At 38.3% G+C, this 71,217-nt stretch overlaps 8 protein-coding genes across 9 annotated transcripts in view; 3 read left to right on the top strand and 5 right to left on the bottom strand.

The window, feature by feature from the left end:
• LOC145496783 (melatonin receptor type 1A-like) overlaps window positions 1-241 on the bottom strand; it is a 988-nt gene extending 747 nt beyond the window's left edge. Inside the window, exon 1 of the mRNA XM_081476527.1 lies at window positions 1-241. This exon is cut by the window's left edge and continues 747 nt beyond it. Within this exon, the coding sequence (XP_081332653.1) occupies window positions 1-179 (179 nt within the window). The 5' untranslated portion in view covers window positions 180-241.
• Window positions 242-4,296: 4,055 nt separating this feature from the next.
• Window positions 4,297-5,356, top strand: LOC145496382 (rhodopsin, GQ-coupled-like). Its single transcript, XM_081476004.1, has one exon. The coding sequence runs from the start codon at window positions 4,433-4,435 to the stop codon at window positions 5,354-5,356; it is 924 nt and encodes a 307-aa protein (XP_081332130.1). The 5' UTR covers window positions 4,297-4,432.
• A 5,607-nt stretch (window positions 5,357-10,963) lies between these two features.
• Window positions 10,964-12,390, top strand: LOC145498311 (neuropeptide Y receptor type 1-like). The gene has a single exon (XM_081478218.1). The coding sequence runs from the start codon at window positions 11,386-11,388 to the stop codon at window positions 12,364-12,366; it is 981 nt and encodes a 326-aa protein (XP_081334344.1). The 5' UTR covers window positions 10,964-11,385; the 3' UTR covers window positions 12,367-12,390.
• Window positions 12,391-16,369: 3,979 nt separating this feature from the next.
• LOC145497606 (RYamide receptor-like) lies at window positions 16,370-18,836 on the bottom strand. The gene has a single exon (XM_081477426.1). It carries the CDS (start codon window positions 17,708-17,710, stop codon window positions 16,556-16,558), a length of 1,155 nt encoding a protein of 384 aa, XP_081333552.1. The 5' UTR covers window positions 17,711-18,836; the 3' UTR covers window positions 16,370-16,555.
• A 1,749-nt stretch (window positions 18,837-20,585) lies between these two features.
• On the bottom strand, window positions 20,586-37,985 carry LOC145496580 (neuropeptide FF receptor 1-like). The gene is made up of 2 exons (XM_081476287.1): window positions 30,381-37,985; window positions 20,586-23,657 (listed from the first exon to the last, which is right to left on the bottom strand). The coding sequence occupies exon 2, from the start codon at window positions 23,537-23,539 to the stop codon at window positions 22,382-22,384; it is 1,158 nt and encodes a 385-aa protein (XP_081332413.1). The 5' UTR covers window positions 23,540-23,657; window positions 30,381-37,985; the 3' UTR covers window positions 20,586-22,381.
• Window positions 37,982-48,296, bottom strand: LOC145496577 (RNA-binding protein 41-like). Of its 2 annotated transcripts, none has more exons than XR_014050570.1 (8): window positions 48,175-48,296; window positions 47,809-47,866; window positions 45,424-45,597; window positions 44,385-44,580; window positions 43,842-44,064; window positions 43,249-43,601; window positions 38,933-42,533; window positions 37,982-38,776 (listed from the first exon to the last, which is right to left on the bottom strand). XR_014050570.1 is itself a non-coding variant. In XM_081476284.1 (8 exons), exons 1-8 carry the CDS (start codon window positions 48,188-48,190, stop codon window positions 37,988-37,990), a joined length of 1,317 nt encoding a protein of 438 aa, XP_081332410.1. In that variant the 5' UTR covers window positions 48,191-48,296; the 3' UTR covers window positions 37,982-37,987. The 2 variants fall into 2 exon arrangements, 1 of the variants encoding a protein (XP_081332410.1); XM_081476284.1 differs by having other exon boundaries at window positions 37,982-38,136; window positions 42,386-42,533.
• Window positions 48,297-48,316: 20 nt separating this feature from the next.
• On the top strand, window positions 48,317-51,355 carry LOC145496578 (uncharacterized). Its single transcript, XM_081476285.1, has one exon. The coding sequence runs from the start codon at window positions 48,390-48,392 to the stop codon at window positions 49,695-49,697; it is 1,308 nt and encodes a 435-aa protein (XP_081332411.1). The 5' UTR covers window positions 48,317-48,389; the 3' UTR covers window positions 49,698-51,355.
• A 409-nt stretch (window positions 51,356-51,764) lies between these two features.
• On the bottom strand, window positions 51,765-68,995 carry LOC145496571 (serine/threonine-protein kinase PLK4-like). Its single transcript, XM_081476270.1, has 19 exons — window positions 68,379-68,995; window positions 66,985-67,080; window positions 66,344-66,439; window positions 65,807-65,921; window positions 65,500-65,612; window positions 64,450-64,538; window positions 63,825-63,921; window positions 63,351-63,409; window positions 63,045-63,093; window positions 62,459-62,486; window positions 62,152-62,228; window positions 61,314-61,546; window positions 61,000-61,209; window positions 59,816-60,572; window positions 59,425-59,506; window positions 55,558-55,849; window positions 54,349-54,652; window positions 53,711-53,817; window positions 51,765-53,246 (listed from the first exon to the last, which is right to left on the bottom strand). The coding sequence occupies exons 1-19, from the start codon at window positions 68,409-68,411 to the stop codon at window positions 53,147-53,149; spliced, it is 2,937 nt and encodes a 978-aa protein (XP_081332396.1). The 5' UTR covers window positions 68,412-68,995; the 3' UTR covers window positions 51,765-53,146.
• Window positions 68,996-71,217: the final 2,222 nt, after the last annotated feature.

Genomic DNA, 71,217 nt, shown 5'->3' with positions numbered 1-71,217 from the left:
TCGGCTATTGCCAGAGAAAGCACGTAGAAATTGAAGATTGTACGTAGTCTTCTGTTCCGGTAGAATGAGAGACAAACGAGTGAGTTTCCCGCGATTGACAAAACTGTCGTTAGAGAATAAATTACAGTATATGTGGTAGCTTCCAGATGGCTTCTCGTATCTCTGTTCAACTGTTCCATATTGAGAAACAAAAGAGTAACGCTAGCTGCTTTTTATTGGATTAGACTTGGATTGGAGTGTTGCGGCGTTCAAGCAAAATAATGCAGGAACTCTCGCTCTCTTAACCACTGCAATATTAAACTGAAGGAAATTTAATTCGGTATGATATTTCGCCTAGAAAGTCCAATTAGAGTTGTGCTTCTTATTCTTAAGGCTGGCAAATAAGGGAACGAAAACATTGTTTGAAATGAAAAAAAGATACATTATGTTGATAAATATTTAAAATGTGGGGCCTTTTATATTTATTCAGTGAAACTAAAAAATGAAAATATTAAACAATCTTGCTGAGAAAGAGCCATCAACCCTTAGTTGTTCAAAAATCTGTACTGCTTTATTGGTTTTGGGCAACGACAACCATTTAATAAGATTGACTTAGCCTGAAATTGGGATAATGACTTTTCGTGAGTGAATGTGATACATGAATGATGTTATTGTTGATGTTATTGAGAGTAACAACAAGAAGATTCGTCCTCGCAACATCCAATCTACTGCCAAGATGCTAGCAAAGTTCATTTAGAATAGGGAAGGTTCAATATGGTCCGGTTTATCTTCTGAAAGTTGCCATTAGAAATTGTTCTATTATCATTTTAATTTAGTAAGTATGTGAGAAAAGCAAACATCGTTTTGAATAAGCAAAGAAACTTGTTCAAAAAGAACATTTAAAGATGATTTCCAGTCCGTACTGCGCACTCTCGAGAGTTGTTTAGGTTTTTTTGTTTTGTTCCATGCATGACGACACAAAATGTGAACATTTCGCAACTACATACATGAGATAAATTCAAAGTTTCATGTCAACCGCCACTATGGACGCGAAGCGACGGGAACGTTTATGTTTTGTTGTTTCTCATATCACTTGAGGAAACAACTTTGCAGCTGTATAAAGCAATGAAGCAGTTGGAAAAATAATTTGAAAGGCCTCAAAGATAAGGTATGTGGGTTCGTAACGAATAACATCGACTCGCATTCTATCAAGTGAGGTTTTTTTATGTTTTTAAACATTAGGCTTTAATTCCACTAAATACAATGCCGTTAAGCATTTTAAGTAGTAATAGCCTTGCTTCATTGCTTTTTTAATTCCAAAGCTGCAGCTGCCTAAGCTGTGTATATAACTACGATGATGAAACATGTCTTGATGTCTTTCTCCATAGTTTATGTATATGATCTTATATCTATTCACTTTTAATATACATTCCTGAGGTGAATAATAATAATAATAATAATATTATTATTATTATTAAATTTTTTCGACAAATGATAATAGACAAATTTATAAGGGTTGTAAAGAATGAGTGTAATTTGTAATTATTATTACCGAAAACTTAAGGAACAACAGAATTTCTGATTTTTTTACCAGATACATGTAAGATTCAAGTTTGTATGGAAAAGTGCTCAATAAAGTTTATTACTATTAAATATTATTATAATGATTATTATTAACATAATATTATTAATCATTATTATTAATATTTTGTGGGTAAAAACGAATTGCGGAAGGAAGAAAAGCCAAAAGGGCGAGGAAAAGACCCGCCCCCCTTAGCTCAAGGTCTAGATCCGCCACTAATAATAATAGTAATAATAATGGTAATGATAAAGCTAACGATAAGGATCACGATAATAATAATGATAATAATAATGAAAGATTTACATGGCGCCAGTATCTTAATGTTCGAAGGCGCTTTATAATATCAGAGAAATTCCAAAACAGATGTCTCAAAATTAAAAACATCAGTCCAACATCAGGTGGCGACCATCAGAATATTGTTGGTTTCTGGGAAGCACTTATGGCTAGTATAGTGGACGAACATTTACCTGTGAAGAAAACGAGGGTTAGACCCCAAGATGTTCCTTATATGTCTCATGAATAGAAAAATGCCATAAGAGCCAAAAGAAGAGCCGCAAGAAAATATCAAAAGGATACTTTTAATTAATTAGTTTTAATTAATTTAATTAAGATAAATTTTAATTTATCTATAGTGTCCCCATTTATTGGTTATTTACTGCTATTTTAGTTTGACACTTAAATAAAAGTATTCATTCATTCATTCATTCATTCAACAATTGGACATTCTGATTGGTTGAAAAGCTCCGCTTATGACGCCATATTTAGCACGCTAAGCGGTAAATATCACACTTCTGAGCTTGGTTACTAAGCCTTCTTGCAAGTAAACATGGCGAACATTTGCTGAACTGAAATTTTCATTTATTTAAGACATTACTCCAAGTCAGCAATATTTGAAAGCATAGGGATTTTCCAAAAAATGACTGCTGTCGCCTTTGGAGTAAAAATATTTTCAAGAGCTGGTATTATGTTCAAAGCATTAAAGGATCGTAAACACAGTGGTTTCGTTGATCACTAGCAGGTTTTATAGATCGAGTGACTGAATTTTGTTTTCCCAAAATGGAGCTACTCATTTTTAGACGATGACGACTCTGAATGTAGTCAACTATAATAAAAAAAAAAAAGGCACAGGATAAATTTTTTTTTTTCTTGCGTTTCAATAGACCTTATCACGGTTTCGACGCCATCTTGACGAGTAGGCAAAGCGGACAGAAATTACAGTGTTTGTATGGGAATCCGATGGCAAATAACTTTTTCCAAAATTGAATTTACACAATTTGCGAATCGCAACATTAACAGCATACTAGGTAGAGGATTGTATTAAACAAATTTGAAGGTTGTAGCTTAGCTAAAAGACGCTCAGTTAATTTTTCTAATTTTCCATACATTTGTCTGTAAATTTGGCTGGTTAGACGGACGTCTAGAAGCTTGGTTAGCAAATATGCTAGTTTTAAGAACATCAAATTTCCGAAGGGTCACTATCAGACCTATAGTTCCGAGAGACAAACACTGTATTGTCTTTATTTTCTCCACTGAATTTTCTTCTGCGTTCCAGTTCAAAAATCATATTGAATTATTTTCAACCTTTTTAGCCGAAAGGCGTGAAAGCCAAATGTAAAATGCGTAAGCCATAAATATGTTAGCCATACTTATTACAACAACTTGCTTCTTTCAATGCGGCGAACCGAATAGATCAAGATACTGAAAAAAACACAATGTTGAAAAGGAGCCATCAAGCCTCATTTGTACACAAATCGGTACTGCTTAATTGGTTTCGGGCAACGGTAATCACTAAATGAAATTGACAATTGACAGTTCGTGAGTGAATGTGATGCAGAGAAATTATGTCTTTATTGTTATTGACAGTAACTTGCTACTGTACAGCAAGAAGATTCTTCCACCTTGCAACATGCAATCCACAGCTAGGATGCCAGCAAAGTTCACTGAAATAAGGAACTGGAAGGTTCAATATAGTATGATTTATCTTCTGAAAGTTGCCATTAGAAATTGTGAGATTATCATTTTATTTCAGAATGTTAGTAAGAATTGAATAAGCTAAGAAACTCGTTCAGAAAGAACATTTCAAATTAACAATTACTGGACGAGCATGAGAAAAATATATTGATTTGTCAGTGGCCAGGAGATCAGTTATCCGCCGAGTTATTGAAGTAGTGTTTACCTATGGGTTATTGAGAATCGAGCAATATTCAGAGAATTTTAAATGTTTTTTTTGAACAAGTTTCTTAGCCTATTCAAAACGATGTTTGCTTTTCTTACTAACTTACTGAACTAAAATGATAATCCGACAATTTCCAATATAATGGCAACTCTCAGAAGATATATCGGACCATATTGAACCTCCATTCTTGTGGTACAGTAGCAAATTACTGTCAATAACAATAACGACATAATTTCTATGCACCACATTTACTCACAAAAAGTCATTTTGTCGATGTCAGCTTATGTCAATTTTATTATTGGTTGTCGTTGCCCAAAAATCAATTAAGCAGTACAGATTTCTGTACAAAGGAGGCTTGACAGCTCCTTTACGACATCTTTTCTTTTAATATCTCGATCTGTTAGTTTCGCTGAATAAATATAAAAGACCCCACTTGTTTATATTTGTTAACATAATGCATCTTTTTATTTGAAACAATATTTGCGTTTCCTTAATTACCAGCCTTATTAATAAGAATGACAAATCAAAATGCGATTTCCAATCGTTATTTTAGGCTGACTTCAATTTCCTTCAGTTTAATATCACGGTAGTAAACAGAGCCAGAGCTCCTGCATTATTTTGCTTCAACGCCGCAACGCTCCAATCCAAGTCTAATCCAGTAAAAAGCAGCTAGCGTTTCTGATTTATTTCGCAATATGGAACAGCTGAACAGAGATACGAGAAGCCATCTGGAAGCTACCACATATACTGTAATTTATTCCCTAATGACAGTTTTGTCACTTGCGGGAAACTCACTCGTTTGTCTCTCATTCTACCGGAACAGAAGATTACGTACAATCTCCAATTTCTACGTGCTTTCTCTGGCAATAGCCGATATAATCGCGTCTACCTTTTTCTTCCCTTTTTCCACAGTGGCGACGGGCTTACGACGATGGCCATTCGGTTACATCTTTTGTCAGTTCAATGGTTTTCTTGTGCCGTATTGGAGTCAGGTGTCCACTTGCAGTCTTGCTATGGCATCAGTCAATCGATACTTCTGTGTTTTGAAGCCGAGTAAATACCGCCTGTTCTTCACCAGAAAGAAAGCGGCTCTGTCGATTGTGGTAATGTGGGTTTTGCTACTTGTTCAGGCGCTGGCCTTTTTCGCGCTGCCCGTTATATACCGCTGGTATCCCGTCAGCTCATACTGTCGTGGAACGTTCTTGGATAAGATTACGGAAAACATTTATTATGTCTTCTATGGATGTTTCTACGTCATTGCCATGTCACTAGTAGTATTTTGTTACAGCAAAGTTTATCGTGCTATCAGACAACATAACAATGCCGTCATACCTTCTCTACAAGACGCAAACCGCGTTAGATCAAGAAGTGCTCAAGAGATCAAGGCCTCTCGCGTACTATTTGCTGCTGTCGTTGGGTTTTTCGTTTGCTGGACTCCAGCAATTGTAACATTTTTGTTTGAGTTTGGCTTTCTGATTACTGTTCCTCCCATTGTACACTCGCTTTATCCGACCTTGTGTTCTTTCTCTTCTTTGATTAATCCTGTTATTTATGGCGTCATGAACAGAGCCATGCGGAAGGAGTTTGAAAACATCTTGTTCTGTCGAAAAGATGGCTAGCCCTCCGACCCACTATGCGTTATTTTCAGCAAAATTGCACACTTTCAAACAGCAAGAATTGAGTTTAAAATACACCTATTTTCAAAGAAATTCGAGATGCTTGGACATGTGATGAAACACAGACTCGAATGTAGACAACCAGCCATGCATCGAGTTTCAGGAAGCTACTGAAAACTATGTAAACAACAGAGCGTTTTTGTAACAATTCTGTTTGAGTTTGGCTTTCAGATTGCTGTTCCTTCCATTGCACACTCGCTGTTCTGCCGGAAAGATGGCTAATCCCCCGACCCACGATGCGTTTTTTTTTTTATTTTTATCAAAATTAAGATTGTGTTTACCTCCGGGATATTAAAACTTTCAGGTTATTATATCAAATATGAGAGGCAGTCTTTTATCACTTGCACATTTGCACATTCTCAAACACCAAAAGGCGAGTTTGGAAATGTGACCAAAAAAAGCACTTGGAAGTTCGATAAATCTGTAGCGATCGTCGAAGGAATATACGGGCTTGAGGACCGAATGGGAGACAACACATCAAGCTTCGTACGTGTTTATGATGGTGAACAGCAAGACGACGCTTTATTCCAGAACGAGGCTGTGACGTAACGATTTCACTCAAATATTGTTACAAAATCTTCTCCAGTTTAGACCTGGAGTGTCAGTAGTCTCTCTCACAGGGCAAACGGAAGGAGGCATGGGAAACCATATATCGTTTTCAGTAAAACGAAACTCCCTTTGGATCAGTGCTTGACTAAAGCTTGGTTGACATATTGAACTCTACAATCGTTAGTTGATTTGTCTACATTAGTTGATTTTCCTTCGTTAGTCGGGTTACCAAGACTAGTTGATTTGCCTACATTAGTTAATTTGCCTACATAGTTGATTTGCCTACATTAGTTAATTTGCGTTTCTTAGTTGATTTGCCTACATTAGTTGATTTGCCTGCATAATTTAATTTGCCTTTCTTAGTTGATTTGCCTACATTATTTGATTTGCCTTCCTTAGTTGATTTGCCTACATTGGCTGATTTGCCTACATTAGTTGATTTGCCTACATTAGTTGATTTGCCTACGTTAGTTGATTTGCCTACATAAGTTAATTTGCCTTTCTTAGTTGATTTGCCTACATTATTTGATTTGCCTTCCTTAGTTGATTTGCCCACATTAGCTGATTTGCCTACATTGGTTGATTTGCCTACATTAGATGATTTGCCTACATTAGTTGATTTGCCTACATTATTTGATTTGCCTTTCTTAGCTGATTTGACTACATTATTTAAATTGCATTCATTCATTCATTCATTCATTCATTCTGTTTATTTTGCCTTTTTTACTTAATGTACAGTATTTATAAATACTTTAATGTGGGGCGAGGTGACCTCTAGAAACCATTAGGCTTTTAGTTGAGACCACCTCGTACGTAACAATACGGTTACATAAATAGTGCAACAGTGTGCGGCTTTACCAGTTCAGTAATTATTTTACTAAAAACCCTAGCAGTTTTTTCTTCAAATTGGGAAAACTTGACAATGAAGTGATTGCAACAGGAAGGGAATTCCAGATCTTTAGTTGTATTCCTTAGTTGATTTGCCTACATTAGTTGATTTGCCTACATTGGGTGATTTGCCTACATTGGTTGATTTGCCTGCATTAGCTGATTTGCCTACATTAGTTGATTTCCCAACATTAGTTGATTTGCCTACATTAGTTGATTTGCCTACATTAGTTCATTCGCCTACATTGGTTGATTTGCCTACATTGGTTGATTTACCTACCTTAGCTGATTTGCCTACATTAGTTGATTTGCCTACATTAGCGGATTTGCCTACATTAGTTGGTTTGCCTGCACTTGCTGATTAGCCTACATTAGTTGTTTAACGAACACCAAATATGAGGAGATTGTTACACCTTTCAAATGAAATATTGAAATAGAACCTTTATTTTATATCGCTACCCAGAGAGGGTGGGAAGTTCGAAAGAGTAGAGGATTCAGAGGGTTCCAAAGGCGTTTATCTTGGGTGCCAGATAATTTCCTTTGCCCAATTTGGTCCTATCTAAGGTCACAAAGGTTATGGAAATTGATTTAAATCGGCCGGAGGAGGCAGCAAACTACAAAGAATACGATGTAGCCAGAGATCGATTTTAATCAAAACCATTCCAATTTACACCTTTGAAGTGCTACTATGATCAAATTCTCGATATCCATTTTTTTACATTTTCGTACACAGTAAGTCTTTCCAAGATACCTTGCCAAATTTCAATCTATTACGAACGTTAGAACTCACGTTTTTTGGACCTTTATTTCCGAGAATTTACGGCTGCCATTGATTTTCCTTCTTCCAAGTCTTGGTTGAAAATTTGAGAAAATGACGCCATTTACTCAAAAATACCACATGGACCTGTTTACAATAAGTTAACCTGACACAAGCCCGCGAACCTATCGAAAACCAGTACTTGGTCAGCGGTCAACTTCAAAACACCACTTGACCTCGAAGCTCTAAACTTGAGCCCGCGATATGGTCACGTGATGTTGATTAGCAGATACCTGGTTTTGATAGGTGTCAATTGACCATAACATGGACGTCCAATATCAAAGAAGGACGCTACAAACCAAGGCTGAGTGTCTCTGTCAACCTATTAGCTGGAGTATGGCCGCCATCTTGGGCAACTCCGCGTCGCCGACGTCGTGCGCACGCGCCCTTGAGCAATACCGCTAGCCATGATAACCATAAGAAAATCAACTCATGGGTAAGTAAGTAAGTACTTTATTTAGACACATTTCACCTATGAGCCTGGGGCTCGTTTAAATGTGAACGTGTATGCTAAAGTTAAAATGTAAAATTTAAATATATTATCTATTCAATAAAAGTACAAAAACTAGACTACAAAATTTAAAATTTAAAATTTAAAAACTAGACTATAAAAATTAAAGTATATAAACTAATCGATACAAAGATTACAGCAACAATTGGCCTCGGTAGTCAGGTTAACATTGTTCAGTAAATTTTTAAAAACTTTGAGAGAGGACGCTCCTCTTATATTGTCAGGTAGGTTGTTCGATAAACGTGAAGTTATGTAGCGATAAGATTTATGCAAATACTTTGATTTAAAGGTAGGCTGATTAAGCTTACAATAGCCTCTTAGGTCATAATTGCTAGAACGCAAGGAGAACAATTGTTTGGCCCCGTAATAAATAAAGATTTATACAGAAGGATTAGGGCTTGCATGTATCTGCGATGCGCAGGGACTTGATGTTTACTATCTTAAGTAGATCGCCATATGGAGTTGACTTGGGCAGACTCATTAGTGTTCTGATAGCAAACTGATTAGTAAATTCTAGCTTGTTAGAAAGTCCAGATGAAAGTCCCACTAAAACAGGCGCACAGTATTCCAAGTGTGGTAAGATTAAGGCCTTGTAAATATTGATCATCACATCAGCAGGTATAAACTTTCCTACCCTCCTAAGAGCAGCAACTTTAGCATTGACTTTATCACATACAGATATTAACATGGGCCTTGTAAGTTAATGAGCTGTCTATAGTTAGGCCCAAGAGTTTTAATATCTTAAACTAAATCTAAGGGCGGCTTGGTACGATCTGCAAAAAGCTGGAGATGTGTTGGATTGTCGCCCAATGATGACACTTTAGTTTTTGCCTCATTTACACTTAAGTAGTTACACTTAAACCATGATTGAAGCATATCAAAGCTATTCTGTGAAGTGAACTCTAGAGCATTTGGATTGCGGTTTGATAAGTATTGTGTTGTATCATCAGCATATAGCCTCAAATTAGCATCAACAACAAGGTAAGTGAGATCATTAATAAATAAATTAAATAGAAGTGGTCCCAAGATTGACCCCTGAGGAACTTCATGCTTGATTGTTTCCCAGTCTGAGTACGAATTTCCAATCTTAACACATTGCTTTCTTCCACACAAATATGAGCGAGTGAGACCAAGGCACTGTCAGAAAAACCATAGGCTCTCAACTTTGAGCGTAGAAGGCTGTGGGACACGGAGTCGAATGCTTTTGATAAATCCACTGCAATTGCAGCACAATGTTCTTTGTTATCAAGCGTGGCTCTAAAATCTTCTGTCATTTTAAGAAGAGCGGTTGTACAGGAGTGACCCTTCAGGAAGCCAGATAATCTATCACTTAGCACTGACTTGGAAAAGACCAGCATCTGATCATGTTGAACCCTTTCAAAGAATTTAGATAAGGATGTCAGAACAGACACTGGGCGATGATTGGTTTTGTCCGCAGGGCTGTCCTTCTTAAAGAGTGGAGTCACATTGCTACATTTCCATAGGCTTGGCCACGCATTAGCTGCTATACAGTGGTTAATCAGATTGATAAGAGGAACTGCCAGAGCCTCAGATGACACTGCAAGGACCCGTGGTGATATGTTGTCGGATCCGGTGGCCTTATTAGGATTGATAGAGACTAGAAGATCCTTTATATAGCCCACTTCAACGCTGGAAAAGGAGAACTGCTTGCACTTATGTCTCCGTCTGATTTCATTGACACTAGCATGGTTAACAAAGTTACTCTCACACAAAGTTGGTTTCGTTTTCTTTTCTATATGAGTATGGGGCTCCGCTTGGCGTGAATTCGGGCAGCCGGAGCTGAGCTACTTTCTAAGAGCGTTCGTGATATTCTTGAATTCTAAATTCTTATCAGTCAGTGTATCAGCTAGTAGACCTGGATAGGTAACGAAGTTGTCAGCAATGTGGTGACCATCACTGCAAACAGAAACTAAAGCAAGAATGATGCATAAAGTATAGGGTCCTCTTCGTTTCTAAACTGTTCAGCTCCCTTACATAGTTCTCAGATATGGAAAATTGTTTGACTATGCGAATATGAAAATTAATCTTCTTCCTCAAACACGGAAAGGGGGAAATGAAAATATGTAAAAGAAATTGTTACATCCCACATACTTATACAAAACCCTTCTTTGATTTTAATATACCCAGCCTGCGCGGGAAAAATGGTACAATTAGAATAAAAACAAATCTAACTTAAAAAAATCGAGTTAAAGTTCAAATGCTATCTTACTTTCTCTCACCGTAGAAACAGGTTTGAAGAGTTTCAATTTCAGTAGTCTATCACGTAGATGTACGTTTTATCAGTCTTTGTTCCGGAGCAATACTCTATTTTATTGGGTAATATGCTACCTGGGGTCTTCTGATCTTGGCCTCTCATTTAATTAAATTCGCGGCACGTTAGTAGAGTTTTAAACCCATCTTCCCCAATGATATTCATGATTACTCAGCATCCGACTGTAAATCCGAGTGTCAGACTATACATCGAACGGAAAGTCAATGTTGATGAATATTTTTTACGGTTTCGCTGATTTACCTACTTTAATTATGATTTTCACCATTAAAGACATTTAAATCAACTCTTCAGCGCGGAAGAAATTCGTGGCCTCAATCGCGTGATATCTTCTAATGCTACGGTCGCGCTTTCATTTCGTGCCATGTATTGTAAATATCGAATGTAACTTGTAATTTACATGCAAATTAACATGATGACACTTTGGTCTTGCTAAACAAACAGAGGCTGGGTTTTCACTTAGCAAGCTGACGGAACTGGAAATGGAGAAACAGCTAAAATGAAGAGAAAAACCACTCATCCGTTAACCTAGTTATCATAACCCATTAACCATCAAGGGAGTTAAAGTTGCCTTTTTCCAAAAACGTTCACGATTTTCTTCTGTTCCTTCCACTTTTAAAATAAACTCTCTTTGTTCAAAGACCTGTATTGGAAACAACGTGATTGTGTCATATTTGTTAATCAGTTTTTGAGCTTGACTGTTTCTTGATGTAGCTTCTAATGCTGAAGATTTCATGTCAATACCGGGTTTTATTAAACTTCCGTTGTCATGGTTCTTTCCGTGATCTTGTCTTAACTGTACTTCACAGAGCCTTAGACTATATAAATCTAGCGAAAAGTGAAGCCATATCTTTATTACAGCCGTCACTGGTCAATCGAACTTGCTCATATTCCGCATATTGCCGTTTCTGATTACGATGTTCGCCAACAACAGCTCAACAAATTCTCTCAGTGGCGACAACGAAACGTGTTTTCTTCCCATCGATTATGTGTCCGTCATGATAAGCTATACCACTGTATACGGTATTCTCATGCTTTTTTCGCTCACTGGAAATTCTCTACTTATTTACGCGTCCGTAAAATCCAATATCAGGATGGGCGTTATAATAAACAACATAGCTGCTTCAGATATTGTGTTCTCCATAATTCACTTTCCTCGTGAGATTGTCTATCAAATCAAAGACTCGACAGCTTTTCAAGTCCACGGATGGATTGGACAAGTCCTCTGTAAGATCTGTGCCTTTGTCACCGATACCACCACTGCGGTGTCCACATTTTCCTTGATTTTGGTTGCTGCTGACAGGCTGATCGCAGTTGTATTTCCAGCAACATATATAAAAATCACTATCAAAAAGCGGCGGTTCCTCATCTTTTCCACTTGGGTTTTAGCGATGGCGATTCATTCTCCATATCTCTATACTTTCCGTTTGGATACATTCAATGGCGAAAATTTTTGTATCACAAACTGGGAACCGGCCTTTAATCACGAGTCAACACATACCGGCTACTACACTGCGTTACTTGTTACTGTTCTGATTGTGCCGCTGATAACAGTGTGCATACTTCAGGCCCTCATTTTGGTAAAGCTAAGAAGCGATAAATTAGCGCATTCTCGTACTTGCATCGCCAATCAACTACGAATGAAAAGGAATAGAAAACTGCTAAAGATGTCTGTAATGATGCCTTTGGCGTTTGCATTGTGTTGGCTACCCTTTCTGGCCTATCAGTTTCTTCTTCTTTACTTTCCAAGCTCAATTCCACACTGCAGTTTAAGTTTTCAAATATTTATTCAGTTTGCGCTTCTTTTGTCGTTATGTCATTGCATAGTGAATCCATGTATTTGCTTCAAGTTTATGCGCCGTGTTCGAATTGTCCTAAAACCTGGTAGAAATAGATAACCACAGAGGAAGAGTTCTGCGTTTATGGAAACAATATCATGTTAAACACTATTTCAGAAGAATCTGGAATGCATCAAGACAATCTGGAATGAGAAAATATTAGGTTTTTACGAAACAATTTGAGATTGGCGATACTTTCTGAAATTTCAGATAGCATTATAGGTTGTTAGCCAATCAGAATACACAGAGCGTTCAAACGTAAATTGCATGGAGATATCTAGAAGATACATCAGAATTTTATTTCATCGAGTTCTTCAGGTAATGCATTTTCTGGCATTTGGAGGACTATTTATAAAAGCACATTCATAATAAGAAATGTCAAGACAGACCCACGATATCGCATGATGGACGGAACAAAATAGATCAGTTTGATTATCAGTAACTAATGAACACTTAGTTAACGAACATGATCATGGAACTTCATAAAGGCTTTCTTAAGAATTCAAAGATCAGCGAGAGTAACTAAACGCGCTGGAATTATTTACGCAACAGACACACTTCTACAAAATATGACTAAGATCGTTTGCCTCCGTTGACTTACTATCGATATCTTTAGCTATAAACCTCTGTAGACCATGCTGAATTACGTGCGCCAATTTTTCAAAATCAGGGTAGTATTCCACACGCTTTATCTCGGAAAAGAAGTCGGTGACCACCAATTTTTTTACATTTCTGGCACACGTAACTCATTATCTGAGTGCCGTAAAAATTAAAAAAAAATCTATCGAATGGAAAATTTTCGCGCAACCGTCCTTAAGCAAAATAATTAAGGGTGCATGCACAAATGGGTGCTAAGCACGAAAACAATGCTTTTCAATGTAAATCATACTTAAATCCTGACCTCTTAGTACCCTGTTATCTCTATAGTAATATTTGACACCTTTGATAATGAAACAAGTTTTTTTTTTTTTAAATTTGTTCACATACAGAATAGCATACATACGTATGCTATTCTGTATAATGAAAGAAGTTGCCGTGACCTTAAAAACGTATTTTCTAATTTTCCACTTCTGTAAATAATAATGTAAATTTGGGACATTTTGTAAATTAAATTTCTGCGCAATATAGTCTTATAAAATATTCAGTATACAGATTTATTTCATTTTATATATAGCCGTTAATTGTAAATATTGTACAGAATTGTAGTTTGTATGTTATTGTATATTATGTTGATTTCCTTTGTTATTTTTCTCTCGCAAAGAATTAGCTCGTATAATAGCTACTCTTAAATTCGAGAAAAAATAAAGTTTATGGATGTATGTATAAGTGCAAAACGTCTTGTCACAGTTTATACAAAACACTTCATTTAGTTTTACGATAATCAGCTTGCGAGAAATATACTGTACAAAAAACACAAAAAATCCAGGTGGCAAACGAAAAATGAGTCAAGTTCAAAAGCTATTTTTCATCACTTAAGACTGAAACAGCTTGGAAGAGTTGGTATATTAGCTGTCAATCATGTCAATGTAGATTTTATCAATCCGGTCTGCAATCATACTGCTCGGTCTCATTGGGCAAAGTGCCACCTGAGTCTATACAGCTTTTTATTCGCGTTGACTTACGAAATCCAACGACACTTACATAAAGGTTTTAACCCATCTTGCCCAATTAAAATTGATCAGCATTCAGTATCTGACTGAGTTCGGAAATTTAAGAGTGTCAGACTGCATTTCGAACGCAAAAACAACTCTTTTATCACCATGCATGTGTTTGTTGCTCAATGGAATTTGCCATTCGCAAGTTGTTTCCTACAATTATGATTTTCACCAGCAACAGCTCAAAAACTGACTGCATGCTTTTCTTGCTGAAGAATTTCAAAGCCACAATGGCAAATTATAATTTAAATATTGGTGTGGGTTTTGCGCACTAGTGGTATATTTTAAAAAATGGTTTTATACTCAGTTCTCTCAATCGTTTTAAGTGTAATAAGCAATGATGAAATAGTGTTTTACAATCATCTCTTTGTGGTTTTCTTGAATTTACTGGAGAGAAATCTTCATGGTACATCGAATCTGGTCAGCGGAATAAGAATTTCATAAAAAAAAAAGTAGGGATGGTACTGGCAGTTTCTTCGATCTTCGAAAATTTATATCCTTTCTTCCCTGCGAACAAAGTGGTCAAATTTTCTTCCCTGAAAACGAGGTCCAGCTACTGTAGTTTAATATTGGTCAGCAGACTGCTAAATTTTACAGAATTCCACCGGAGGAACACCAAAAATTCACTCTCATTATTGATTTTTGTGATCTGTTGATGATCATAAAACATCGCCGGAAAAAACACTAAAGTTTTCTTTGAGTGCACACACATTACTAAAGTTCATGTCTTTGGCGTGTGTAAGATAAAGGTAAAGTCTGCATACGAGCTAGGTGGCCTTCAAATTGCTATGAGAAACGCCTGCAGGGAATCATGGTAGTTGTATTCATCAAGTCCAGTCCACGGATGGCGGGCGACTTGAGAGGGGAAAGAAGCTTTCGAAAGGACGAGGTTGTGGCATTACATGTTGCGTCCCCGAATGCTTCAATAATTCAAACAGAAACGTTGAAGTTAATTTTTTTTTCCGAAAGAGCCTGCATTGAGAGAGAAGAAAATAGAATATATCGAGAGAAAAAACTTTACTCCAACGAAGCACCAAGTATGTTCGGCACACTTTGAAGGTGGGAAGAAAAGCTACGTGAACAATGTAGCAACCGGATTTGCTGACTGTGCATTTAAGTTGTCGCTGTAGATATAATTCGAGTGTGAGTCCCGAAAAGAGGAGTTTTCCGAAGACAAGCCTTCGCCCACACTGTCCGCCATTTTAGTCGGGACTTGATGAATACAACTACCATAATTCCCTGTAGGCGCACTTCATAGAGGGAAAGGGCCATTTAATGAATTTGGTGAGCTAATGGTGGAATATGTTGACTTGGAAAAGTACCTAACACTATTCCTCAGTCAGCCAGGAGCTCAGTGCGCATTACAACACCAAACAACAGCATGATTACAGTCAAACCTCTACTAACAGTTACTTCTCTACAACGCCACTTCTCTGCAACGGCCACTTTTTGTTCTCTCAGCGGACAGTCCATACATTCACCCTTAATTAACCCAGCCTCTCTACAACAGCCACCTGTAACTATTCACAACGGCAACGGCCACTTAAACGCGTCCCGACTGACAGAACCTCTTGACAACAACCAGTTAGTCAACGACTGAAGAACGGTGTATACAAAACACCATTTTTTCATTGTGAAAGGTCACAAAACTTGATCTGTATCGCTTGTCGTTGGTCTCTGTTTCTGTTTGGTTTGGTGATATATTTTGGTTTCGCTATTTGTATGCGTCAATAAGCAAAGACCTCAAAGCAATTAAACATCCACTAAGTGAGAAATAAATTAAGATAGTCCTGACGAAGGAGTTGTGGTGATGGTAAGGAAAAAAGACCCTCAACTGGGACGTCATCTGAAAAGTCTTTATATCCAATCCCTGAAGTCCCAGATTACCAAAGTCAACTGGAGACATGAAAGTAGTTTTTCTGTGTCCAGTTTGGTCAGTTGAAGATACAGAACCTCGGGGAAACAAAATTGGAGACAGAACCTGGTGGAAAAATTCCTACTAAATGAAAACACAGGGCATTATATTTCCTTGGTTTCTTGTAAAATATTTCTTTCTTCATTAGTTAATTAGAATTCATTGCATAAAATTTAACAGAGCAAAGTTGCTCCATAAGAAATAACACGCAAAGTGCGGTGATAAACATGAAAATAAAATACGCTGTTGGAAAACAAAAATTATATCTTTTTACTTGACGTTTCGTCTGTTTCGACATTCATCTTCAGAAGTGACCGTTGAGTAACAACGAAATTTAAGATAACTATAGCTAATTAATAATTTACGAACAATAAAACTGACAAAAGCTAAAAAGATTGCGTATTAAAAACATGCAACCTACAAATTCAACGGTGAATTTGATATTTGCATGACGGATGTTGAGGTAGTGTAGAACCCCAATTGCTGTGTTATTACTGCCGAACAAGGTGAAGGTATCGTCAACGTATCGAAACTAAATAGAATAGCGAGCTTTGTTTGCTAAGCCCATAAAGGCCTGCATCAATAAGGCACACATGACAATCCTAAAGTCCTTTTTATCCCTACGAGGATATGATCAACCGTTCTTTTCTCTACGTAGTTCCCACTGGCCACGTGAGGTCTAGCGTATTCTATTTGCGCTGGTGCCAACGAGAGATTGGGAAAAACTCTGACGCGATCTCAGCGACTGAAAGAACTTACGAGGTCTGAAAATCAGCGCCTTGAAGGCCTTCTTGTAGTGGTGGTTTAGACAACCGTAGCATACTGGGTTAAGGGCGTTGGGCAGCCACACAATCAAGTAAAGGAAGTCAGATAACGGTTGCATGAATGTGAAATATCCCAACTCTGGATTGAACTCGTAAATGAGATATAAAGTTTGGAATGGAATATAACAGAGCACGAAAACAATCAACACAACCATCAGCATTGTCAGGAACTTTCTCTCGATCATCTGCCTGCGCAGCGCGCCTGCCGGATTCATGTTCAGCTTGTTTAGATTCACGATGGAGGAGTGCGGGCTCGCGCTGGGCGTGGAGTTCAGAGAGCTTGCACGAGAGGGCCTCACTGCTACTGGTACAAGACGGATATGCTTCAACGTGGCCGTGATTTTCAAATACAGCGCCGAGATGACAAGTACTGGAACAAGGGCTTGTACACTGTACATTGTTATAGTGTAAATGCGGCGATACAAAATGTCTTTGTCTATGTTGTCCGAGAAAATATCTATACAGTAGAAGGTGTAAGGACTGTCTGGGTAGGAAATAACTGCCATAGCTCCATACGAGGGCAGGGAAAATAAGAAAGCGATCAGCCATAACAAAGCTATGATTAATCGTGTTTCCGATTTCGACGGTCGCGAAACGAACGGGAACACCACGGCGCGAAAACGATCACACGCAATGGCTACCAACGTATTGGTTGTCACAAAGTTAAACATGACCACACTTGGTTTAAGAAGTTTGCACATTGCTTCTCCCATGGGCCAGTTTCCAATGTACAGCTCTGGCAACAGAAATGGAAGGCACATCACAGATCCGATGTCAGAAACTGCTAAATTCATTAGTAAACAATAGGTGCTAGTCTGAAGGCGTCGAGTGCGAGTAGAAATGATACACACGGCAATATTGCCCACTAGAGCCAACACGATGATAATGGCGTAGATCACAAAGCGAAATATCTTGAGAGATGGTGGTTCCACATAGAATGGCGGATCATTTGGTGCGATGTACGCTGAATAGTTTGAAAGGATGACAGATTCGTTCAGTTCAGATCCCATTTAGACTGCGGCTTGTTAGAACTATCCTCAACAACCAGACTTCAAGATGTCGTATCTAGTGTTTGTAATCAACTCGTTGTACCTAAAATTAAAGTAAGGAATATTAGAGCAAGGAATTCGTCATTGGAATCGCAATTTGTACTGTAAATAGCAGCCAAGAGGTCAGGCTCGATTACCAGCCGCTGTTCGGGGGAACACAGGCCTGGGCACGTTTCTCGAAGGTCCCGAAACGTTTTCGCGTCCGGAAAGCTGTCTCAAAATCTCAAACCTTATGATTAAAGCCCCATTTTATTCATGCAAGAAGTTTCAGGCGTGTACACCTCTCAGTTTTTACATACAGAGAAATTAAAAATGGCTTTACGGGCCCGAAAAGTTTCTGGGGCTTTCAAGAAACGGGCCCCAGGCACGTTAGAGCGGCGGAAATCGAGCCTCCCAAGAGATGTGAAGTCGGTCTTAGGTCCGTCACCACGCGCAAAACAAGTATTGTCCAACGAGGAAATATTCGTATAATTAGTAATTTCAGCCCGGTTCGATCTGTGAAGATTTGTTTAATGGCGTGGAAAAATTTAGAGAGTTTACATTTTTAAAGCCAAAAAGATTCTAGAAGGAATGACAAAGCTAAAAAAAATAACGACGTGAGCTACAAGATCCTTGTTTAGCCAACCAAACTGCATACATGACATGCCAACCGTCAGTCGCTGGGTTATGCTAAAACAAAACCAGTTGTAAATTGAACAGATAAAGGAGTATAGAACAATGTCACATTTAATCAATTTACTCGACTTTTTTGATGTCTTATAATTTCTCCGATAGGTCCGACAGCGCCAAACAATTCCTGACCAGTAATCGTATCTTGTCTAGGCTACCGTTAACGGCGCCTTGGAACACTTACGCTAATCAGCAAATTAAGATGACACCCTTTCCCCTTAACGACAAAGCCTTTGCTGTGTAGTATGCTTCCGATTTAGTTTTCATATACGACGACGTTGTCTCGTAACTTTGTTTTTATTATTTGGCTCCGCTGTGGCTTATGTCTCTTGTATCCTTGGAATTTGTCTCCGGTTTAGCTTTCCTTTCATGTTTGACCCTACATTTTGTTTCCGATGTGGTTCTTGTAATTAATTATGTACTTATAATTTGGCTCCGCAAAAAAATTAAATGGAGGCAAAGCAAATAAAAGCAAAGTAGAGTGAAGTAAACTGAAGTAACCTGAAGGAATTGAGGTGAGGTAAAGTACTAAAAATATCACATCAAATTACCATCATAAAGTGGTTCTCCGACTTCATTTTGTTCTCATATGTTTCTCCGCTGTGGCATTTGCTCTTATAATTTGTCTCCGCTGTGGTTTTCTTAATTAGTTTTTCACTTCTTTTGTCTCGGCTGGGCATGTGGGCGTTATCAATTTTTACGCCCCGTCCACACTACGCCGAAGAAATTTGAAAACGGAGTTTTCACTTTAAAACACATCCGAAAGCTTTTCCGTTCACACTACGCCGGGGAATTTAAAAACGCAACAACCACCGATCATTTTGGATTTGTGTTTGAGGAAAACTTGGGCGGGGAAATCACATGATTATTGTCACGTCATTGTTTTCGAAAAAATCCGTCTTCAAAATGTTCTCCGTTCACACGAAAACGAAAATCCGACGTTTTTGAAATTCCTCCAGTTTAGAGAGCGTTTTCGAAAAGCTCCGTTTTCGTGACGGATTAGTGCGGACGGTAGTCCTAACCGTAGAAATAAAGCTACGTTTTAAAATTTCTCCAGCCTGCTGTGGACTCTGCGTCGTAATTTGTGTTCGTTGTGGTCGAGCGGTGATATTTTGTTATGATGAATGTATGCCATAAGAAGGACCACGCGCGCGCTTATGAATAAGTACGTATGGTATATGCTAAGTCTGATATATTTAACACTGAACTTTGTATTACAGGAGATTGACTCGTAATGTTGTGAACATCTAGCGATATTAAATCTAAAACACCCCATTGCTAAAGAACAGATAATAGCATCAAAGCGAGCTAACCTCTTTCAGGAATAATACTCTTAACCTAAATGTGAAGAACATGTAATTTCGATGTAATTATTCCGTGGTCTTGACCGCTGTTGCGTATAGTACGCCTTAAAACATACCTACGGACCAAATGAGGCCTGGCTTGAGACCTTAATCAACCTGTTACTTAGCCACATGTTCTTTACAAACACCTGCACATAACAGCAGAAGATAAACGCCGGCCTTGCTCCACACAGCAGCGCGAGCACTAACAAACAATTTCAGAGTGGAAAAGCAGCGAATGGGAAGTTCGTTAACTAAATCTTTGACTTACAGTTTGCTGCGCTGTGACACATCGTGACGCTGGAAGTTGAATTAGATCCCTCCAACAATTTGATGCCTGTTTCAAAATGCGTCAGTTCTGTGTCCGAAATTGTGACATCCTACACAGATAGCTGGCCTGATCATGAGTGTTATAAAGATATATGCTTAGCCATGCACGACTGATGTTTTGGCAGTTCAGAGAGCGCCCCAGGGCTACAGACGTTTTGTCAATTTAAGCAAATTTTACTTTAGTCTGATTGCTATTTAAATGCAGATAAAGAAAGAGAGAACAAAATGGGGGAGGGAAGGCAGGGTTATTGGCCATCTCAAGATTACTCCCCATATATTCAGAAAATTAGCAAATAGTAAAGTTTCATTCATTCTTTCATTCACTTAAGTAATATTTGTTCATAAGGTATAGAAATTACTTTTCGCTTCTTTGTTTGTTAAAAATATGATAAGTATTCTAAACAAATATTTGCTTTATTAGCATTTGGATGTCAAACTAGATTTCTTGCATGTTCTGATTAATTGACCTCAAGCCTGAGGAGAGAGAGGACTGAGCTAGGAAATGTTACTTAATTTAGACGGCAGTTTTCACTTGACGGTCGAAAGTAGTTCGCATTTGCTTTGGTTTTGCATTGCTACGCTTAACTCGAGCACTGCTGTGTTATCCAATCAGAAGTAAAACCATGGATAGTAGAAGACTAAACCAAGCTTGACTTACCCGCACACGTTTTTCCGCGCTTTGTGTCAGCTACATGTATGTCTCGAGTTTTGATTGGTGCACTGTATTGTGTGTGTCCTTTGTGATTGGCCAGAGTGCTCACTTTCGTTTTGGTTTCATTTCGATACTTAACTGAAAGCCGTTCTGGTGTTGAGTGGTGGCGGTCATGGTCAGTTGTTTCCATGCAAACAAAAAACAGAAAACACAAAATTAGAGATTAGATTAGTCAGAGCAAGTATATTTGGACTAGAGACACTGGTAACTCAAGGGATCCGGGAAAAGATAGAGCGTGATTTTATTTCCGGGATTGCAAATACAAACGTTCTGTAAACGACGCTGAGAGCCCCTTCGTGAGCCCGGTAACCGCGCAGACTCGGTTACCAAGTCGAAATTTGTCTCTTCGGGCTACTCGACCAGGATAACTGAGGAAACAAAACTTAAATGCTGCCAAAAAAAGCGTATCTTTTGCGACTATCGTAGCTTTGTTGACTGACGTAACTTTATTAAAAAGAAAGCTAATGGCCAATTCCCTTTAGATGTGCCTGAAGGGAATCATAGTATTTGTCCTCATCAAAACAAATATCCAGCCCCGACAAGATGAATACAACTACCTTGATTCCCTGCAGGCGTGTTTCATAGAGGGGATAGGCCTTTTTTGAAGTGGAAATACGTACAAGGAAAAAATTATGCTATTCTGTTTTGTCAAAAAAGTTTCGTCCCGGTCACCCGTGCTGGAGTGTTTGCATCCCAGTTTCCTAGATCTCGGGCCAGCTCGGCTCCTCATAAGAACACATCACTGGAGTTTTACGAAGAAAAAAGGGGCGAGGCGAGATCTCGGAAACCGAGCCAGCCCGGTTGACAGGGCTCATGAGCAAAGGCCCTGAATCAGCCCTGTTAGTTTTCTTTGTGAGAGAACCAGAAGCGCATAAAAAGTTTTCAATATGTCAACTTCTTTTTCTTTCTGTCTTGCATCCCATGCTCCTAGAGCTGGCTTTTCACGTACCTCTGTCGCTCTCGAACAAAGAAATGACTGCTACGAAAGGAGAGAAGAAACTTTTTAGCGGGAAAGAGACAGCTTATCTGCTCAAGCACATGGACAAAGGTCATTTAGTTTATTCAGGTCGAATTTTTTCGTTCAGCTCCTCGTCTCAATGTGAGTGCAGTTGATTAACAAGGCGAGTAAAATTCATCATATTCTCTTGTCATAACAATAAAGCTCTAATCTATTTACAACTCTTTTAAATATCCGTATACATGCCTGACATAATTTGTTTTCACAAAAATATTTTACATACTGTATTACACAATTATCAGAGCATTGCAACGCAAATAAATATATCTGATGTCATTTTTTCTTGATAAAACTTTCTTCACCTTCTCAGCGTACTTGAGTCTTAAATCATAACTTTGTTCTCGATCTTGTTTTTTCGGTTTTTGGGTTTGTTTTGATGTTTCTCACCATGGTAAAATGCTAAGCTTCATTTTCTTTCTAAAAGCCTATCGAGCCGAAGTCGGGCGATCACAAGGTTGAAACTCAACCAAACAACCTTCACGGCATCAAGGTACCACGGCTAATAGCATACAGAAAGTATATTGTGTTCCTTTCTCTACGTAGTTCCTACTGGCCACAGTCTAGCGTATTCTATATGCAGTGGTGCCAACGAGAGATTGGGAAAAACTATTCCGCGATCTCAGCGAATGAAAGAACTTACGAGGCCTGAAAATCAGCGATTTAAAAGCCTTCTTGTAGTGTTCGTTCATGCAACCGTAACAGATAGGATTTATGGCATTGGGCAGCCACACAATCACGTAGAAGTAATCAATCAACAATTGTATATAAGGTAAGTAGCCCATGTCTGGATTAAACTCGTAAATTAGATACAGTGTTTGAAAGGGAAGATAACAGAGCACGTAGACAAGCAGTACAGCTATCAACATTGTCAAGAACTTTTTTTCAATCATCTGCCTGCGCAGTGCGCCTGCCGGATTCATGTTCAGCTTGTTTATATTCACCATCGAGGAACGCGGGCTCCCGTTAGGCGTGGAGTTCAGAGAGCTTGCGCGAGAGGGCCTGAGTGCCAGTGGTACAAGACGGATATGCTTCAACGTGGCCGTGATTTTCAAATACAGCGCCGAGATGACAAGTACTGGAACAAGGGCTTGTACACTGTACATTGTTATAGTGTAAATGCGGCGATACAAAATGTCTTTGTCCATGTCGTCCGAGAAAATATCCAAACAGTAGAAGGTGTAAGGACTATCTGGGTAGGAAATAACTGTCATAGCTCCATACGAGGGCAGGGAAAATAAGAAAGCGATCAACCATAACAAAGCTATGATTAATCGTGTTTCCGATTTCGACGGTCGCGAAACGAACGGGAACACCACAGCGCGAAAACGATCACACGCAATGGCTACTAAGGTGTTGGTTGTCACAAAGTTAAACATGACCACACTTGGTTTAAGAAGTTTGCACATGGCTTCTCCCATAGGCCAATTTCCAATGTACAGCTCCGGTAACAGAAATGGTAGGCACATCACAGATCCGATGTCAGAAACTGCTAAGTTCATTACTAAGCAATAGGTGCTAGTCTGAAGGCGTCGAGTGCGAGTAGAAATTATACACACGGCAATATTGCCCACTAGCGCCAACAAGATGATAATCGCGTAGATGACAAAGCGGAATATCTTGAGAGATAGTGGTTCCTCATAGTAGGTTACATAATCAGGTGGTAACATGGCTTCTGACGCGTTTGGAGGAACTACAGTTGTATTCAGTTGATTCGCCATTGCCAGTGTATGTTGCCAGTGCAAAGTTTCCTATTCCTCACTTCTTGAACACTGCAGCAATCTCTCACTTTTGTTCCTTGCTTGATACTATTTGACTTTTTCAATAAACTCGTTTCTTCTGTAATAGAACAGAGGAGTATAAGTATAAAGTTATTACAACTATTATTTTGAAGTTATCTTTCTAGAGGGTCTCGGACAGGTAAATGACGATTAATCCGTACACCTAGAAATAGTGTAGAGCAGCTATTCCTTATAAGACACATGCAATTATGTAAATGTAAATCTTATTTATAGTGGTCATGCACTTAGCTACACAAGCACTAAGCTTAGCTAGTTTACAGGCATGCCACTGAAATTATAGTCCTACATACTGCCCAGACTGCAGGGCAAGCCTTAACTAGGGATCAGGTGTTCTTTACTGAGATCGAAAAATAAAAAAGAACGCCTGATCGCAGGTTCAGCATGCCTGTCTGCACGATAGGCGAAAAATTGTCGCTCCTGGGGTTGTTTTGCGGTGCGTCTATCAAGAACAACACAAGCACGCCATTTATAATTAATTACTCGCGGCCTTGTACAGGAACTGACGGTGCAGCTATTAACTGTTCATCAATAGTTCTTGACAGGAAAACCAGAGTAGAAGCAAACAAAATGATTATTACGTTGTGGTTTAAAACATACTCGGCGGTAGGTGAAAATCAGGATCCCTCGTTATTTTCGAGAAAAATCTCGGAGGTTGATCGAACAAGGATTGACCATGTTTGGTGCTGCGTCACCTTCCCCAGCAATCATGATTGAAATATGACGTCTCGTCAACAACATCAATATCAAGAGAACATACTTGACGTCAAGACCCAACGAAAACGGGCGTGTTGCAGCACCCGTAAGCTTGTAATTTCATTTGTCGTCATAGTGTAGCAGCTGTTATTGCTTTGGGGCTAGGGGCACTGTTTCTGCTGTTTTAGCCTGCGAACAGGCTCCCGGCCGGCGAGGAGGGAAAAAATTCGGCGAGCGAAGTAAGCCGACGAGCGCGAAACCGAAGAATTCCGAGAGCGAAGCGATCGGGACGTTCCCTCGCTTCGTTCGCGCTCACCGGGAGCCGGCTACTGTTGTTTGTTCTATTGTCCCCTCAAAGAGTATCGACCCATTCATGTAAGACCTTGCGAGAGTTGCTACCTGACTCAAAGAAAATTGGCCGGTAATCACGGAATACTTTCCACGGTAAACGTTAAGAAATTGCAAAATGTTCAGGCGACAGGAAAACCCGCAGTGAAAAGATTGACACGACTGAGTTGAAATTCATCTTAAGTAAATAGTGGTTCAGCTTTGCTAATTCTTTCCACGGTGTAAAAAGAATCTGGAAAATAGATCATGTAATTTTCACCATCATAGTTCTTGATAATATATTTACACACTTGGTAACACCAACGATATTTTAAATAGATTTACTAGAGAGTTGTTGGTTTTGCACACGTCTTTACTGACGCGGTATAAGTGCTAATGACATCGGCAAATGTGATGAAAATATAATCTAGAAAAAATAACAACCACAACACTCGGGGGGTCTATAAGTGATCGGTAATTTGGTGGTTAGTACAGTTTGATTTACAATTTAATGCAAGAACGTCGGACACAAAACAAACCACAAAATCCAATAGTACGATCACAGCCGGGGGCTTACAGAGCGATTTCATGTTTAAACGCACTTCTAAAGTAAACGCAGAAGGTGTTAGAGTACCAGGCTGTACGTACAGACGTGATTGTGGACATTTTTCTGTAGCCCCTCCATCTACAAACTTCTCTATCACTGGTCCCTCTCTTTGGTATTACTGACACCCTTTGCTTTACATTATCTTTCAACAAACGTGGTTATCTTCCAGAGACAGGGGCACCCAACGACCGTTTTCTCTCGAATGCTGTTAGACGCTGTTTTAGGCTATCTGGAGTACTTTTAAAGCTCTGTAGGTTAATTTTAGGTTGCACTAAAAAAATTTTATCTGTTCGGATATTCTAGGGGAACTTGAGTATTCTCGAATTTATTAGGGCTTTTTTGTCCATTTCCCGAAAACCTTAGGTCTTATCGCCTTTCCGAAAATGATAGCTGACCTTTTTTCGGTACCCAAAACGACATTTTCAACAGTCCGAAAACAACAGACATTAAATTTCTCATATCACGAAAGTTCGAGGTGCCAATTCTCTCAAGAAAATCAGAGGGGATTAAAGGCCTTCCGAACAGATAATTTACCGAAACGATCCGTTGGGTGCCCCTGCAGAGAGCTAGCTGACACCAGTGTTATCGTAATTCCCAAGCCTGGCCAGTTCTTCCCCTGGCGTTTATCCAGGGCAAGGGTTTTGATTGACAAACACCTGCATGTAGTAGTGTTTGTTGTGCTTTTGAATTGCCCAGATCAACCTACAAGCGGTTTGAATCAGACTTTCAATGGAACATAACATTGTTCAGATGACACATTCTACTAGAGAGTCACTAGAGCCCTAAACGCCCCTTAAATGCTTAGTAATGATTCTTGAAAGCACTCGACCTGAATCTTCAGTCCGTGTCTTTATCGCAATATTTTCAATTTGAAATTAACTCGCTATCGGCTATTTTCATCCGCAATCTCTGGAACATTCCACATGATACATAACAATGGCCTTGTTTGACAGACAGACGGCTTCAAACGAGAATACTTGAAATCCCCGATGGCTATTGTCTGTATCAAGAGGTAGATAATATCGATTGAATCACAATGAGTGAAATTCTTCTTCACATACTGATTTTCATTTCAAAGAAGGATTTATGTGCGGGTATATATAAACTCTTCAATAGCTCGATTTAACAGTTATTTTGGATCTTAAATAATGCTCTGGTACGGTTGGTAATCGCTTTCCTACTAAAGTCTACAGTATTCCTAACCCATGTGAGAGCTACAAAAAATACGTGATACCAATACGTTTTTGTGTCTTAAACCTGCTTACCAAAAATAACAAAAGCAGTTGATGAGACTATTTAATAAACGCATATAGTTGACATACCAAGCCTATCAGTTGGGTTAAAAACTGCTCCAGACGGTACAAGCAGTGCAAGCCAGCACTGGTATTCAATAGCGTGATAAAGCCTAAAGCTCTCAGGTGAAGTACCAGCCCTTGAGGAGTGAAAATGGTGTCCTTCACCACCAGAATGCACGCAGTCGTTCAGCTTTACAATTCAAAACGTGGTTCGACCCTGCGAAAATTTAGTGCTTGTGAAGATCTCTTGGGATATCACAGTCTAAAGTCAAACAATGTTATGTGGCAACAGATGGGTCGTTAATGAATTAACAAAGTTCAGTCTGCAGTAGGAAATGAGATGCATAAAACAGACATTTCGGGCACTACATGATAACGTCGGCGTAGCTGGCCCAATGTCGTGCGCGAAAAAAAAAGCACTCGGCCCGAAAACCCTTCAGCTATGCAGGGTATGCACATTTCAGTTTGTTTTTTTGCGTTGTTGTAATTGAGACTCACCCAAATTAACCCTTACATGCATTTTCGAGTGTGTATGTTTTAAAGTTACTTTTTCCCAAAGCTCCGTGTTCCAATACGGGAGCCTCGAGGTTCTTTAGAGTCGCAAAATCGTTTCTTTTCCTATTGTGTAGAGACAGTACATTCGAAAAAAAATCTAACAAGCCAAGGAACACAACGTAACGTTTGGAATTGGTACCAATTATTGCATAGAGAATAGATAGTATAAACACAAAACATGATCGCTTAAAAGTAATTCCACTAATTCTAATAATTTCCAACAATTTTAATTGGAGAGTTTCCATCAACAATACTGATGGATATCATCGGCCGTAGCCGGGTCTTCTCACATGTTTCATGCACCCTCTCGTCTTGTGGTAATTCTTCACAATACTTCACGTACAAGAAGAACCTGTTTTATTGCATACTGTGTTAGCAAAAAAGAGCAGGGTCAGGCAAGTGCTATACGGATAAGGACCACAAGACGCAACTGTACATGTCGATACACGAATAATAAAGGCAAATTTTAAAAGGTAGGTTGTCCTAGATAATCCCGGCCCGGACTCTAAACACGAGAACACTAGTCCTAATATATTCGCGATGTTGATTGAAATGCTGATGATTATTTATTAAATGTTGCGCAATAAAAGATAAGAGACAGTTAAATAACGCAGCTTGAGTTTGTGACCCAATCTGCGGACAGTCACTTTGAAGTTTAAACATCAGGAAGGACACAAGAAAAGATGCTGTGATGCGTCACATTTTTCGAGGAATACGAGACGAAATTGCAGCTCTCATGAGACCTGGTTCAAGTTCAAAATATTTACCCCAGAGCTAGACATAGAAGGCAAATCTTTCGGCGCACTTGCCCTGTATTTTAAGTGCACTGTCATCATGTAAGAAGTACGATGAAAGTTTTTTGCCCGAGGTGTTAAAATTAACAGAGGTCTTGGAGAAAATGTCAAAGCTTTGAATACCGGCGTCTTTCACGAACAAAATAAGACTTTCACTTTGACGGGGAAGCAAGAGGAGTTGTCGATTTTTTCTTTTCTTTGCACCATTGACATTACAACTCGTCATATTCACGGCAATATAACTACTGTACACTTATTAAAAACTGGATCATTGGATAATACAATTCGAGAGTTTTCATTGGCTCAGCCATCGTGGGTTATGCCATGCTCTATAAATACACTGAGCGTACGCATGATTTTGAGGCGTTTTTTTATTTCTATCTTTATCTAGTTTTCTACATTTTGGAGGCGTTTTTAATAAAACCAATATTCCACTAGCGCTTGTTGGATATGAGATGACTATAGCCAACTCGGCGCTACACGCCTCGTTGGTTATCTACCATCTCATATCCAACGCGCGCTCGTGGAATAATTTTTAAATACCTATAACTATCCTAATATAGGAATCATCCACGAGATCATTACACAAAGAACCGTGTTGATACGTCGGAAAAAGGCTCTCCAGGATGAATCAATCATCTTGCGAAAAATAATTCGTTTGTAATTCTTTAACTACTTGAATATAGTTATTTTCGGAAGAGTCTCGATCAATATGCAATATAAACCAAAGTATGACGTTTTGCTTCAAGAAAGGTGATCGACTTTCAGAATTTCTGATTTCTTTATGAATAGAGTGATTACGGTTCTAGCCAGCAATTTGCTCTCTAGTGATCGATTTCAAATACCTCCATGACGCCGTCTTATTTCCTACCGGAGTCTCTCGCAAACCTTTGACGACAGGAAAGGAAATCCTTACTTGACAAGGTGCGATACATTCCACTGAGGAACAAAAATGGCCTTCTGTCACCAGGAGAAACACAGGTCAACACAAAACATTGGAAAATACCAGAAAGATGATCGGTCTTGACCTCCTTTAAATTCCACCATGAGACAAAGAAACGCTCGCTATTAACAACATTGTTGGTTCGCAAACTATTAATTGATACAACAATCATACAATGGACATTTCCTTGCAGTTTTGAATGCATTCTATAAGGTTCCGCAGACGTATTTCTGTAATATGAAAATCAACTTGACAGAATGACCTAGTGTAAACAGGATTTCAACCACATAAAGTATGCCGCTTTTAAAATACTTTACTTTGATCCCTCGCCAAAATGATCTCTCGCTTCGTAAACTGGAAAGCTCCCTGCCGATGCAAAAATCCAAAGAAACGATGAAATCTTCACGAACATAACTCCAGCAACCTTTTCTTTCCACTAAAAATTATCTTCTGTTCAAACCCGCGCGCCAGTTCGCGTTCACAAGTACGGTCAAAGAAAAACAGAACAATACACCTTTTGACTCCTCTAATGCAGGAAATAATTGAGCTTGCGGTAAACACAAGGGGTGCACCAGGGCAAAACTCGAGAAGAAAAAAAAAAAAAAAAACACTCTTAAGCGGTTTTCCGTGATATTCTACAAGGTAAAAAATTTGTTGTCGATGGATCAGAGACAATCAAATTGTTATAGGTCTCCAAAATAGGCTAATAATTCCATAGCTGAGATGTATGAAACAGAATTGCTCACACCGCATAAGGAAAAGTTAACAAGATCATACAACCAAGATGTCTCCCAAAATGATATCTGAAATCGTATACTTCTTCACCACTAATTAATGGTTCACCAACAATTACATCCAAATTTTCAAGCAGACAGATTTTAAAGTTAGACTACGAAAATCTTCTAAGAATTCAAAATTCTCCAAACTAGACGCCCAAAGCGAAGAGCGTAATTGATATCTCGAACAAGGTAGAACCCAGTTTAACTGGAAAAACATGAACGAATTAAAGCGTCCAAAATGTCCGTTTCGTAGAAGATAAAGGCTGCAGATTAGCTTCATAAGTTGACATGTACATAGCTAATCAGAAATAGTATGAGAACCTCTCGTACATAGAGTGAGTAATCTGTGAACGTTGTGCTCAATGACTAGTACAGCCTATCAACCTCACGTTAATGAAAACGTAAAATAGAAACCAGAGGAAGGCTACATAAATAACCCTAATTTTGAATGTCCAAATTGGTAACTTTCTCCGGGAGCTCAGCTAAGCGACAAAATTGTCGGAAACAACTGTACAGTATCAATACCAAATACTACGCTTTCAAGATGGTTATCTCTTATGAGGGAAAATCTATACCTTATTAGAATCTACCTTTAGTATATACAAGGTAACTGAGGTATTACAAAATGGCGATGGTTCCTTTCCCGTTTGCAAACGGGATGGCCTTGCCCCGACGAAGAATTTGTTCTCAAAACAATGCCCTCACCAACCAACTTACAACTAATACAGCAATAAATGAACATTGACTTGGCATTACAAGGATCGTACCTCAATCTCTTGCCACTCTTGTGTTATAAACAGGTCATTCCAAAACACAATTCCTTGAAGTCTTTTTTGAGTAAATCACTATCGTCCTGATGCGTTTGGTTCACGAGTATAACAAAATTAACGACCGGCGACCGTTTGGGTTTGTCTAATATTACACAAGCAAAACCACAAACACCTAGATTTATAAACAAAACCACGACGAAACGCATTTCCTGCGGAACAACCGAGCCATGACGCAAAATCAATCGCCTTCCTACGCAAAGTTAACAAGTTATCAAACTGCAACCTAGAACACTAGAGAGAGCATCGTGTCTGGATAGGGCGCGAAGTTTCTGTCTGATCTGACGCAAAAGGTCAATTCTTGACATTCTTCACCGTCATCAAGAAAATGTCTTAGCTTACACTACTTTAAGCAGTGTGTTTTCAGTACAGACGGAAGCATCTTTGAGTCTTGAAAAGAAATCATATGGGTTTTGGCTTGCATGAGAAATTGATACCTTAAAACACAGCGGCAACCCGCGCAGAATTCATGAAGTTGTTCTGAATAGCATGAACTGCTGTGCCGTCTGACGTAATCTGCTTTTGTCAAGGTACTTATCTTAACGAATGTATACAGACACCGGACTGTTCTGCAAGCAACGGTACAATTTGAGTTAAACTGAAACTGTAGTTTACCTCAACTTATGCGGAGAAGAGTGACAGCGGCTGCGACAACTTCAGCTTTGGAAACGATCTTATATTCTACTATACAACTCTAGTATTTAGAATTTTATTCAAGTATGCTGAGGTCAATCGCAGTGCAGATCAGTTTCAGTAGAAGTGGCCGGATACGCAGATAAGCAGACAAACGTTTAGGCTGAATCCTATTAACCTACGATTGCAACAACAGATAGAAGACAGGTTATAGAACACAACAAAAAGCTTATATATCCCAGGAGTATGAAGTATTTGACGTCCAGAAAGGCATCTGTTACAAAACTTAAAATGTACTAAGTTGAAAATACGTGGAATTTATATCATAAAAGAAACGATTCAACTTTGAGAGCGTAAAAAGTGTCTTCATATATGCATCAGGCAATTTGTGCCAGACCAACCCTCCCCACAACTACACTCCCACATGCATCGCCAGGCACCGGGAAACAAATATTTTGACAAACTTGAACACTTGCCCCATATTTCAAGTATTCTGTCATCGTAAGTGCGCGAGGCGCATAAACATTTCTTTTTCTGCCCGAGGTTAAAAAAAATCGTCTTAGGGTCTTGGGCAAATTATGGATTGCGGTATTTACCCGGGACAGAATGAGACATATTCCACTGTCTGTCGTTTCAATCCGAAGGCGAGAAAGGCTTTCGACTTCACCAATGGCAGCAAATAATCCTCGCTAATTTTAGAACATGCATGCTAGCGTGACTCGACGAAAAACGATACGAAAAGTTTCAAAATTTGAACGGGGGTGGCGTGGTAGGGGGGCGAGGCACAGCCGGAGTCGTGCGCGAAGTCTTTCGTTTAGCTAGACCTGCAAAATCTCAGTTGTAGAATCAGATAAAAGATAATTTCTGGAGCGGAGGTTTAACGGAATTAGAAACAGATAGTTATGCCCTACATTCCTTCATAAGCAGGAGACATCGAGTCAGTCAAAAAAAAAAAAAAGACTCTATTCTCTCTTTTTGGTCTATGAACCTTCAAAGGGTAAGAAATGAAATTCCCATCACTCAGTGTGAAGCCACACCAACCCCTTGTTCCGATAATCATTTCAGTCCTCGCCCACATCCTTCGGGTATTGCGAGACCACTTGAGGCTACATAACTTAAAATCGGCTTTATTTGGAATGTTCTTCTTAGAGCGGTGGGCATATATTTAAACGTTTCTACTGTGCCCGAGAGGGAGAGAATTGGCAGCAAACACTGACAAATGACCAGACGGGTCAGTGCTGAGTGGAAGCGATGTTGATCGATAGGCGCTTTATGACTTTATGAGATGACAAACAGAAAGAAAGCAAAACAAAAACAAGCACTGACTATCTTTCTTTGTAGCAAGTGCTTTTTTAGCTCTATTGTAGACCACTGCACTGCCAGAGGGAGTCGACATCTTGAATATCGCCACAAAACTAGGGCCTCTTTCTCAAGAATCGCACACCCTATTCCCTTACAGGGGGTTGTTGTTGCTGTTGTAGGGTTTTTGTTTTGCATTTTTTTTTACATGTCATTAACATTTTATTTCTCGCGACATCAATATATCGTTGTGTTCAGGTTGCAAATAAATTTTCTTATTACAAAGAAATGATTAAAGACTACTAAAGAAATTTGTTGAGATATTTTGACTTGCAGAGCCCACAAGTCGTCGACGCCCAGCAAGTCATCTCGTTGTGCACCTTTTTTTTTTTTTTAATTAGTCGATAATGAACCAGCCAGAGGCACAGATTATAACAATAATCGGGTTAAGATAAAAAGAAAATACGAGAACACACAAACTAAGAATATTTAATGACGACGAGATTTGGTCAATTTAATTCAAAGGTTAATCAATGATAACACTGCACGGGAAAACGAGGGAAAGATATTTTAAATATCCTACACAGAAAACGAGAGAAGGCGAATTATTCCACGCAAATCACATATGTTGCAATAATAATAATAATAATAATAATAATAAACATAGTCATGACCTTCCCACACTGAACAGATCAAAGACAACAGATGCTTGAAGAAACCTTACAGAGAAAATGGCCACACTAGTAATCTAGTAAATGATGTTACTTAGCAGTGATTAAGATTATGATCACTGAGAGAATCAACTAAAGAGAATCAACTAAACCCGCACTAAAATATTCTGTCTTTAAGTTCTACCGAATTAAAACGCCAGATGTATTTTAAGTCCCAAATCTTTGATAAAAACTGAGCAGAAAACAATTTCAAGTGTCCACTGGAAATAACTTTGCCGAACAAAAAGACCTTCAGTGTAAAAATTCTCTATCGAATCCCCTTCTTTTTCCGTCATTCCTTCGTTTTCGTGCCACGTTTACTCAAGAGTCGGGTAGTCGCCAGAAGTCTCGATCTGATAACTAAGGTTTTCTATTTTAGTAGTCAGAGACTTTGGGAATAGTTCAAAAATGTGCCAACAATTTTCTGCGGGGAATTTTGCAAATTGATCATAGCAGGCCATAAGATGTCATAGCGTAAAAGGCGTAAACGAGATTGCGGTCGTACTTTTTTCTTTCTTTTAGATTTCGAGAGACTTCGAGCGTCAACCGCTTCTACCATTGGTGATATCCCTAACTTCCATCTAAAATGACTCAAAGGCACTGAAGAATACGTGAAATAAATAAAAAGAACAACAACAACTAAACAGCAACTTGGCCAAATTTTCACCTGGTCATAGAATCATGAAAAAAAAAATGTAAGAACATTCTGCAAATCAAGATCAGGGTATTGGCCAAAGGACAATTAAGAACAATTAGGAAACAGGAAGACTGTAGTAAACTCCCTTCAAACCATCACAAATTTTATGAATGAGCATCTCTTTCTCGCAGATTCTTTTTGTTCTTACTGTTTAATTAGTCAAAGGTAATTTTCACATAATTTATGTTGGTTAGGACGCAGACATACCAAACAATAACAGAGGACAAATTAAAGGCAATGCTAACTTAGGTACATCATAGTTACAAATACTCGATTTTTCTGTTATTAGTATCATTAATTCTTTCGTTTGTTGCTGTTTTGATCCTACTTAATTATTTTAAGCCCCTGCAACTAATACAACAAAAATAAACAAATTGACATTCTGATAGTCAAATTAAACAAGTGAAAGTGTCAGTCAGTCTATAGTACTTTATTTAAAAACGAATAATACCTTTAAAAAACTCACGGAATGAATACGTATGAAATTTTGCACGAAGGTTGATCGATCAAATCAAGAACATGCTAAAAAGAACGGTTTTGTTGACGAGTTGGTTTTATTAGATTTTACAATTTCGTTGACGTCAAACGATTAGAACACTCGTCAAACGAATTAGAACTCAGGGACGACCTGGCAATTCCTTAATTAAGGAAACAACTTTAAATTCCGCTTAATAAAAGACTCTGGAGAAGGAACGTTTCCTTAAATAACCTCCCTAGCACAACTGTTTTTGTTGCTGTTGTTGTTGGTTATTTTTTAAAACAGAACACCGTGAAAATGAAATGGCTGTAAACGATTGTCCAATAATTTTACTTTAGATTAATTCTAGAACGAAACTCCGAAATAAAGTAGATCTTTATTATATATCCAGTTAAGTTCTTCAGACTTAACATAAGAATTAAATCTTCGACTGCCAGTGAATTGTAGGTTGAATTCGCGGAAAACAAGGAACAAGCAAAAACTTATTTATTTTTATTTTGTGTCGAAGCAATTCCCTTTTGTCCCCACGCGTTGTGCAGTCAGAACATATTAAAAAAAGATGCAAGACGAAACGTAATCTGGCCTGCCACGATAACCCAAGCGAGATGATAAATTTAATTAACGGTAGAAAAGTCACATCCTTCATGTTTGGAGCAAATGTGATGCAATAATTTTACTCCAACTGCCGAGGTTATTTCCCGTTTCAGCATAGTGTGCAGGAAAAGGTGTTCCACAGGTGCCATTATCGGAAGAACAAAACTTTTAAGTCTTTTTTCCGATTTATTCATTTAACATTTTTTGTTTTATAATAGAAGGCTTAAGAACAATACCTAGTTGGCCTCGGTAAACGGCGCAGGTTTTACACGTTTTAAGATGTCATGACCCGCGGAGTTTGATGTCAGCTTGATTACATAAATCTGCAAGCCTTCTTTCAAAGGAGCACAGTCAAGGCATTTTCAGTTATTTTGGCCATTTTCAAAACTACCTTTAAGGCGAAGGTAACCAGAAAATATTTGTTTACTAGGATAGCAAAACACCGCAGAGATTATAATAAACCATAAAAGAACAAGGACGGTTAAGGATGAAGAAGATCAACACGGATTATAAACGACGAACTTAAAAAAAATTTAGGTGTAATGTTTCAAGATGCGAAGCCGTGACGAAGCTCATTTGAGTGGTAGTTGACTATATAAGGGCTCTGCCGGAGTACGGTAACAGGAAGGTAATGAAGAGCGAATAAACAAGGATGGGTTCACACCAGTTTTAGACCAGGAAAGACCACAAAAGAAATTATAAAAATATATCAGGAAACATGAACAAAGGGGCGTGTTTTACATAACCTGGGGTTGAATATAATGCTTTTAATCTTTGTTGTCGTGTTTAGGAGACAAATCCGGAAATCTCGTTTAGCGTATTAGTTTCACAACGAATGAGATGTTACCCGTGCTTGTAGAGAACTCATCAAGGATAAGCTAGTATTTCCTTATAAGTCGTTAAGCCACCGCAAATATGTCACCTCCCAGCAACGACCATCAATACATTTATTTTTTTTTTTTTATTTTGGCAACAGCTAAACATAGTTGTAAGGAATTTCAACGTTGCGCGCCAGTCACTCGTTAAAGGGGCTCTATCACGAGCTGGCTTCAAAAAGCAAAAACCTACAAGACATATCTTTATCGACAGAAAACTACATTTTATAGTCTGGTTTTCTTGAAAGTTTGTAATATAAGTGCCCTGAAGGTATAAAGAGTGATCTAATGTGTTACACAAGCACAGGGTTGTGAGGTCAAATGAAGTTTGACAGTCAGCGGTGAGCTTTACTGCTCACTGCTGACTAAATATCTAAGACATTTTAAAATCGTTTTAGGATCAAATCGTCCAAACATTTACTTAACAAGGTTAAGCATCGGCCCCAAAAACGTTCTTTATGTTACTAAAAGAGAGATTGTGTAAACTGAATGCACCTCCCGAGATAATGAGATCAGCACTTTACAAGAAACCACTCGATACAAAGAGTAAACATTTTGATATCAGTCAGGGAACTAGACAAAATCTTGCCTGTGGAACTCGGAAGAACGAATTGTAACGCACGGTTTTCTTCCGCCCAAAACCGAAGAATCAGCTGCAACATACCCGGGATATACAAACAATTATCAAAATTCTCTCCAGCAGAGACAGCTATGTACAGCATGCATGGACAATGAAAACGACTGCCGGAAAATAAATGAAATAAGAGCAAGTCTAAATTTTTTGGGGCTCTGATGTGTTTGTTTCTACGACTTTGGAACCACTACATAAATATATTAAACAGCTTCATAAATATATTAAACCACTGGACTGACAAAATTATCCCAAAGAAACATGCTTTCAAACGCCACTCTGCAGGCTTAATGCAATTTACGGTGAACAATGATTTTTTTAACAGGACTGCCAAAATGTCCTAATGTATCAGCGCATTGCAAAATAACTCGAGAGCCCCTTACGCGCAAAAAAAGAAAAAGATAAACGAGAGAACACTCAGAATTAATTCGAGACGACTTTCATGATTACTACATTCTCTATCACATCGCGAAATTACTTCCTAATCAGAACAGTCAGTTTTGATTTGAGCTTTATAAGAGTGAACATCATACTTAACCTTTGAAAATACTAATTAAAAGGTTTGTACTGCTGTACAATGCTATAACGCCTACAAAATATATTGGACCCGTGTTGCCGTCACCAAAATGGCATGCAATTAAACAATACAATTAAACAGCGATTAAGCAACACCCTTGGGTGAGATTCATCAACTTAGGTTGACTACATTTGACCTTACTCAGTAATTAGACCTATTAACCAACAACTAGAGAAAATATGTGAAATACCCTGATGACGACTTTGTAACAAAGTCGAAGCATACGGCAATAGACAAATATCTCATTTAGAGTAAGAAGAAAATGCTTCTAGTCGTTCAGTGCTAAGGAACTCCTGTTACCCTGTCCTTCGGTTTATTAAATGCACTGGTTCTGGTGTTCACATTTTTTCTGGTTTGGTTTCCTCAGAAACGAAACTACCTAAGCAGTGTTTTGGTGTTTTGTTGGGATCTAATGACTCTACGGAATGAAGATTTAATCAATGAAATGCTCATTACGAAGGCATAACCGAGGAAGAATAACAGATAAATCACAACTGATGTACCTCTTGCTGGCATTTAACCTCTATCTATGTCTAATTCTGATGTAAGTATGACAGAGCAAGGCATTATGTTTTGTGCACTGATCTTGGAGAAGACGCTAAAAACATTATTTTACTGAATCTATTGAATTTCAAAGGAAGGTAGAGAATTAACCTTCACGTTATATAATCAGTATAAGAGGTAACACTTTGTTCAGAAAGAGTTGTGACTTATGTTGAGTCGAGCGAAAATACGGGGGAGCAATGCCAGTGTTACATGCAGCGCCACTTAAAAACCCAAATTCCTCTACTTTAAAAAAGTGCAATTTACCAAGTTACCAACTGCAAAATTACAGAGGCGAAACGCTGTTTTAGATTCAAAAATAGCTGCTTGAGGTGTTTTAAAAAACTAATTCCATGATCGCAAAATAGCGAGGCTATAAAATACACAGTGCCACAAGGCTATATATATATTTAAATGGGCACACAAAATTTAGTTACCAAAGTTGTCTTGTAAGGATCAGAATATTTCAAAATATTTCCACCAGGAATAGAGAATTCAGCTTACCAGCGGTTACGTGAAAGACGTTCCGTGAGTATCCACGTTCTTGTCGTTTTTGTCAGAGGAATCCTTCCTTTGTTTGCCATATTGAATAATTACAGGTTTGCCTTTAAACAAATAACCGTTTACCAGATTCAGGGCTGCAGTTGCTGTGTCAATATCTAAAATCAAAAACCAAAATATACCCTATCAGAATTGTGCCTTGCTTCTCAAAATCTTCTCCTTCCAAAGATGGAAGGAGCTCGACATAAGTACATTTACATTCAAATTTTCATGCCCATTGTGGCATTTCCAAAGACGAGAAGTAAAGAAAGAAAGTTGAAAGTTAAGGCAAAGCCTGTGGACGAAACAACATTGTGTAACTTGAACAAAGATATTAGTTTCTGCTCGTCGGGCACGTGAAACTACTTGAAGATTTCAAAGGTATCCCCCGAGCGTTGGCCCGTTCTCAGTGCTCACTTTGCTCTGATGAAATAAAAAGCTATTGTGTAACTTGAATTAACTTTAATTATATTGGACAAGACTAAAAGGATAAGAAGCTTACATCGTTAATGTAATCTAAATGTTAATGAATCAAAGATTACGATTAAACAGCTATAGAACACCTTCTCAGAGGTAATTGAAAACACAAAGCCAAGATTAGGGCAGAATGACACTTTTTGGACAAAAGAAAAATAATCACGGTCACAATGAAATAATATCTCGTTTCTTTGCCCATACCACTAAGTTCTGTTCTGTTGCCTTGCTTATGCACACGTGACTAAACCACGATATATACCAAAAACACGCGCTTGAAATAACCTTCAATACAGAACTGATACTCGCCTGGCAGATCGATCGATTTACTGTTACAATTCTACTAACAACAAGAACAAAACCAGTGACTTTATTTACAAATTCACCTCAGAGAAATCGAGATGTTTTAGTACAAGTTTAACTAAATGTCTTTCAAATAACGATTTCCAGTTATTTCTCTACACGCTTTAGGGTCATTTTAATGAAAATCAGGCGCGGACTTAATTGTCATTTCAAGTGTGTAGCAGTGTACACGCGCTCATCGGTTCGTTCAGGCAATTTCGAGTTTTCAAGGTCGTGTAACCATACACGACATGTCCTTTGCTTACATACATGTCCTTTGCTTAGTCTTTGGTATAGAATTATCAAGTGATCTTCCTTCGACACTTCTGAGTTATATTTTGCCGGTTGACTTGCGCATATACACGCAACTAAACCACGATATACACCAACGATATCACCAAAGAAAAAAAAGTGGAAAACGCAATCTTGAAGTGACCTTCCAACACAGCACTGATACTTGCCTGGTAGATCAACGCACAGTGATGAAAAAAATCTATTTTGGATCCAAAAACGAATAAATTAACAACAAAAGCACTGTGAAAACCATCGATTTTCTTTCTAGTGTAAACACTTCTTTGGTCACCTTTGGTTTCTCGTCAGCACATGGAACAGCAATTGAATTTCTCCTCATTTAAGCGTCGCCTATTGTACACTGCTAAACTCCAGAAACCACTTATCTGCCAGATAGTTTTGTTCGGTTTAAACCTGTGCTTTAGTAAAGTTACTGCTGTTTGCAATTAACTGTGTAGTGAAATGAATAATTATTCCATTATTTCTACGCTTGCTAAGCTTTTCAATTGATTAAAAACTTCCACAACACGCTCCAACCAATCACAGAAAACCTGCTATTTTCTTCAACCAATCACGAACTAGTTAAGACCACTCGTTACCTGGCGTACGCTAAGCATCGGTGGTATGTTTTTGTTTTGCGGTCCTGTTTGCGGCTCAATTTTCTATGAGGTGAATTTATAAATAAAGTCACTGTTCTTGTTTTTGTTGTAAGGTTGATGAGGCGGGGCGAATCGACTACCACCTCATAGAAATCAAAATACTTCTTTGGTTACCTTTTGGTTTCTCGTCAGCACATGGAACATCGAATGAATTTCTCCTAATTTACGCGGCGCCTTTTGTGCACTGCTAAAACTCCAGAAACCACTTATGCGCCAGATAGTTTTGTTCAACACAGTACTGATACTTGCCTGGCAGATCAACGCCCGGTGATGAAAAAATCTCTTTTAGATCCAAAATAAATTTACAACAGTTATAGCAATATGAAACCCATAGATTTTCCGCTCTCATGTGTAAATACTTCTTTGATTACCTTTTAGTTGTTAAAACTCCAGAAACCCCTTCTCTGCCAGATAGTTTTCTCCGGTTTAAACCTATGCTTTAGTAAAGTTACTAACGTTTGCAATTAACTGTGTAGTTTAAGGAATAATTATTCCATTATTTCAACGGTTTGCTAAACTTTCCACTTGATTAAAAAAACCTTACACAACACGCTTCAACCAATCAGAAAAATCATACTATTTTTTTCAACCAATCAGGAGCTAGCTAAGATCACTCGCTCTTTGGTGTGCGCTACACACCGGTGGTATGTCTTGGTTTTGCGGTCCTGACCAGCTTCACTGCGAGGTGAATTTGTAAATGAAGTCATTGCTGTTGTTTTTGTTGTTACGTTGATGAGACAGGGGTGGATCGACCATCACCGCACAGAAATCGAGAGCAAATAATCGTATTGTTTGAGCAGAATTCTAAATAAATTTCTAACAAATAAACGATTTTCAGTTATTTCTCTGTACGATTTAGGGTCATTTTCATGGAAATCGGGCGCGGACTTAATTGTCATTTGAAGATTGTAGTTATATTACACGCGCTCATCGGTTTAAGTCCTGTAACGATGGATGTCCTTTGTTCAGTCTTAGTTCAGAATTGTCAGTCTTGAGTCTAGAATTATCTAGTGATCTTCCTTCAAACCTTCTGAGTTATAACTCATTGTTACTTATTTTCGCGAGACCCAATTTTCGCGATTTTCAAAAAATCGCGAAATTAAAGACCCGCGAAAAAAGGCTTTCGCGAAAATTGACCACGCGAAATTTAATACCCGGCTGTATAATATAATGGATTGTTTAAAGCGTTAACGACCACTTGACTAGCAGCGAGGGAAAGCGCTGCGTTGCTAAAGAATAGGGAAAAAAACAGGAGTTGCTGGGATAGTAAGGGCTGAGTATGCTCTTCCTACCGAGGATCCAGTTGAAAAAAAAAAACATCAATGTCGTTCAGCTGTGAGCGCAAATAGAAGGTGACATATACCCTGTATAGCTCTGCTTTCTTGCAAAGGAACATGTCAAACTGTTTTCAGTTACACTTTGCTACATTGTTTCGTTCAGCGTCATTGGAAACAGTGCTATTGCTATGGAAAGTTAATTGTGCCAATTCTGCGACTTTGCCTTTAGCTAATGAATATCAGTATTTTGACAATTTTTGGCGACATTTAGTTTCTTTTAACGTATTTTTGTTTTTGGCCAAATCGCGAAATTTACGACCCGTGAAATACGCTCGTTCCATTTTCGTGAAATTAAGTTCCCGCGAAAATAAATAACAATAAGGTGTCACCTCATAGAAATCGAGCACGAGTCATGTAATCGTTTGTAGAAGTCTCACTAAATTTCTTTCGAAAACGCTTTCCAATTATTTCGCTAAACGCTTTCGGGCCGTTTTCGTGCAAATCAGGCGCGGACTGAACTGTACTTGTGTACACACGCCATCGTTCCTTTCAGCAATTTAGAGTTTTTAAAGTCGCGTAACAATGGATGTCCTTTGATTAGTCTTCTCGAGAATGGAGTTATCCAGTGATCTCCCTCCGAAACTTCGATGAATGAAGAACACGTCGCCACTTTGTTAAAGAGCTCCTGCAACTGCACATTAATTAAAACTTAGATTATGAGCTCGAGATTTCTATGAGGTGATAGTTGATGAGGCCGACGGTCAAATTAACTATCACCTCATAGAAATCGAGAGCGAATAATCTAATTGTTTTAGTAGAATTCTAACTGAAATTTACTTCAAATAATGTTTTCCGTATTTCTCGACGTATTATTAAAGATCACTCGGTTTGAATTGTCATTTGGAACTGCAGTTGTTGCTGCGTCAATAATTTTAATTCTCAATAATTTCTAAGTTTTTTACAGTCAGGAAACCGTGAACATCATTCTTTTAGTCCTCTTAGGACTTTAATTATCATTTGCATCAAAATGTTCCTCCAAAACTTTGTAAAAAAAAAAAACATCGCTATTTCAGACGACCTCCAGCCACTGAACACAAATGGCTGATAATGTACGATCACTGAGCCAATCAGATTGCAGCAGTTGCTTTAGTGTTCAAGCAGAATTCTACTAATGTTTGATACTGTGCTATAGCTCAGCCAATCACATTGCAGCTACTAGAATCGTTCTGATGGTTGTTTGATTCGAACTAGGTCAAAGCGTTTTCATGTACGAATAATTTTTTTTTCTTACAATGCTTATAGCCACTAAACCTGATAAAACCAACCTGGCATAGTAACAAAAGCTTGTCCATTCATCTTTCCTTTCATTAACCTGAAAGTAATTTTAGGTCCCAGTTTCTCCTGGAATCCTAAGAAGAGAGAGACTAGGTCTGCCTCTGTTACCTTGTGATGAAGATTCTTGATAAAAAGGACCTGAATGGAATCAAACATAATCAAACGTTTTCCTTTATTTAATTATTTTTCTTTAAATGGTCTGGAAATAGCAATTTAAAGAAAAACAAGACACTCTTCAGTTTAACAAACATGTTTCGGCGGATGCATCTCCCAGCTTCAGTGTGAGGCCTCGTCCGCACTACGCCGAAAAATTTGAAAACGCATCAAATGTTTTCCGTCCACACTACGGCGGAGGAATTTGCAAATGCGACAATCACAGGCGGTAGAAACGCTTGAGTGCAATCTTGAGGGTTAGAGTTAATCACATGATTTTCGTGATGTCATCGCTTTCAAAAAGCTCCGTTTTCAAAATGTTTTTCGTCCACACTAAAACGCAAGACCGGCGTTTTTCAGATTCCTCCAGTTTGAAGAGCGTTTTCGTAAAGCTCTGTTTTCGGTGGGCAATTTCTCCGGATTAGTGTGGACGGTAGGCCTAACCGTAGAAATAAGGCTGCGTGGTCAAATTTCTTCGGCGTAGTGTGTATGGGGCCTGAATTAAGTGTGCGGTACCGCTACCGCACACCATACATCTGTCGAAACATGTTTGTTAAACTTACATGTAAGAGTGTCGGGTTTTTCTATACATTTATGTTTTTCTATACATTTATACTTTTTCACATTTTATGACGTACCACAGTCGGGGTATGGGAGAAAGAGGGCATTTGACACTTCTTTTCCTTCAATGCAAACTAACCTTGTTCGGCTCTCCTGGATTATAGTCTGCAAACTTTGGAATTTCCTTGATTTGTTCCAGCGACAGTCTATTCTGAATTATTTCCTTTTTGTCAATAGGCACAATGCTAGCCGGCAAGCTGGAAACTCCACTCTCCCTGTAGGCTGAACTACTTTCAGCGACACTGTTTTCAAATGGTTCTCCTTTGTCCAAAAAATCTTGGCTGGAATTGTCAGTTATTTTCGAGGGATGTTGACTGGTATTGTGCTTGGGTGTCTCTTGGCTGTTAGAAGAAGCGAGTCCCTGTTTTGATTTTGATAATATTCTATCTGCTTCCAGCAGAGTTTGCAAGAGTGGATCATTCACAGGAACGGCTACAAGGAAAGTGATATAATGCTGAAACTGTAGATACTATGGACTGCAGATTAAGGAATAGGGACAGAGTCTTGAAAATTACATAAGGGCAAATGGCAATGAAAAGGAGTTTAGAATGAAAATACAGGTCTGGAAGAGGTGCTGGACTACTCAGAATTCATGGCACATGTCAGATTTTATGCAAAACTCAGTGGCACATTATTTGAAGATTATTTTAGATATAGAAAGGAATACAGTACCTTGTTTTCTTGGTTGCACTAAATGGCTTAAACTGTTGGCTTTCTCTGTGCCTTTCTGAAGTGACTGTTCCACCTCTAGTGCATGCCTGCTCAGAACTCGCACATTAGAATACAAATCTGGAGAGGACAGAGTCTCTTCTCGCATTTGAATTCTTTTTTCAAGATCATTCACTTTCTCTTGCTCAGCAACAGGGTTAATTCCATAGCGACCTCGTTTTGGTGCCTAAAATATCAACGAAAAGCAAATCAGTACCAATGCAATAGAGCACTTCTAAGTTTTCTGTAAATGTGTGACCTGAAAACCTATAAAACTAACCATAACTACTGTAAAACTACTGCTGCTAATTGTTACAATACTGGGATGTGTATAATGTCATCAGTCCTATAATTTGCATATTTTATACATCCTCTTGTGCTTCGCATTCAAAGTTGACTTCCTTCCCCCCCCCCCCCCCCCCCTCCCTCACCCTCATAGAATGTCTACCTTGCAGGCTACGGTTGCAGGCCTGATCTGTTACTTTCCACTGGACAAACCAAACTCACCTTTGGCACATAACCCTCCTGTTCAAGTTTGAACTGGATTTCATCTTGGTTGAAGCCACACTCTTTAAGAGTTTGTACATACTGCTCATGACTCTGCAGTGACTGGTAATCTTTTAAGCTCAAAGCACCCGTTTTATCAGGACAAAATGGTGCATAAGAAGATGATGATTGAAATGACTTCTTTCGGTTCAACTCACTAAAGAAAGGAAACATTTTGGAGAACGTTATAAAAACGTAGGTAACAATGGCTTACAACAGCAAGATCTACAACAGTGAAACCCCCAAAAATCCACCAACAGTGAAAACCCCCTAACAGTAACATCCCCTAACAATGAAATCCCCTAACAGTAAAATCCTTTTAACAATGAAAATCCCTTAACAGTAATACCTTCTAACAGTGAAATCCTCTTAAGAAAGTGAAAAGTTTTAACCTCACCAGATTACCTTGTTTACAAGTGATGCTAATACATAAAATAAATATCCTGGTGAAAAACTTAAGGGTCTTATAAAAAGGATCCTTCAATACGTATCCTATACTCAGGTCCCTCAGTGCAAAGATCCTTTAAAAAAAACATCCCTACAAAGATGACTTAAGGATGTTTGTAGGAACTTGAAAGACCTGTGAGAAACAGAGCCTCGAGAATTGTTACCTGAATTTTATAGACGTAAAAATTGTTCGCAATACCCTTCCCAATCTTTCAGGATATGAATCTGAATAAAGATCCTTAAGATTGTTATCAAAATGTACAAAGGTCCTTCAGGAGATAAGAAAATCTTACACAAAATAGAAAATTTTCACTACAGGGTTAACAATGCTAAAAAAAATAAAGATACTTCTACATATGTACACACGTATGTATGTAACTCCAAGTGTAACTAGCTTACTAATCCAATTTACGAACTCATGACAAAATTTCAAGACTCTTACAAAATAGGCAGTTTTAAAATTTATTTATTTATTTATTTATGACTATAGCCCTGAAGGAAATGATCCAAATAAATTATGTATAGTTTGTATACCAAACTTGTCAACATGTACCTTTCTAAAGTAACATGAGTGTCTAACTGATTCTTCACCATTCCTCTAAGATGCTGGTCAGCTTCAGACTCTGTCACAGTCCCTGGGATTCCAAGACGTTGATCTTCAAATGGCTGAGAGTCATCCCTGTTCATGCGAACAACTCCTCGGCTTTGGTAACGAGCAGGATTTCCACTTCAAAGTTACAAAGAAATCATACGTTACTATTGAATATGCAGAGATGGGGTCGTTAGATATGACATATGTAATGAATATGACTGCACACCTTGCATTCCACCAACTAATCATTTACTTCCTACAGTCCTAAAAGTTACTATCTCTTAACAGCAGTAAATACTGCCTCTCACCTCCTCCCACCCCCGAAAAAGTATTAAAATTTACGGGTAACTGCCATTAAGTCTGCATGTGAACCAAGTGGCCCATCAAGCCGAAGCTTATCCTGATTCCTGTAGCATGAAGTGACTAGCAGTATTTCTACTCCCCCGCTGGATGATATGGGATTGGCAGGTCTTTTTTGCAGGGTGCAGGGTGCAGGGTGCAGGTTGAAATTTAATTGTAACTGGAAAACCGCTGGCACTTAAAAGAAACGTACAGGTGGTAGACTTACCGTGACTGTTACATGACGCTGTTTACAATCGCTCTGAAAGGTGGCTTCCACCTAAGTGCCAAACCCGCCGAAGTGATGGGAGGAGAGTATATTCCTATGATTTTAAGCCTGTAATAAATTATTGTATTTGAAGAAACATCTGAAATATCATCTGAAATATCTGCTGAATTTGGTTTCTTCCCTGTGAGTACCAAAATGAAAGCACACTGAGCTTGTGCTAGTATATTCTGTCCATTAAAATCTTATATTATTTCATTTCTGTATTTATATTTGCTTCATTTGTGATGGCAATCTTCTGTTGTTAAGGGAAGTGTAGCTTACAGTTCTTGTTGACGCTACGCCTAGAGATTTCAAACTCATGCTCTGTTGAAGAGACTCGAGGAGCCCGTTGAGTATTGAAAGATTGAGTGAGGTTCGACTAGAAAAATAAATAAAAATACATGTGAAGAAGAGCCGAGCGATAAGAACAATACAGGACAGAATATAAAGGCTTACAAATGTTTCCTGACTGTAGCGATGACGGTGAAGCTAGGTAGAGTATAGATTTTGCAAGAATATTAACTTGAAGCTATAGCAAACGTTGAAAAGATTGGTGCGCTAGGAAACCGTAGTGTTTAAATAGTCCTAATTTGCATACATAAATGGCAAGCTAAAATAAAAATTTGCACATCTGAGCCAAATCTGGAATCGATGGAAACATCTGTGGAGCGGCCATTCAGATGGCTTTGAAGAGATTTCACTGGTCTCAGCGTGTCGATCAATAAGTACTTATAGCAGATCGATCGTGTTTTCACTATGTGAAAGAGGTGAACTACTTTATGTAAGAACCCCTGACGAGTATATAGGTTATTAATTATTTTTAGTGCCAGCAGTTTTCCAGTTATAATTAAATTTCAACCTGCAACCTGCACCCTGCACCCTGCAAAAAAGACCTGCCGATATGGGATGCTAATCCATCACAGAGTTACCCCCAGCATTAAATTTGCCATTACCCATTTATACACCTGGTGCACTGTAAGAGTTAAGTGTCCTGCCCAAGAACACAACGCAATGTCCCTGGCCAACACTTGAAGCCCGGACCGCTCGATATAGAGGCAAGCACTCTAACCATGAGGCCACCAGTCCGTTTCCCATTAGCAAATCCCAGAGGTAGTGATTTTTCAAAAGTAATGGCCTTCAAAAGCAGTAACCTCAATTATGATTTAAATTTTCAGGGAAAAATATGGCAATTTAATAATATTGAGGAATAAGAGACATTAAACACAAAACTTTACACTTTACATCAATACATTTTTTTCAACGAGCTTTATCCCTAATGGTCTCTAAACTACATTCAAATAAAATTTACCAAGGAAACCTACAAGAATAACTTGGTCAGTCTAACTAAGAACAGAACTGTTGATTAAAACATTTCACTGAAGCCAAGAGAGAACTTCAAGCCATTTAAAAACATTACGACACAACAAGTGTCATTTTATTTCTTTTGTGAAGTACATTTCCAGTGCCAAGTTTAAAGAACACTGCTCCAATATTAATTTTCTAGAGATATTCTTCATTCAGTTTCACTGTTTTAGTGAAACTACTCATGACATCATCACTTTCCTCATTTGCATAATACAAAAACGTCAACATCTCTAAAACGAGAAAAGATATTCCAAAACGGAAAACACCGTTTTTCTTCATTTTGTAAAGTCTTTCAAATGTGCAACAATCATTTTTCATTTCATAGCCACTTTAACAAGGCCTTAAGATAGTAAGACGAAAGAAACCAAACTCACCATGGAATTCCAGTCTGTTCATATGAGGTTGGATCAGGTTTGAATGGTTTTCCACTGACTGAAAATCGCATTAAAACTGATTTTAATTGAGCATGTCACTGGTATGTTGAACATGAACTTTAATAGACCTGGATGCACCAACCTCGGGGTACAAAAACAATTTATCCGTCAAATACGAGCACTGTGTCCCCATGGAGTGTAAGAATGACCACTGCTAGTCAATGAATAAACCAATACTTACTCTCCACACATAGAAATTCTCTGTGTTGCGTCACTGGGGTTCAAACTACAGATCATCATTTTTATTGACAGTTGTCGTGAAAAATGCGATATTACAGTTGCTGATAATAGAACAAAAAATCCTACCTGACCCTCCAACCATCTTGGAATTGTTTAACAAGACAAAGGGCGACTGAATCGTTTGAAGTCAGTTAAAATCATTGTCAAAATCGTTGTCGCATTTCACACTTCAAGCCGGCCATTTTGAAAAATATGGCTGAAGGGATCTGGGAATGACACTTTGCTGCTTGCTAAGGTGGTTGGGATAGATTACAGCTCGATTTGATTTCTGGGAAACCAACATGGTGGTCGGATTCAACATGGCTGCCGTGTTAGTCAGTCGCGTTTCCTTGCCCTATACGTTTGGTCGAAGTGTACCAAAGATCTCGTGGATCAGAAACTTAAGTTCAGATTCTAGTGGAAATGGGAATGGAGCAAAGTTACCGATATCGTCTCTGCTGGAAAAACTTAAGAGCTCATCCGCTACCAGGGCTGATCTTTCCAAGCTTTCTGACACGCTTTCTACGGAACCCCTGCCTGAGAAAAGACCGAGTCTTAAGTCAAAGGTGACCAGGAGAAAAGGTCTCTCAAGCCGTAAACTGAAAACTGGTTTACAACGTAAGAGAGCTAATACTGAGGAATGGAAATATAACAAGATTTTACGACAAATGCGTATACAAGAAGATGCGTCTCTGGGAGAGAAATCCTTGGGGATTTCTGAATCTGGTGACCTTCTCGGCTCCTTAAAGGAGGTTGGGCAAGAACCTGGACAAGACGATGCGAAGAGTATGCTTGAGAAGTCAATCGAAGAAACCAGGAGTCGACGGAAGGATGTATTTCGAAGAATCGCGGCAAGCACATCGGAATCCACCGGGCTTGTAAGGCGAAGACCACAGAGGGTGGTAAAGAGTCTAGAGGATTTGGACAAGAGCCGACTTGATGCGGCTGAACGATCTATGCAGAATGTAGATCCCAGCCTGAACCAGAAAATCAAAGACCTGCTATCGGAGGTCGAGATTCAACCTAAACAGCTGGGCACAGCAAAAACCATTGTTGCAGCAGTGGAGAACTGGGGCACGACTGCAAATTACCAAAGGAGAACTCTCAAGGAAGAACACGACTATCAGACCAAAGAGATGTCTTCAATTAACAAGCCCAGTGGGGTCATGCTTCTCGAAGGTGAAAGCGCTGGCCTCTTTGACGACATCATTAGCAAAGCAAACACTGCAAATGCAAAAATCAACAATGTTACTCAGTCCAATTTCTTGTACCATCTTGAGGAATTGGATAATGTCGATAAAATTGGATACCTCGGTGTCAAAAAGAATGCATTTGTGGATCAAATAAGTCTTTCTAATCGATTATGGCAGTACCCAATTGATAATGAAGTCTGCAAGATAGAAGAAGAAAATATCAGTTTTGAGGAACATGTGTTTCTGGAATACTTATTGGACGACTTCCCAAGCAAAGGTCCTGTACGCCGCTTCATGGAATTGGTTATAAACGGCTTACAGAAAAACCCCTATCTGACTGTGGAACAGAAAAAAGAGAGAGTTCGTTGGTTTCATGATTATTTTTCCAACTTTTCTGAAGAGGAACTTAGTTTTTGAGATGCTTTGTGGTAACAGAAATTCAAGGAATATTTCATCATGTGCTGTTTGCGTGCAGAATCCTGTCACACGAGCTTATCAATTACAAGACATATGAAATGGATACCAGGAATAGAAAGGACATGGTAACTTAGTAACTTAATGCTAAGGGATGGACCATTATTTTTGTGATTGGGAGAGAGAGTTGAGCAATTTCCAAAATAAAATTAAATAAAACTGCAATGGGAAAAAAAATCGAGCAAGTGTTTTCTACTATCCGGGTCCAGTTTTACATGTTGAAAAAAATTCTTACACAAGTTATTACCCATCAAAAAAAATCATGCACAGCCTGAAGGTGAAAAAAAAAAATTCATGGCCCAGAAATTGCCCACTACCCTCCCCCTTCCCCCCAACTCAAAAAAATAATAGGCCATCCCTAATTTGAGTTGGTCGATGTGTAAAATACATGGATATCCTTGAACTTTTGCAGTAGTTTGGAGGTAAATCTGTATTAACATTAACACCAGGACCTATATGGAAAAGAATTACTGGACAGCAAGTAATTTTTTACTTTCAAATACGGAAGGTAAATGATCTCAACTTTAGCCAGCTTACTAATTTCACCACTTTTTTCATTTCTGGCCCATCTTTGTTCCAAAACCATTTATTGTAATTGGCAAAGCTATGCAACGTGTTGCAAATGGCCTTTGTAACTCCATTTCTGGTTCTTTCATTATGTTTCCTGCTGATAGTATGAAGTCTAATTAAACATTAAAGGTAATTCAAATGAAGAAATCATTGTTATACTTTGTGTAATGAAATGCAGCAGTGGTTATCATTTACAGAAGCCAAGCTTTGTAGCAAGGTGTCCTTAGGCCCTTTTTGCTTTTGGGCGAGACACTTCACTCTCACAGTGTTCCACCCAGGTGTATGGGTATGAACAAAATAAATGCTGCAGCCTGTACCCTCCCATAGACTAGCACCCCAAAGATATTCAGTCTTGTCATTTTACAAAAACCGGAGATGTTTGCAAGGCTACTGCCAGTATAACATTGAAAGGACTTTTCTTGTACTTGGCACAGTTACACCTACTATGATACAAGAAGAAACCAGGGGTAAGTCAGTCATCTTGCAGTAACTTATGAGATTGGTACTGGAGACAAAACAGAAGACGAGAAGCAACATTGTCCTCAGTAACAATCTCACTAGGTGAGACAACGTCTTGTTTCTGAAGTAGCAAATATGGACACTGAAGGGCAAGACCAAAGTGCTTTTGATTCTAGCATCGTCCATTGTTTGTATAATAGAGGAATGAAAATTATATTTGTTGGTCAGGAATTTTGCTAAGATTTGGTGAAGTGGTTGTAGAAGCTGAAGGTGTCCATTAAATAGGGTTGCCTTGTTTATTAGAGGTCAGACTGCAGCAGCACAAAGCTTTAGTTACATGCAGCATTTTTGTTCAAGCTAAGGACCAGTTAGCTTAATCACTCCGACTTGCTTGCAGTTTGCTTTTACTAGCAGTTTAATAGGATACTGCACTTCAGTTTGCATGCGGTTTGCTTTCACTCCGGTTTACCTTAGGTAGATCTCATTATTTGTTAGTCAGCGTAATACTACAATATGTTCAAAATAATTTCAAGACCATTTCTATGAATAAATATCGTAGTAACAAACTTGTATGTATAGTCCTGCCTCAAACCTTACTCAAGATCCTGACTGGAAATCTGACTCAAAATCCTAACTCAAAGTCCAACTCCAAATCCTGCATTGATTGTTGGTTTGTTTATTTAAAAGGTTAAATTTGGTAGAGTATTCTCCACTTTCCATTCAACCAAATATTCACAAAAGTTTGAACTGGATACAAACGGCAAAAAAGCGAACCTTTCATTAAAAATTCCAGAATTTCAAGGGGAGAGTCAAACGAAACATAAATTTTTGGTAAAAAATTTCTGAACATTTCAGTATACCTTGCAAGTTTGTCCTCTTTTCTGGAAATTCTGGAAAATTAAAACTGGAATTTTTCATCAACTGGAAAGTGCCCTTTGTCTATATAAACCTTGTAGTAACTCATCCATCAAAACTGATCAGTTATTTTGTATGGAAGTTTTTAATTCACTTCATGTAAATGTAATTACAAAGTTCCTATTTGAAGATAAGAAGTTCTATCCTACGAAATTAACCAAACTAAAAACATAAATTGGAATATATTTTGTCGTTAATTTTTGTTTAATAAAAATAGAAAATCAATGGTAAAAATAGAAATAAATTATTCCATAAAAGTACAGTTGACTCCCGATAACTCGAAGCTTCAGGGGAAATAGAAAAAGGTTTCAGTTATTGGAAGTTCAAGTTATCAAGGGTAAAATTTAGATAGAATATGGCCTGAAGGGAAATGAAAATTACTTCTAGTTAGCGGGAGGTTCGCGTTAGCGAGGGTTCCAGTTATCAGGAGTCAACTGTATTATAATAAGGTGACTAATGCTTGTCCATCCCATTCAATAATATTCTATGAAACAAGCCAGCAAATTTCTTGACAACAATGTCAATACAGAATGAGAAGTGGATGTACGAAATAAATAACCTTGACTTAAAATTCTCCAAACTTATTTCACAAAAACTATAGTGTAGTGAGGAGAATTTGCACGTTGACTATAGAGCTGTCTCTCAATAACTCAGAATTTAAGGTTGTGTAAATTAGCAAGCTCTTCTTTTTCTCGATCTTTTCCTGCAAAGTCATTGTAGTATGAATGGACAGTCCATAGCAAAAAGGTGAGAGGACTGAGGACTAGCCTGGATTGTTCAAGGCCTGATTAAGCTAACCTAGTACTAGCGAAAATTTTGATTTCAGTTTTATTTGTAACTTTGTGGTGAGATTTTCTGTTTATATTGTCTGTCCTTCAGTTTTGAATTTGAATAATCTCAAACCACAGAAAACATAAGCAGTGAAAAACATTTTCATGTGAGAAAAATTAGTTCTTCGGTTGACGTTTAATCCTGGGTTAGTGTTAACAGGCTTTCAAACAACCCGACCCTGGTGTGTATAAACAGCTGTGTATAGACAACCATTCAAATGAAATTTTACACAGTGATAAGGAGGACCAAAACCTTTGGGAGTTTAAGAACGAAACTTGTAAAAGTTCATAACTCTTCTTGATTTGTTGCTTCTACAAATTCCACTTTAGCTACTGTATTTCAAAAACTGTCATTTTGTGACCTTACTTCCAAAAAGTTCTTTCTATTGTTTTTACTAATTAGTAAACCTAGTGTTCTCTTATTTGAATTTATTCTAGTAAATCTTACCCTACTCATCCCCAGTCCCCTCACAACTTTTGTTAATGTAAAAAACCTAGTGATTGCTAAGCAAGAAAGTTATTTGTTTTACACAGAGAAAACCTAAGTGACATCTACTAAGTAACTGAAGAAGTAATAAGTATTTTACAGTCTTATTTACAATCAACATCTTAGCTACTCTATGATATTTTGGGTGAAGCTGCTAGATTTTCTATTAAGACTGGGAGGCGTGACAGCTTGTCCTTGATTGGTTCTGGCAATCTGTCGGTGTGGGTATATCTGGAAACAAAATAATGTATTTTAAGGCATTGCTTAGCAAAAGAGCAGAGGACCCTTTACTATAGTTAAACCCTGCTGATGCAGGCACCCTGGAAATCACACAAAACAAAGTTAAAGTGTGAACCTAGTGGCCCATCAGATGCTCCATAGCATGAAGCGACTAGGTGCAATGAAAATTCACGTCAACTTTATTGGAAAACTTCACAACAATGTCTCAAAGTCATATATATCTTGTTACATATTACTATTATAAGTAGTAAACATCATTTTTATTCAAGGTCTATAATCTCATCGACCTTTAAATGGCTCTATGTCAAATATCCTCACTAATCCCCAAAAAGGTGTGCTGCTGTTCTTGAAGGAACATCAAAACTCCTAGTATTTTGGGAGGAAAAGAGAAACAATTCTTCCAGGACTCTTCCAGGGCCATAGAAGAAAATTCAAAAGTCCAGAACACTGATTACCTTGTTATGGCTCCTGTACTATCTGTGTATTTGATTCTAGTTACAGAAGATTGAATGACCATCTGAGATCCATCATTGTACTGAACCCAGATCTCACCAGTAGACAACTGAAAGGGAGCAATTAATGTTTAAAAAATATTAATTTTTATCATTAAAATTTTTATTGTTGTACAACTTTGAACATAAATCAGAGCTTGCATTCATGGTGCACAGTTCAAATTTAATTCAATTTAATATTTAGTAGTTTCAAGTCATTCAGGTGAACACAAAAGTTAATTAGTGTTTGATTAAGATGTAAAAAAAAATGTGTCAGGGGTCCAAATGACAGGTTAAATTGTATTGAGCTCATTCCAGCTAAGGCAAAATTCTCCACTAACAATATTACTGTGTAGCTTTATAGGTATATAATGCATGCCAAGGGTTATGCATGTTTATTATATATATACCCTTTGTTTCCTGCATATGTAGATAATTTGATTCATTTTTTTTCCTGGAAACCTACCAGTCGGCAGTAGTTAAAAATTGCCATTACAATACGTTTTTCCGATTTCTTAACTTAGTACAAGCCTTTATGCAAAGTAAATACCTAATGATAGAAACTTACGGCAAATGCAATAAGCTGAAGTAGCTGATCTCACCTCAGATGCCCAACCCACTCCATGTACAAACACACTCTTGATAACTTGAGATGATGGTGATACATTTGCACCCTGCCTGGGTGCACCCTTGGCTGTTGACTGACTCTGCTGGGTTCTTCTCCCTTCTTCGCACTGTGATCTCGAATTCTTCCCAGACTCATCACCACAGGAAGCTGATCTTCTGTTAACACGTACTTGCTGGTAGGTGCTGGCAACAGTACCATCAAACGACATCAATGATGTACTGACTGGAGCTAATGTACTAGGGGATGTTACAGTTAGATTTTCCAAGGAGTCAGGAGGCCTGATTAAGAGAAAAGATCTGTTTCAGATATGAAGTAAACATAATCACTTTTTTTTTACTTAGCATGCGTAGCTGGCGTTTTCAATGGGTTTTGTGCATGGAACTGTGAAGAACCACTTTCAAGAGACTTGCCACAAAATTGAGAAGCCCACGAGTAATACATTTCGTTATCACTTTTAAATGGTGTTATTTCAGTTGGAAGATGCACATGACTGTAATTCCCAACAGAAAGGGAACAGGAACAGTTCTTTAAACTGGGAATCTGTAAGTGTATAAAAAGATTCCTCAAAAAACATAGTGTGCGACTCAGAACACAAGCTGAAAGCCATGCTTCTATACCTCAATAGAAACACCGAACGATAGCAAACTGCTGTCAGCTCAACTTATGATCAGGTGGGCAGGGAGATTCACTGTAATTTAGATTTACAGCAGTTGCTAAGGGATTGCTGAAGGTAATATTTACAGGTAAGCTATTTTGGAATGTCTTGCAGTGCTAAATGGTAAACTTTATACAAGGGAACTTTTGCTTTGAAAAACATATGATTTTGCTTGTGTAACTACTACCAGTCCCAAACCACGTGTTCAGAATTTTGAATCCCTAAAGCTCGGAAGAAAACCATGAAAGTGTCTGTAATTCCGTAACAGTGAGAGTTCATAATAGCGGGAGTCATTTCCAGTCAAACCTCTATAGCTTTAGCCGGAGATCTGGATTTTGTCCGTAATAGTGAGCGTCCGTAATAGCGGAGTGTCCACAAGGCAAGAGTTGACTGTATTGATAAAAGCAATTTAATTTAAAAACAAAATAAATAGTAATGTAGTGGAGCTGGCCCACATGCAATATTTCATAGGTATATAACACAGATCGTGTATCTATATTGTTAACAGCATACACTGTACATCCATACCTGGAATTCTGTGCTTCATTATGAACATCACCACCCTTTGGCACTGTTCTGGAAGCTGGTGGTTTACGGCACACAATGAATGGAAAGTACTCGCCCTCATTACTGTTCGACTCTTCTTTATTCATGACTCTCTCTAAATGCACACATTGTTTATAAAGGTTCTGAGCATGCTCTAACAGAGGCTTCATATTGTGAGTCGCACCCTCTATGCCACCTACAGACTCCAGGGTGTATGACACGCCACCTGGCTCAATGATCCGTGTGCACTCCTGCGACTGGTGAACTTTGGCTCCTGCAAAAGATATGGTTAGTATCTTACATCCTGGTACATAACAGGACATAATATAGTCAGTATACAAAAAGCGCATACAAAAATTTTTCTTTTCAACTTGAAAATGACCAGTGAACAGTTGAAACGTCGTTGTTTTTTAACGGTACTTTTCATAGGGAAATCCATTTCTAAAAATGTGTTGATTTGAATTATTATTATTATTGAAATTGTTGTTGTTGTTGTTATTGTTATTATAATTATAATAATGGTGGAGCCCTTCTAGCCTCCCCTTACAGCCATCCTTTCCACCCACTGATAAGTAATAGAAGTATTCCTGACCCCAAATGTTTCTTCAGGCCTTCAGTGGTATTAAATTGATCAGCCTTGTTAAATTATTTCAATTTTCCCTGCCTTTTCTTCAAAACCTAAATTTTCCCAACTCAAATATTCCCTGAGTTTCTGGCTGACATGGAAGAAAACCAATGTTTCTCCCCTGACCATTTTCTTATCCGTGGCAACCCTCTGTGACCCTTCCAGAAAGGGGGACTGCAATAAATTATTTTAAAGTAATCTCAATTTGTGCAACAGCAAGTGTGCTCAGGATAGCACCCTTGACAACTTACTCAGTATGTACAGCCAGGGCTCAACGCTAATGGTAGCTAACTAGCCACAGACTAGTAGAAATTTAGTTGTGGCTAGTACGTTTTTGACTTCCACTAGCCACTTTGGCTAGTTTAAAAAAAAAAATGAAATTGGCCGAACTAGTTTCTGTCTTCCCCAAGGAAGTCAAACACAAGCACTTTACCCCGAAACAAGGTCAGAATTTCATTGTGGACATATCCTATTTACTTTTCGCTGTGTGGTACTTGAAAGGGTATGAAAACTTAACATATTATTATATTGAAAGAAACGTTTGACAAACAAGACAGCATTTTCTGAAAGCACACATCGATGTTCTTTTTTTGTTACAAAATAAGTAGCACAAAACATGAGCATCCTGATAAAATCATGCATAAAATCGCACGGAACTGTAAAGGGATAACATTTCATTTAGCGTAACAACACATAGGTTATTTGTCATTGTGTCTATACTGACAAAACTTACCACTGCGCACAGAAATAATTACATGAGAAAGATTTATCTACTTCGACATTTATTAGCAGTTGAGTTTCGCTAAGGCTGCTTTTGAAACAGCTTGAATTGTACAATTCTGTGAAGAGACTGAAGAAGTCTTGGGGTCTGATATTTTTCCAAGGAAGTCTCAAAGAAAAACAGAGTCCTGAAAGTCTTTTCGGGAAAATCGCTGGATTTTTCTTTGTGATTTGTTAGCCAGAGAGATTTGATGTGAGGAAAGCATGAGGCAATTAAACCGGCAAAATTAAAACTGGCGCAATTCGGTAATAAATTGGTTCGCCCTAGTGTTTAACATTACCAGTCAAGCGTGACACAAGGTGTGCTGACTATATGTTAACTGGTCAAGAGGTTTCAGACACAAAATTGCATTGTTTTGTTTTTCTTAAAATTCCATAATGGATATACAGGGTTCTCCCTAGTTTTCAGCACAACAGGTAAGGGACCTTTTCAAACCGGTAAAGCATTTGGTTAATGTTGGATGTTCTGCAAAGGATAAGCGAACTTATGCACCACATTGGTTGAGGTAACGTCAGTGCTGTCCCTCTAAGTATAAAAAAAAACCTTCACACGATCAAGTTTTCTTTTTTCTCTCTCTAGCCTTACTGCCTGCTTGTGTTCTTCTGAATTGCCATGCTCTGGTATTGCGGCGTTCCAGTAACGTGTACCGGGCGCAGTAGCATATCTCACATTTTTGCCTGTTTTAATATGCTTTTTTTTCTACAAAGGCAACAAAACATTCCGTTGCCCTCTTTACATGTAAATGTCAGCCACCATACACTACTTTAACAGCAGAATGCAATGTCATCATCAATTCAGTCATGCTCGAAAACATGGGGCTTTGATGGCAACTGCCTGCTTATTTCATTGGAAGATAGAAACTTCAGCTGTATTTTGCACATAGTATATGATGGTGTAAAGCATGGGGTTGGCTACTACCAAAAGCATCCTCCAGAATGCGTAAATGCTGCTTTTCTGAAATACGAGAGGGTTTAAATGTTTTTAATTCTGATGCTGCTTCCAATGGTAATTTTGACGGTGTCGTCTCTTTGAGTGGTCATCGGTTGTTATCTTCCAGAGGTGATGCGCTAACTGACTCGGACGTTTCTACTGATTTATCGGTCAAGGGTGGTTCAGTTATCACTCGCTCTTCTGTTGATCGCAAAGGCACATTTGCAGCTTCAGACGGCTGGTCATTCTCAACTTTGTCATTTCCTAAAACATACAGTACATCGCACCTATCAAAAATTCTCCATCGAAAAATTCATGATGTGAACAATCCACCTTTAGGTTCAGAGGTTGAATAAAACAAAGTAAAATTTTGTTTAAAAGCATTTTATTCTGACTATACCCTTTCCAAACTGCTTTTAACATAAAATGGTTCTTGTGATACATGTATCTTTGGCATCACTTACATAGCACATCACTGGAAAATCCGCTAGGTGAAGGTGTCCACTTCGAATTGCATTGCTACGAAATCGCATCACTTCGAATTGCTGAATTCATGTTCTAATCATCTCAAATTCAGAACTTTTACGCTGTCAAAGGATTTCATTTTCAAGGCTTCTTTCAAACCACTGTCTGGAATACATTTCAAGTAGAATTTCACGATGAAAACTGGCTTTGTTCCCACATGTTCGCTATAAAGCCGGCAAATGTAGAGCTGTCAAGGCGGTTATTTCTGGCAATCGGCTGCTTTTTCATCGCTAGTGCGTAAGCTTTGTTTTGTTTAGCCCTAAAGTGATTGTAAAGCTTACCTGCTACTCTTCGTGGCTTCGTGACAACATTTGCACGTGCAGAGAACTGATGAATGTCATGAGGTTTAGTAGAAAGCCCACGAAAAATCACTCTTGCTTCAAAATTCAAAAGGCGCCAATCAGTGTTAACTAAATAAAGCACACGAAGATCTATAACAGTGCACTGTTTCTTTTTTCATCTATTACTTTCTTATCAGATTAGCTCACCGTAAATGCGTATTTTTTTATGACTTCTGAGCGTTTGCAGGCGGTAATAAGTGCTCTTACAAGCAGTAAATTTTACCGCTTACTGCCTGATAAGGCGAACCCTGGATATGAGGGTTTTTTACCACAATAAAGAAAAGCCAAAAAGCGAGAGTTCTGAAAAGAAACGACCCACTCAGGAAGAACGTGTGAGTCTAAAACGTCCACTACCAAAATGCTTAAGCGCTTTTTTTCATTTTTTACGTTGTTTTATAAATATAACATACCTTGGTTTAAGCACAATATAATTGCCAACAATATGTATTAAAGAGTCGCTTGCATTGTGCTTTCAAGTCTTGATAGTAATTCTGGTGTTATTGGACCTAGCCAACATCAACGCTTGGCTAGTAAATTTATTTTTTGGCTAGTAACATATAAGTTGTCACTAGCCACTGGGCTAGTAAGTTGAAAAGTTAGTGTCGAGCCCTGACAGCACTAATGTTTATTGTGCATCAGTCACATACCATTGTAAAAACAGACTTCAAAATCTGCATGTGGAGAATTTTCCATCAGCATACATTTTGCATGTTTGGAATACATGGTCACCTAAAAAATAATAAATTATATTAAATAAATTAGCAATGAATTACAAGTTATTGGTTAATCCTTAATAACAAATTTTTTTACATACTTGCACTTGCAAAAAATTATAGCACAAAAATTTGAAGAAGGGAACTTTCTTGTCAGAGTAGGTGGTTGATTTTACCATTTCATTCTAAATATAAGAATACCCTTACTAGCAGAGTTCCCTCCACTAGCGACTTGGGCGTTAAGGGAAGGAAAAATTGCTACATGTACAGTTGTAGAGAGCTTATGTCACTGTTGGTAGAGGTTCAATGATACTGTCATCCTTACCTTTGGTGTCTTTTTGCGCACAAGATGAACAAATCCAGTGGCATATTGGTATTTCTTCCAGTATTTGGATGGCAAGTTAGAGAACAGATATGCGGAAGTCGATTCACACCCAGCAGGAGGTAAGGGAGGTTGTAACGACAGAGGAATGCCTGACTTGCCATTAGGCTGATACACAGATATCTTCATCCCATTCTGGGATATCCGCAGCACCTCAAAAACCCTGTCTTGACCATTCTTGTGATGAAAAAACTCCAGACAAACTTCACCATCATCAGTAATACTAACAACTGCATTTCTGGTCTTCTGCCGTATGGGTCTGAGCCTCGTGGAGTTCAAAGGTTCCACAATGTCGCCCAGAGACTTAGATCTTGATGTCTCTGATTTGCTTCTGCAGTTTCTCTTTTGCTGCTCAGAACCTGTCTGTGTGGCTGGCAAGCCACCAGAACTATCTTCTTGTACATGGGAAAAGTCTAATCCGGAATCTTTAGTGACACTGTTGCTGCCACATCGACGATGTTGTCGGTAATCTCCTGTCTCTTTGCAACCAGACTTACTGACCTCAGCAGATCGCTGTTTGCTAAAGCTGTGATTGCTGAGATCAGAAGCTGCAGTTTGTTGATCCTTGTCTTGACAGCACAGGTTTGTCTCAGCGCTTCTAAATCCACTGCTGCTTGTGTTTGTCCTACTGGTTGCATTCCTAAGAAAGTCTCCCAGAGTGTTTCCGCATGAGCTGCCATATTTGCTGGCATTATAATTCCTAGAAGAAAACGTAATAACACTGTCTTTATTCTTCATCCAGTTTCAACTCCCAGGGGTACAACTCCCATAAAAAAAGGATGAGGGAGCTTGTCATACCTTTTAGGGATTTAAAAAACAGGTTTTGGTACCTCTAGGGATTTCAGCCTCGCAACCTCCACAGTGGGAGCTATCACAGTACCTTTAAGAGTATTGAGTCGCATAAAAGTGACAGGAGATATATGACAATCAACTGAGTCTTCATCACTATTAAAAATTATGGAAGTGTCAGTTAATGTGTTGTTTTAGAATTGGTATCAAGCCACGCCCACAAAACAGGATCTTAGTACCTCTAGAGGTTCTTTTCAAAATTACTGACATGTGCCCATCCTTTTTATATGGAAGTCCCCTCCCCCCTGAACCAAAGCAAGTAGTTAGTAGTTACTCACTTGAATTTTGCAATAAGATTTCTTTCACCATTGGAAGCTTCCAAGTCTTTTGGTGGTTTGCTTCTGAAGGTCGAAGAAGTGATATTGGACAGCCACGATGCAGAGTTTGCAGTCTGTTTGAAGCCTGAGGATGAAGGAGGTGCCACTTCTGTACCACGAATCAGATCTTTTGAGGAACTTGTTTTTTGATCAGTTGTGCTAGTACTGTGGCTGGAATGATTAAAATAAAAATTAGTTCTCTTGAAAGAAGCACCATCAGCTGGGAAAACATATTATCACCAAAAAAACCTGTGTTGTTCTATTAGTAACCATACCTTGCTCTCTGTCTGACTGGTGGAGAAGGTGGGTGTCTACCATGTCTGGGCCACATATCGGACAGATGGTCACTTGACTGGTCAGTGAAGGCATCAATCTTAGAGCTTCCCTGTAATGCTTTGGATTTTGAATGCTCGCTACTGTTACGAGTGGATTTTGAGGATCGACCAAAGCCTGCCGATACTGTAGCCATTGTACCTGTCCCACTGTCCAGTGACTGCTCTACAACATGCTATGAGAGAAAAATTATTTAATTGAATGCTGTATGGAGCTGTTTGCATCATTGTGGTTGGTGGGAACACTACAATCTATTTCAAACGAAATCTTTAAAGCTTTTTAAAGCCTTTAAAACTCACCTGCTCAAGCATGGTTGCCTGCAACTATTCAAAACTCCATAAATTTTCCCTGACTTTTTTCTGATAAAAAGAAAATTTCTCTGACCAAATAAACACAAAATGTCTGATATGATTTGAGCAATAGGTGTAAAAATTATTCACTTAAACATAAAAATCTACTCATAGCACGGTAACCTTTTGAATACCATTTGAATCATCTCACTTTAATTCATTTCTCTAAGTGACAACCCGATAAAATTGTCAAGCATTCTCTAAAAGGTAAATTTCAAACCTAGTAAGAATACTTAAAGCATGTGTTATTGCGTTTTCAAATTAATGACATGAAACATCTCTTTTAATCAAAATATGGCAGAATAACTTCAAATCAAATTCAATTATGGGGTCACCTTGAGAGCTAAAGCCTTGTTAACTTCTTCTTTACTGTATTCCAAATATTACCATGCTATGAGGTTTTTTGGTAACTAATAAAAGCTTTACATACCCGTGGATGATATAGCTGACTGTTTGATGAGTACTTTGTCATGCTTTCTTGAGTCATAAATGGATGATCTAAAATCCCTGTAAATACAGTTATTACTGAATTACTAAATGCGACATGTTCATTGTTCCAGAAATATTTCGCACTAAATGTCATCTCTAACGATTGCATTTCAAGACCCCCTTGGAGCTTAATAATCTACATTACCCTACTGACTGAAACTTGAGGGGATTTGTTCTTTCTTCTTTGGTCTTTAGAAGCAAGAGATGAGAGATGTCTTGAAATATGTTGAGCACTACACAACATGTACCTGACAATGTGATCCTGTCCCCTGGATTCTAAAAAGTACAGAAGAAAAAGAAACTTTTTACTTACAAGAGTGGAGATTCCCTTTTTGTAAAACCATTGTGTGTGCATATAACTAAGTACTAATTACCATTTTGCAGTAAATACAATAGGCGAGCTTACTTATGACAAAAGAATTGGTAGGGTATCTTCAAACATTTCGAGCTGATATAGTGATAAGTGCAGTTTATTGTGAATTCTAATCACTGAAAGAGGTACCACAGGTACAAAGAAAGCCCAGACAGCAGGATCAAAACCCACAATGGGTAACCTTGCAGTTGATATGTATGAATGCTAAGATAACATTCATTTATGTATAAACAGTAATCATATACATAAATAGTATTGTTCGAAAATGGTTTAAATATGTGGAAGAAAAAAATAATAACATAATGAAAAAAAACCTTGCAGTGCCAGAGCAAATGCTCTTCCAACTGAGTTAGAAAGCTGGTGATCCTATTGAGCTGGAAATATTTAGCACTGACTGTATTTATAATTATACTGTTGTATCTATAGTAAATAGTATATTATGAATAAGTGATTTACAGTACCTTCTTCAATAACTGACTGATGAGATCCTGAGCCTCTGATGATAGATTACTGTAAAAAAGAACCAGAAAAAGCTACATTCAATTTTTACTGTTTTGAATTTACAAGAAGACATTTAGTATTTGTGTGGCAATATAATATAAATCTGTTACTCAGATGGTTTCACCCAAATCGCCTGCATTCTGCTTTTAGACTAGCTTGCAAAACTTGTAAGTTACATGTAACTAGAGCAAAATAGATGGCCTATAGACACTGACTAAGCCTAGCATACATGTGTGTATTTTCTTATAAGACGTTTTTATACTCACCAAGGCAAGTCATAATCAGCTAGTACTACTCTGTTGAGTGTGCTCTTGACAGCCTCAGTCTGGAAAATAAAGATCAAAAAGGTAAAGGTGGAGTATGACAGCCACATAGCTAGGGTAAATTGATATAAGTTGGTTTATGTACAGTGGAGTATGGGGAGGATATTGTAGGAACCAGCATGAAATTCATGAAACCAAGGCCAAAGAAGAACCATACATTGCAAGTGTTGAAGGATGTGAGCTGCACAACTCTCAGCAAGCAGGAATCAAACTGTAACACTTTCACAAGAAACTCTTGACATCTCAAAAGTCTTGAGAAACATTCACGTAAATTACGTCTAATGAGAGGGTACAAGAGTCAGCCAGAACTGTTGAAAGTCCCATGGCCAATGAGCATGAGAGCAAACTCTTGTCAACTCTCCACATCTTGTTAAATCAGGGCTTCAGAATATAAAAACAATATATCGACCAACTTACATCAAATGGAGGACTTCCCACAAGTAGAGTATAAAGCATACACCCCAGGGACCAGACATCAGACTCAAGACCATGAGGACCTCTGGTCGCTATCTCACTACAAGAGAACACAGAGGTCATTACAACTCTTCCATTGGCAACCACAATGTAATACATTTCTCCTTGTTGACTTTCTTACATTCATTGAGAATCTGATAAATACTACACCTGGGCAACCATATTTCTCCCATTGATGCTGTTTATAATCTCCCAACCTATCTACATAAGAATGGCATTTCCTTTATAAGGAGAATTCATGCTGTGATTAGATGGACGCAGCTCTCAGTACAATGTGCAAAAAAAGTCCTGTCTGATAGCCCAGAGCTAGTAGACTTTCCAGTCCAGCAAGTTGATTCTGTCCAGTGAAGTTTCTTTCCAATGAAAATATTTGAAGAAATTCAAAATACAGGGGTACTGTAAGAGACGAACTTTTAGGGGGCTAGTGAGAATGATGTCATAAAATGCAATAAGACAAAGTCTACATATACCTTAGCAATAGTTTTACACTAAATGATGATCATATTTCTTACACAATAACCCCTGCCCAAACATACAATAAAATCACAGGGATATTACTGACACTCACGGAGAAATGTAATTTGGTGTTCCACACATTGTGTAGTGTTTTTCATTAGGCATTGTTAGTCTTGCTGCAAGGCCAAAATCACCAATTTTCTAAGAGAAAATGAAAAGCACATAATTAATGTTAGTATAATTTCTGATGTCATGCAATGTATATGTTGTAGGTAATTTTTTTCTTCAGGTAAATTTGATTTTTACCTAGGTAATATTTTTTTAACTAGGTAATTTTAAAACAAATTTTTTTACCTGGATATTTTTCATCTGTTATGATGCATAAATTAAGTTTGGACCGAGGTGAGTCTGGAACCCAAAAAAAGCAATAATTAGGAGAAAAAAAAGAAATTTTTTCAACTTGAGCTGTGTAGTCTAGTGGAGATCGAGATGGACATGTAATCTGAAGGTCTTGGGTTCAACACACGGTAGGTACTTGTAATTTCCTTCTTCCTTTGAAATTAATAATTAGATAGGAAAATAAGACGAGGTAGGCGTAGAATAGGGAGATAGTGAAAGAGAAGAAGTAGGTGGGAGCAGGGAGAGATGAAGAGAAGAGTAGGAAATGAGATTTTTCTCCTCCTTTTTTTATTTTTCTTTTCTTTTTAGAGCCCCCTAAAAATACCAGGCCCCTATTTTTAACCACACCCCATAAATTAAAACCCTTTTTAGTTAGTTGACTGAAACAGAGCAAGAGAAAAATTACCTGGTTAAAAAAAAAATACCTAGTTAAATAATAAATTTACCTAGTTAAAAAAAAATTACCTACTGAACATTTTTAACTGCAACATATACGTAACTATATACATGTAACTTGCAGCAAATCTTAAACTGCAATTGTAAGTCTCAAATAAACTGCCTTACACAAAATTGCTTTAGAAAAAGCCAAACAAAACTTTCCTCTGGACAAATCACAGTCCAGTAGAGTTCTTCTTACCACTTACAATCAGCTGGATAGTCTGTCAAGGGATTTATCCATTGGATAACATTGTCTACACTTTGAACAATTGGGGACAGCATAATAAGTATGTCATATCCATTACTCCACTCAATTAAGACTTACTGCATCCATTTCTCTGGTCAAAAGAATGTTCCCCAAGGTCAGGTCACGGTGAATGATGCCATGTGAGTGAAGATACAAGACTCCTTTGACAACTTGAGTCATAATGTGACGAGCTTTAGAAGGAAGAAAAAAGACAACTACCAACTTAACATTAACATCCCATGCAGGTTATTCCTCAGACTGACGTCCCTTTCCATAGTTACAGCATCATACAAAAGTTATCCTGTCTAATACAGAAACTCAGGCAGGTAATATTATTGGAGTTTTTAGTTGGTGAGATCTTGTGAGTTTCTTAAGTGAACCATACCCTCATTTTCACCCACTGGCCGTCCTGTTTTCTTGAGGTAGCGGTTGATCTCTTTATTGTGACACATTTCCAGGATAAGGTAGACATAACTGGCATCTTCAAAATAGTTATAGAGCTGACAAAAATAACAAATTAGCGACAATCTAAGCATATAAATTCACAAAATAATATTAAGCAGAGATACGTACAACATCAAATGCTCTTCCCAAGATCTAGAATTTTACAGTACAACTGCTATAACCAGAACAATCGTAACAATGAAAAACAATTTAAAACATTTTGCAAAGCAGTGTGACTTGAAACTTAGTAAAATTGCAAAGTTGGTCATAAACTCATTGGTTTCTGTTTTCTAAGTGACCAAGGGAATTAAGTCTCAGTCTTTTTTCAGAAGGAAAAATTGGCAAGTATACAATACATTGTCAAAATTATATTTTCACTCCTGATCATCTCTACTTTTCTTTGCCTTAACCATCCGACTGAGCTTTTTAAAAAATGAAATGTCAACATGTCTTAACGTGAGATGTGCAGTGCATGTACCTCAAGTACAGAAGGATGTTTCAATTGACAGTGAATTTCCACTTCATTTATGACTCTTGCCACCATTCCTGATGTCTTCATGGCCTTCTTGTCAATCTTTTATAGAAAAAAAATGATTTAAAGACATGTTGGTAACACATTGAAGAATACAAATTACCAAATGCAACTAGGCTAGACCTTGCATAAAAAAATTAATTTATAAAAACATTTTTTTTTTAATTTGCCAGTGCCATTCAGGGAGCTATGTTTCCTTAACAAATTTAAGGTCATTCCACTGAAATAGAATCTGCACCGAGATTTTTGTGAAACTTTCCCTACTGATTGTTTATATTACAGGAACTTAAATTTTGAAATAAAAATGAGGGGTTTCCATGTTCGTTTAGGAGCAACAGCACCTTGTTTATACCCATATAAATCCTTATAATAGCACCATGATTGTAGTCACGATTGCTTGCTCACGTTTCCAACTATTGCTTTTTGTTCTACACTGAGAATTGGTCCATATTTATTTTACACAAAGAAATTTATTACTCAATTCAAAACAACAGAAAAAAAATGATAGGTCACCATACTCGTTTGCGAGAAAATGACAAAATTTCACAAAAATAGAAAGAGAATCAAAAACAAACTAGTATGCATACCATCTTGATAGCAACCTCCTGTCCTGTGGCTATACAACGGGCACTGTACACACATGCAAAACCTCCCTTGCCCAATAACTCAAGAACTTGAAAGTCCTAAGGGAAAACAACATGTAAATAAATGAGAAAGTAATAGAACCCCCCAAATAATCAATGTAACTGATAAGTACTGTACATGCATGCTTTACTCATAAAAGCTACAGAACAAAGCTTAATGCCTTTATTATATCCAATCTGATAGGCTTTCAGCAGTGCGATTTGTTCTGGAATCACTCTTTTTTTTTCGCTCTAAATTACATCTTTTTGCCTGCAAATGACAGTGGAATACTAAAACAAAACATCAAATCATATTTTAAGGCTTGTTTAAGGTAGCCAATCAAATTACAGGTAATCCAGTGCCAAAAAATATTTGAATAAAACAACATCCTGTATTTAGGTGATTAAATTGTACAATTTGAAGATGGATGTAGTCAAGGAGCAATTAAGCTTTGTGTCATGAAATTTTGGTCTGCTCGTTCGATTTAATAAATAACGTGTATGATTTCAGACCAAATTGCACTCCACTGGGTTTAATTACCATTATTAAGTAACTTGAGTTCAGATTCAAGAAACGTTTGGTTAATGTTCTCTTAATTAATCAGGATTCCAATTAGCACATATACTCATCAGCCAAAAGTGATTTGGCCATGAACATTTTCTGTTAATAAATAATTCAAAAAACCCAAATTAATTCTTACTTTTTGGATAGTTGCTGGCACGATATAATTACATGTGCACATTGGAAATAACTGGATGAAAAATCTTCCAAGGCCTGTCAAATTGGATCAGGCCGTCCGTGAGCAGAATGTAATTTTTGCAAACCTTGAATTCTCATTCCTCAACTATCTGAGCAATATTCAAACGAAATATGGCTACAGATCAAGACAAATTAGAGAGCTGCTTAAGCTCAAGTAGAGTCACAGATCCAAACCATGAAGATCGTACATTCCTTAAGATCACACAGCGGAAATCTTCGCAACGAATCGACTAAATTAAGACAAGTTTTCAAAACAGTGATATCCTGAATTCTTGACATCTTTGATCCTTTCTTTAGAAAACAGATACAGGACTTGAAAAACAATAAAGCGATTCTTCTGCCATTACTAAATAAACACAGAAAATTCGTATTAGAAACTACACCCCCACACAGTACCACGTACAGTGGAAAGAGGTAGGGATTAGTTGAAAGCGTCCGTATCCCAAAGACCAATGTGGTGCTTTTAAGTCCATGTTCGTGATTTCATTCAGCTACTAATGAACAGCGTTTAGTTCTTTTCTTTCATGCCATGATGACAACTCAGTCCAAAGAAACCATACTACTCGAAGGAAATATGAAACCACCAAGCTGATCTTACCTTGATCGAGTCACCCATGACACGAGAACTCATCTTCGATCGCGACGTCGCTCGCTACGTCTCCAAAGGATCCAGTAAAAATACCGCACAAAGATAACTCTGGCACCGCAGTTGGTTATCCTTAAGTTCAAAGCGTGATTCCATGTCGATAACGACTTCTTTTTACAACTATTTTACCACATGCTTTACAAACAATGTCGTTTTCCGCCATTCAACGAAACTTTGAACGGCCCGCGCAATCAAAACACAGAACGCGAAAACGAGGCTTACAGTTCGTTAACGCGCGTGAAGGTTTATGGGTCAAGCATTTTGTGTGTGTATGTGTGTGTGTCAGCAAAAACATACTAGTAACAGATCACTGCAAAAAAAGGCAAATAGTCCGGGTGCCCACGCTCGGAAAGGGGGCTAAAAAATGATTTCGTTTACCCGACGAGCTGGCAGACTTTGACTCACCTAGCAATGTTCTTTAGACCTTGGGGAATAATAACGGGGTGGCAGTGGAGCTGGCCAAGTGGGCCATGGTAATTTACAGCACTTCAAAGTACACCCCTCCTGAGTATCTATGTGTTTTTAAAAGTCATTTTCACAACAATCTGGGACAAGGGGGGAAATAGTTAATGACCTATAGCCATCAACAGATTTTGTCTAATAAGGGACCGTTCATTTTTTATAAGGGGCTGGTGGGATTTGGGGGGGATTCGGGGGGGGGGGGCCATGCGAAAAAAATGGCTTTCGAGGGGGGGCCATCCCAAAAAAATAAGGGGGGTGTCACGTGAAATATTTTAGTAAAACTTTAAAATGGCATAATGTTTGAATATCAAAAAACTTGCTATAGAATAAACATAGAAGGCAGGATACAAATTTATTACAAACTTTCCTTCTGCTTTAAAAAAACGTTTGGCGACAAAAAGCATTTGTAGCTACTGAAAAGAAGTATTTAACACGTATTTTCGAATGCAACTTTCACTGGCACTCATCTTCATCTTCGCTGTCGTCGAGTTCTTCGTCGCCGCTTGTGCTGCTATGGGAGTCTCTTTCACCAATGCTGCAAGAAGCAGCAATGCTTTCCGTCAAACTGTACTCTTCAGGGTACATGAAGGTGTAAACATAATTTCTGACTTCCTGCTCAAGGTTTGTGGTGAAATAATTCCCTTGCAAGAGCTGTGCGATGTATGGCCCATCTCTTCTAAATAACGACGTGGCAACATCCTCAACTTCAATACACTCTTCCGGGACGGCCGTTCAGGGAGGGTACACAAGGCATTGTGGAAGATCATTTCCTAGCGGGTTTCCAACACAGATTCCATAAACTCGTTGGACGTTGTTTTCAGTCTGCTTCCTCTTTCTTTCATTAGACTTTCTGCGGTTTTCTTTTTTCCTTCTCCTTTTGTTGATGTGCTGTTTGAGTATGCCATTGAATATGCTGTTATAATTGCACTTCTTATTTTCTAGTGCTTCCATGTCCTGCGTGACCTTCGTGACCTTGAGTGTGGAATCGTGTTCCTTTACATCTTTCAATATGACATTCAACTTTTCCACCATTGCTCTGTGCTCTTTGATGGAGAAGTTCAGTTTTCTTCCATCACTGGGCTTCAACTGGTACCCTGGCATGGAAAACTCACTCGCCCTCTCTGAATAGCCGTCCGCACTTAGAAAGATTGCTTCTTTTGCTTGTAAGATGTCAAACTGAATGGATCGTTCAGCCGTAAACCTTTTCTTAAACGACTCGTCGCTTTCGCCATTATTGCGCATTTTGGAATTTTGCGCATTTGAAAAGCAGCAAGAGTGAGAAAGTAAAGGTAATTGTAAGACATTCATGCTTGCAGCAGAAGAGTCCTCTCAGAGCTGGCCAACCAACACTGAGAAATGCCAGGACCCAAAATGACAACAGGGCAAGTGCTGACAGCAGTGAAACGGATGAAAGTGACAATAATGAGTATGACAGTGATGCCATTCACTCTGGGGGAGAAGATGACTCAAGTGACGTCATTCTCGCATTCATCAATTCAGATGAGGAAGATGCCAATGAGAGGCCAAATGCCACACGCTCAGGGCGAGCCATACTAGGAGATCCGAAATTGCCTTATCTTTCTTTTGATTTGTTTTTTAAACAACAGCTGTCTGTGGTATAGGGATTGTAAATATTGTCTTCATAGTGAGCACAATAACCTGAAGTGGGGGGATAATAGAGAAATATTTAAAAAGTTGACATCTAAATATTGTTTGTTCAATTTTTTTTTTTGGGGGGGGGGTCATCCCAAAAAATGACCGCTATAAGGGGGGGCCATGTGAAAAAATTGGTAAGCTGAGGGGGCTCATGCGATTTTTAAATGGTGCTTCCCAAATCCCACCAGCCCCCCCTCCCTCATAAAAAATGAACGGTCCCTAATACAAAATTTTCATAAGACTGAGTTCATGCCATGGATAACATAATGTTTATTAATAAATCACGTGATCAGATTATGACGTCATAAAATGGACAAAAACGGAGAAAGTCAATATGGCCGAGTACATTTTATCTGTACACGCAATCTTAAACATCTTTTTGGAGAGGGCATTTTACATTTGTCCTTATTTTTGTATAACGTTCCTTTCGCTTATCAATTAAAAACTATTAAGAAAAATATTAAACAATTAGATTGTGAGCTTGAGATTTCTAGCGCGAGATAGTTGACGAGGGCACAGCCTGAGTCAACAATCATGCATCAGTAGAAATCGAGGACGAATAATCTATTTTGTTTTTTTTAGTATAAATCTAATATTCGTTTAAAACTTTACTTTTTAAACGAAGTTTAAACGCTATTCACAGACACTTCGAAAACACCAAGAAGTGGCCGTC

This window comes from Orbicella franksi, chromosome 9, assembly GCF_964199315.1.
Source record: "Orbicella franksi chromosome 9, jaOrbFran1.1, whole genome shotgun sequence".
Lineage (NCBI taxonomy): Eukaryota > Metazoa > Cnidaria > Anthozoa > Scleractinia > Merulinidae > Orbicella > Orbicella franksi.
The sequence above is the reverse complement of the archived record's forward strand: the minus strand, read 5'-3'. Positions and strand labels throughout refer to the sequence as shown.

Bases quoted from the DNA above. Each gene is read 5' to 3' on its own strand.
- LOC145496382 (XM_081476004.1), top strand. From the start codon at position 4,433: ATGGAACAGCTGAACAGAGATACGAGAAGCCATCTGGAAGCTACCACA.
- LOC145498311 (XM_081478218.1), top strand. From the start codon at position 11,386: ATGTTCGCCAACAACAGCTCAACAAATTCTCTCAGTGGCGACAACGAA.
- LOC145497606 (XM_081477426.1), bottom strand. From the start codon at position 17,710: ATGGGATCTGAACTGAACGAATCTGTCATCCTTTCAAACTATTCAGCG.
- LOC145496580 (XM_081476287.1), bottom strand. From the start codon at position 23,539: ATGGCGAATCAACTGAATACAACTGTAGTTCCTCCAAACGCGTCAGAA.
- LOC145496577 (XM_081476284.1), bottom strand. The intron at 44,581-45,423 runs GTACATGTTGAC...TCCTTTCTTTAG, and splicing joins ACTCATGTTACTTTAGAAAG to TGAGTTGAACCGAAAGAAGT. The intron at 38,137-42,385 runs GTTGGTTTTATC...TTTTGATTTTAG, and splicing joins AGCTTTTGTTACTATGCCAG to ATATTGACACAGCAACTGCA.
- LOC145496578 (XM_081476285.1), top strand. From the start codon at position 48,390: ATGGTGGTCGGATTCAACATGGCTGCCGTGTTAGTCAGTCGCGTTTCC.
- LOC145496571 (XM_081476270.1), bottom strand. From the start codon at position 68,411: ATGAGTTCTCGTGTCATGGGTGACTCGATCAAG. The intron at 66,440-66,984 runs GTATGCATACTA...TTTCTATAAAAG, and splicing joins AGGAGGTTGCTATCAAGATG to ATTGACAAGAAGGCCATGAA. The intron at 65,922-66,343 runs GTACATGCACTG...TATTTTTGTCAG, and splicing joins AACATCCTTCTGTACTTGAG to CTCTATAACTATTTTGAAGA.